This window comes from Caloenas nicobarica, chromosome 16 (assembly GCF_036013445.1).
Source record: "Caloenas nicobarica isolate bCalNic1 chromosome 16, bCalNic1.hap1, whole genome shotgun sequence".
Classification (NCBI taxonomy): Eukaryota; Metazoa; Chordata; class Aves; order Columbiformes; family Columbidae; genus Caloenas; species Caloenas nicobarica.
Genome location: NC_088260.1, coordinates 1,510,797 through 1,581,060, shown reverse-complemented (window position 1 = coordinate 1,581,060; position 70,264 = coordinate 1,510,797). Strand labels below are relative to the sequence as shown.

Sequence of the window (70,264 nt, the reverse complement as noted above, 5' to 3'; positions counted from 1 at the left end):
GCAAGGCGGCGATTGCCGGAGCTCTGGGGTGTTGCAGCAGCTGGTAAAGGACAAGACAAAGCCTCTGAGCTCAGTGTCTGGTTTGCTTGTCACGACCCGGGCTGACGGGGCCGTCCTGCAACGCGGGGCCGCTTTGTGCGTCCCAGGGTGATGTCCTCGCTGTCCACGGGAGCGGGGCTGCCTTGCGGGAGATACTGAGACGCTTCTCGGACAGCCACAAAACAGAGCTCTTAAAACACGTGCGCTCACCAAATCCCGAGCGGGGCTCCCTTGCAGGAGATACTGAGACGCTTCTCGGACAGCCACAAAACAGAGCTCTTAAAACACGTGCGCTCACCAAATCCCTGCAAAGCTCTGTGCAAGGGATTAGAACTTCCAGCACAACTGACCTGCACAATTAAACTCCACTTTGGTCTCACTGCTGGCACTCAGATTTATCACACTTGTTACTCCCAGCTCCACGCCCATTGCTCACACTGGGAGATGCTGCAGTACCCAGAGGATGCTCCGGATAACTGAGGATCCAGGAAGACACCTCAGTCTGTGGCCAGCAGAGAGTCCTCGAGTGGTCACAAAATTAAACAAGATTTGTACCTTAAGTACCTGAAAGTCTCATCAAACAGAACCCTTTCACACAGGATTTGCGATTTATGTTGAAGACTCTGAATTTAGCCCTTAAAACTTTTGGGTATCAGACTGATGTGCCCATTCTGAGGAAGGCTCAACAACATATTACATACCAGCTTGTCTCTTGCTGTTTACAATAGCATTCAACAGGATTTAAATTAGCTTCAGCACTCTAATCGTGTTGCTTTTATAACAGCAGCGAGATAACTCCCAGGCGTTGGTTATGTAGCCTCTGAGGGAAAGAGATTTCAGATGTGTTCAGCAGAAATGCACTGTGTGCGCCGTGGTTATAATTTCATTAACAGGATGCTACTCAGCTCCTACTGGGAGTCTGAGCGACACCACGTCACTCTATAGGAGATTAGCATTATAACGGGGATTAAGCGCCTTTCCTTGTGTTCGCACCAGCTCTCCAGGCTGTAGGAGGCTGAGCTGCGGGAAGATGTGATTTTTCAGACCTGTAGCCCAGGAGCGGAGCCGTGCGGGAGGTTTCTCGGGAAAGGCCGAGTCCTGCGCAGCCCCAGCCCGGCGCCTGTCCCAGCCCTGCGCCCAGCAGCTCACCCGGTGCAGAGCTGGGGCTGAATTTCTCCATCACAAAACACAGCGACCACCCCTGATCCTCCCATCCGCTGCACAGTCCTGATCTTTGTGCAGGGAGGACATGTCCCAGAAAGAACCGGGTTTTAGCCCTATGTGAGCAAGGTTAGCTATTAAACACAAGGCCAGCAGGAGCCTTGCTCATATTTTTAAACAATAAAGCCATGCATTTTTGGTAGAAAGCTCCAAGTAGTTGGTTTTTTGGTTTTTTTTTAATGAAGAGCTCAAAGCATTTTAAAAAGCAGGAAATAAATTGGTGCCCTTTAACACCTATATAGAGCCTTCAGCAGTGTTAAGTACAGCAGCAGTCTCCTAACGCTCTGCAGGTGGGGGCCTGTGCCCCACAGTCAGATTTTTCCTAAGCCACACCTGCTGGTTTGCAGACCTGGCGATGAGGATTGGGAGGGTCTGGCACGTGTGATTGCTCCATATGGAAGAGCTGGGGGCAGCTCAGGGCGGTGATGGGGTCCAGAGGGAAAAGCCTCTGAGATGTTGCAGCAAAAGGCTCCCGGCAGGCTGGGGGCTGCTGCTCTGCCCCATCATCTCCGCCCCATCATCTCCGCCCCATCATCTCCGCCCCATCATCTCTGCCCCATCATCTCTGCCCCATCATCTCCGCCCCATCATCTCTGCCCCGGCTGGATCCTGCCCAGCAGAAGAGGGGGGCACAGAGCAAGTGGGGCTGGGAGATGGGGACAGCGTGTCTGAGGGGAAACGGCACAGGTAAAGCTACATGTGTGTGTTGTGTAATTTCTCTGGGTGTATTAAGTGTAGAGGCGAGAGTGAGACAGGAAAGGGGAAAGTGAGCTGGAGTGCAGTTTGTAATGAATCAGAAAGTGAAGTGGTTCTGGTTTTTCAGGGTGGATTTTTTTTTTTTTCCTAGAAGTGTGGAGTCTTCCTCTAAAGAAAATGATGATTGTTTTAAAATGATTTTTTTTCTTTCCAAAAGAAGTTCCTCAAGCATCTAACTCTTTCAGATAAGAAAAAACCTCTAGCAAGTGGTTTCCTAGCACTTCAAGTGTGTGTGTGTATATATATATATCTATCTATCTCTCTTTTTTTTTTTTCCCCTGTAAGATCCACACTGGGTTTCTGGATGGATTTTGATTGTGACCAGGGGATAAATGTGTCCTGTGGCTCTGCCCAGGCAAAGGGCTGCCTGTGAGCTGGGTGCAAACAAGCCGTAGAAAGTCACAGGTTTCACCATCGCCTCTGTTCCATTCCAATAAACCAGAAAAAACCCTCTGGGGGCAGATTTTCTTCTGCCACTGAATGCCCCCAGTCCTGCTGCCATGGGGCCAACCTGGGCTGTGTAACTCCCCTGAACTGCCTCCTGCTTGTTATTTTGATACACAACGGAAATATTCTTGCTTTTTGGCTGGCTGCAGTCAGTCCTTGGCGTTTATGGCCCATTGGGAATGTGAATGCCTTCTCCAGCTCTCCTCTTTAACCTCTCCTCAGTCTCTCTGCTGATGGCACATTCAGCAGCTCTCTTTCCACTTGCCCACAGGCAATTGCTGCTGAAATTATATATCTTTTACAACAACCTTTTGAAATAAATGGTCCGTTTTAACTGCTGAATCTTTGTGGCTGTCCTTTAAGCGTCAGAATGAAGGAAAAGTGTTTTGGTTTGGCAAGATTACTTGAAGGGGAGGACAACAAGAAATTATCTTAATTTCTCTGGTTATTGTGGATGGTGGGTTGCTTTGGGGGTTTCTGCTAGTTTCTAAAAATAAAACTCTTTACCCGCCAAATTCCTGTTGATACGATACTGTGCATTTCTCCTTTAAGGGACTGCTGCCTCTCTTGGGGTCTTCCTACCTTTAAAGGCTCTGCAGCAGCCCCTGTGATGCTCTTGTCTTGAAGCAAATATCAGAGTAAAGCAGACAGGCAGGACATGGCTAAGTTTGAGAATAGTTTTATATGTTCTGAAGTATCTGTCCTTAGGCATGTCTCTGGAGCAGGAGGTGTGACGGCGTGATGAATTTCAAATCAGACCTCCACAGATCTCTGATTTTTCCAAATAGGGTTGTACTTTTTCTGAAGGCTAAGGAAATCCTATTTTTTTTTTTTAAGTAGGAAAAGCTTATCAGAGGGATGCAATAGCTTCTCCACATCTACTATCTGTGCGGAGCGAAGTATGTGAAAGACAAATGTCAGGAGATCTGCTTTATTTCTACCTGTCCCTTAACTCCAGCTGCCCTTGGTGCACAGGAGACGAGGGCTCCTGGCTGGGACCTCAGCTGCCGCGCGGGGTCGTGGCGGGGTGGGCTCATCCCACACGTCCTGCCCCACCGCCCTGAGCGCGTCCCCGTCCCACCAGCCCCGTGCCTGCTGCCCTCTGAGCATCTTCCCAGGAGGGATGAGACAAAGCCCCATCGTGGCCATTGTTGGAGGGACTACAAAGTGCCGCTAATTGAAGGAGCCACGAACGTATGCAAACACCTGTGCTGAACCAGCATTCTCGCACAAATTAAATTACAAATAGGAATAAGCCTAATTGTACCAGACAGCAATTAGTATGTCTTTGCTGTCTGGAGGCAGACGGCTCATGCTGGGCAGGGGATGGTCCCTCTGTCCCCTGGGAGGGGACTCGCGTGCACTGGGAGCTCCTGGGGGGCGGCTCTGGTGGCTGGGGGTGCCTTTGGGACAGCGTGCGGCGCGCTGAGGTGGGAGGTGAGTATTTGAGGTGCTCTGGTACCCCGCACCCATCACAGAGCCCCACAGCCGTGTCCATGCACGCTCTGACTGCTCCCACATCTGGGATGCAGCTGGGCGGAGCAGGACCAGGGTATTTCTTGGAAGCCAGTGAATCTGGGATCCCAGACCTTCATTCAGCCTGATTTCTTTCCACAGGCACATTACCCCATTAACTGAGCATCTCGTGCTCTGTCCTGTATCTCCCTCAGGAAGCCTCTGAGAAACGCGATGCTGCTGTCAGGTCTGGGTGGCCGGGGCTCCTGGTTGTGCCCAGTCCCACGTGGCATCTCCAGACCGAAGCATCACCTGCTCACCCACCCTCATCCTGCACTCAAGCGATGTAGTTGCCTGTTCTCATGACAAAACAAGGACAATAATGAGGGAAGCTGGACCGTATTGAGCCTCCTGCCGCTGACAGCTGTCTTCTGACGGTTCAGATGCAACGAGTTCAGGTCTGAATCACTCGGCACTGAGGCTTTAGAAACCCCAAACTCAATTGACTGAGGATTTGCAAGAGCTAGACCCCAGTGTCATCGTTCAAGCTTTAATAACGTAAGGAATTAGTGGTAAAGTATTGGATGATTTAAAAATAATAAAACATTTCTCTAGTGAAGCTTAAAAAAAAAAAAGGCATTTGATTGTACTTTGATTAAGCACAGGAAGAGGCTGTACATAAAACATCCCTTTGGACATCTTGCTGCTGTAGCCACTGTAATAAAAGTTTGGTTTATGTAACAGCTTGCAATCTGTGTAATGCACTTTAGTCTGCAGTGTGGACATAGAGCTGAGCTGTGCTGTGATTGCCAGGAGCTGTGGTAATCTGTTATTCTGAGGACACAAGGGGTAAATACGAGCTTTTCTGTAAAGCAGGGAGACTTTTCAGTAAGACCTTTAATAGAGCAGTGAGATTTTTTTTGCCATATATACCTGGGCATCATTGCAAACAGGAAGATTTACTGGTAGCTTCAAGCCAGAAGATTCATGAGCAATTTATTTCCAAAGCTCTGTGCTACTGCATGTGTTTGTTCTTGGTAAAGGAAAAACATTCAGGTTTGTTTTTCTTTCTTTCCTCTTTTTTTTTTTTTCCTTAGGTCTGATACTGTTCTGGCTGCTGCAGCTTCAGCTTCTAATGCCACAAGACGTAAGGAGCAGCTTAGGATCCCAGGAGTAGAAAGGAGACATTAAAGTTGAATCGTGAGAAATAATTAAGTTCCCAAAGTTGCTCCACAAATTACACGACTGTTTATCTGACGTGCCTCTGACATGGAGGCATCAGCCTTCCAGTCTGAATGGGGCTTTTGTTCTTCACCCTCTGCCAGTCCAGGGCAGAGTAAGAGGAGGACGTTGCTCCTCCTGGGTCGGTTCCTTCCTCTTCCAGCAACCACTTAGTTTTGACCTTGATTGTAACTACCACGGACGAGAAGAGCCACAAAGGCAAAATGTGAGTTTTGCCACCAAGAACAGGTTTCATAGCATTTCATTTGCCTTAGTTAACTGATGCTTTCCCTGCCGACTTCAAGCCAAGAGGACTGATCAAGGGAGTTAAACTTTCCTTTGGCTGTAGTTTTGCTGAGAAGATCTAGAGGAAGCTGTGGAGAAAGAAGCCTTGCAAGTGTTGGTTTGTCTGGATTTGATGCACTGGGATTGCTTTGCCCGAGGGATGCAGGGTTTTCCTGTTAGGGCATCAGCAGGGAAGCAGAACAGCGCTGGCGCTGCCCTTAGGCTGTGGTTAGCACTGCCAAGGGCCACCTCAGCTCTGTGGGCAGCGTATTGCCAAGAGATGAATTCTTTATAGCAAGAAAAAGCCCTGAATTTGCAACGCTGCCTCCAAAATATCCTTGGGTTTTGCTGACATTTCAAAACAGGTTCCACAGTTGCCAGCTGGGCTTCGTAACCAACTGGGTCAGGGAAAACTCCCCGGACATGCAGTTTGTGAACTGTTCAGCTCTGAGTCTAAACAAGTGGCCTAAACACACCCTCAAGGTTCTTTGCTTACAGAAGAAAAAGTTGCATTTGAATATTCAGGCTCCTAAATCCTCTTCCATAGGGAAAGCAGCTGGGACTGCATCTGTGTGAACGCAACAAGGGCCTTAGGCCAGTGGCTGATTTTCCTCAGCTCTCGAACCTCGTGAAGACCTTAAGGGCAAAGAAGACCCAGGTCAGGTGAGTAGCAGGAGAAATTAATTATACAACAAAATTAGGAAGACCATCAGGAAACTGTTCTCCATCCTTCTGCACCAAGGTGGCCGGTTGAGCCTCTTGGTCTGATGGTGGGGGTCCCACAGCCTTGCCAGGCAATGGGGTTACCTTCTTCACTGTTCTTACAGCTTTCCCTAATGTCTATCTTTCCTCTTCTGTTTTAATCTCCTTTCTGCTTCTTCCATCCTCATGAATGTGTTTTTTCCCTGCATCTTCTTTTTCTGGTAACAATTCCCCTTGAAAATATGGGTGTGTCAGACTTAAGTATTTTCCCATAAAACATCTGAATGCTTTTTGTTGCTCTCTGTTGAACACCAAGTAATCCCCATTTCTCTAGAAGTGAGGTTCCCAGCTCTAGAAGGACACCAGCATTTATCTGGAGCTCAAACCCAGGACTCTCAGCACCTTAAATAACTGTTGCCCTCCAAGAGCAGCAGCAGGGCAGAGAGAAGAGCAAGTTCAATGGTGAGCAAGGAATAGCGCACAGTCAAGCCCCATTTGTTGGGAAGGGGAAGGAACTGGCAGGATGTATAAAAAGGGAAGAGGAAGAATTTGGGGGTAAACCAGGAGGAGGAACAGTGTAGAGAGCAGAGCAAGGACCTGAGGTCAGGACGAGCACCCCTGACCCAGCACGTGCAGTTTGCAGCTCTGGTCCCTCCTCACCAACGACTCCGTGATGGAAAGTGTCGCTTCAGAAGCTTTACTGACCTTGCCAGCGAAATCCCCCAGATCTATGAGCCAGGTCTCTAGAAAGGTTGCCAGTCAACGTGTCATATGTTAGAAGAAGATGTATGGCTGGATGTAACTGATGAGATGTTCTGCCATTACTGAAGTGCCTGCCTGCCGCTATAGGATACAGTGTCCGTGTGCATCTAATGGATTGCTGGCTTTTGATCTATGCCACATAATTTGCTGTCATCCTGACTGACAGAAAGTGTGAACACTTACTAAAGCATTATAAAAGCAGGTCAAAAGTTTCATGATTTTCTTAAGCCAAAGAACAGTCTGTTTAAATAGTGTTAAAATCAGTACTTTTTTCCACTGGAAATTCCATCAAACGCTAGTTTGTAGCTTTTAATATTGTTTTGCTTTTTGGTTTTTTGTTGTTGTTTTGTTGGCTTTTTTTGGCTAAAATGACTATGTTCTGGTTAATTAACCTCTAGGCTTCTCTTCAGTGTTTAAACAAGAGAGTGCATGAAAGGATGTTGATGTTACTGAATGGCAATGGGAACAAGGATGGGAACGCTACTAGTGAAGAGACAATTACACTTTAGTTTGCTTTAACACAGCAATCTGGCCCATCCTTCTGCCTGGCTCGTTATTACAAGATCTTGACTGAGGCTTTGCTGTGTGGGGGGAGCTTGCAGCAAAGCTAAGCCTGGAAAACATGAGCTTCTTCTGTACTGTTTTATAATTCATGGGTGTTAATGCCTCAAACGCTGTTCTGCGGGAAGCGTACAAGGCAGCGGGGAGGCAGACGTGGCCGGTGTTGCGTTACGTGGTGTGTTCCTGCATCTGCTCGGTGGCACCGCGGCCGCGAGCTGAGCAATGGGCTGTTGTAGCCGTCGCTGGTGTTGCCGCGGTGCCGAGGGACTCCAGCAGCACATCCAGATGATCTCGTGGTATGTGCCTCACAAACTTGGAAAGAAGAGCTCCCTTTCCCAGGAGAAGACACAAAACAAGACATGAATCCATGCAAGAGAGATGAAGGAAACTACAAAATAATATTGCTCAGCTTCTTGGAGTATAGATGTATTGGAAAGAATACACCGGGGGGGAGGGTCCTGATCTTACCGAGTATGTTCATAAGCAAAGGGAGAGTAGCGCGGCTGATTTGGGTTTGTTTAGAAGGAAAAAAACCAAAATCAACCACGCAGAAAGGGCAGCATGGAAGAAAGTGCGAGTGTGACTGCCTGAGAGCCCACGAAGGCAGGGAGAGGCTGGCTTCGAGGCCAGCGGGAGGAGGGAACCCATTTCTTAGTGCTTAGTGAGTAATAAAAGACAAAGCAGGGGTGTCTGTGAAAGCCTTTGAAATAAAGACAAACAGTTTATGTTTGATCCGATATACAGAATTCAGCAGAGAGCTGTGCAGCCAGGAACACGGAGAGATGGTCAAAGCGATAGACTTGGAAGAAGACCTCTGAAACAGCGTTTGATGCCATACCTGTAGGATGGCGACTGGCAGGGGGAGATAAAAGGGCTTTACAGCAGAGGAGAAGCAAACCGGGGAGAGCGGCGGCTGCCTGGGAAGGCCGCAGTTCTCAGGTGGGGTGGGGGGGAAATCTGCAAGATTTGGACCAGGGTGTCGGACTCGTTTTCACCAGGGGCCACATCAGCCTTGTGGTTGCCTTCAAAGGGCCAAATATAATTTTAGGCCATTATAAATGTAGGACTCATTACAGGCTGTTGTGACCCCCAGTGAAAATGAGTTCGACACCCCTGATTTAGGCTTTGGAGTTAGAGAGGTCTAAGCAGCGTTGCTGGTGGACTGGAGGGGGATGAGCCCCCACGGGAGATGGTCAGTGCTGGTTTGGCTGGAGCTCAGTTTCTGTGAGATGCTGGAGATCCTTTGTGTTGGTGTGTGATCATGCAGAGAACCAGGCTCCCCTGGCCCAGGGCACTGCAAGCATCTCTGCAGCATCCCTGGCCTGAAGGAAACACTGTTTTTTCCCACTCCTCCTAACTTTGGCTTCCTTCCTTTCACATAAGCTGTTGAAGAAATGTCAGTAGGTTGGTCTTTCAATCAGAGAACAAGGAAGAAAAAAAGCCATACGCTCTCAAGCTGTGTGTAAATGCCCTGTTTTGCTTCATTTTTATTTATGGAAAAGAATTTCCAAATTTCCTATGAGAAGTACTTAACATATGTGACTATATGTCTATCACTGGTCTTGGAAAAAGAATTGAATTTTATTTTGTTATCACTGGTCACCCATCAGTCCTAAAAGTAGGCAAGCAACTAAGTAGCTTCTGGGTGATATTAATTACAAGCAAGCAAATGAGACTGCAGTAATGGATTTTCCCATGGCTACCAAAGCTTCCAGGAGAACCAGAGGAGAATATCACAAATGTCCTCATTCTCACACTTGGCAGCATACATTGACTCAGCACTTGGGCTCAGCAAGAAGCCCGTGGTACGTGGCTGCCCCGGGGAACATCGTGTGTCCCCACTCCCCTGTGGTGCCGCAATTTCTGTCTCCCTGGTTGATAGGGCAGAAAATTATCATTTTTCAACTTGCCAAAACATGAGCATCTGCAGTGATATAACAGGGCAGAAGAAGTTGTAGAGTATCTACCGATGAGAATTGCTGCATATTTAATGCAAAGGATATTTTCAGTGTAGCTGTGTAATTGGGAAATTAAATCGTCTGAATGTTGTCACACATGCTAATTATACTAAAGACACCAAGAGGGAAAAAATCTTCATCTTGCGCGTAGCATGTATAGTTAGGAGATAATGACATTTTAAATTCATACCATCTTGGAGCACAAAGGTGAAAATATTTTAAGCGCGTGCATTTTGGTTGGAATGCACGTGGAAAGAAAACAAATACAGTGTACTTGTTTACAGGTTTTTTTCCAAACACTGATGATACCAGGCAGATCGGGGAAATGCAAACTTGCAAATCAGCTTTGCTAGTATGTCTTGTTTTGCATAAAAGTTTTGCGTTAAAAAAAGACTATAGGCATCACAATAAACAGCTATCTGCTGTGTCTGTCAATTTGCTTGTTCTTACTTACAGATGATTGCAGTTATCTGTATTTTGTTGTTGTGCAAAGCAAATATTTTGGCTAAAATGTTGAAATGCTGTTTTAACTGAGTCATTCATTTGCAACAAATGAAGCATAAAGAATGCATTTTAGAAGCTACACTTAGCAGAACTAAAATTATCACACTATTTCTTCCTTAAATAAATTCTATTCAGCAGCTCACCTGTGTAATTAATGTCATGAAAACTCTGTCTGCCCCTGCACTGTTCATATGACATGAGCGTGGAGTTAAAGCTGTGCCATTGAGGTGGGGTTTTATTGACTGAAGTGTAAAGAGAGAAGAAATATTCCCAGTTCCATCAAAAGCCGATGTACCCCAATGAGGTGAAACTCGTCCCTGGTGCGCTGGCTGTGCAAAGCGGAGCGGGTGAGCAGTGATGCGGGGTTCTGCACGGTGCTGCTCGCTGGGAGGATGGAGCTGGCAGCTCGGGCTACATCTGCTGCAGCAAAATGTTCTGCAAACACCCAAAACTCTGCGATTACCACCCGTGCCTGTATATAATACAGATATGTGAGAAACGGCTGTGGGAAAAGTAGTCTCTTGCAATAGACAAGTTTTAGTATATTTTACGTTTAGTAAATATGGGTACACTGTTATATTTAATGCCACAGGAAAGAATCTAAAAGGATTAAAGTACATTTGACACAGAGCAGCACCTTCCATTTGCCCTGCTGTCAATCTGCTTAAAACACCCGGTCCGATGGAAACCGTGAAGGTTTTGTCCCTGATGTGCTGCTGTGAGAAAGGATGACCTGGAAGGTGAAGATAAAATGGCAGCATGTGCCCTAAAATCTTGACCCCTTGAAGTTAAGAGCAAACCTCTTCCAGCTGAAGTGGGCTCAGCCTTTATCTTTGGTCCAACAGCTCAGAGGCTGCCCACGATGAACCTTTATCCTTCATTGCCCTCATCTGCAAGATGGGATTAAAGGTTGAGGTGGAGTGCGAAGCATCTTCCAGAAACAGGAGGAAGGTGGCTGAGGTCCCCTGGCTGCTATGGGATGATGCCACCTGGGCAGGAGAGGTGGCACATGGATAGGACATAGGATTGAGCCATGGAGCTGCAGGCTGTAAGGCTCCCGTGCAAACTGTGCCACAGAGAGGGACAGTGTTTGTGCTGAGCAGCCGTTACAGAGCCCAAAGCCTCTAGAAAGTCCTCTCAAGTGCTGGAGTATTTGTCAGTCATAAGCCCAAACCTGGTTGATGTCTATTACTGGGGTCAGTGAACTTGTTCTGGCAGTTTTCACCCCGTCACAGCTGTCACTGCAGCAGCTGCTCGCCCCGAGGGCTGGAGGCTTTTCCGAAACTCCAGAATTTTCAGCTATGGCTGCACGGTCCCCTCAGTCCCGCATGGACATGCTGCCTCTGGTCCCTCCCGAGGATCGCTGTGACCTGCCCACAGTCATGTCAACTGCCAAGAGAAATGACCCCTAATAAGAAGAGATTCTGGAGCTGCTTAGCAGGAAATTACTACGTGTGATGTTGCTAAGCAATGTCAGGCTGGCCTGGCTGCCCGGGATAACGCTTCTCTGCTGGAAAACCCGGGGAAGGTCGAGGGGTGTTCGGCGGCTGCTGTTTTCTCCTCAGAGCTGTGGATTCTGGGCTTGAGCAAATAATAATCCTTGTCTCATCGGTGCTGGTGTGACAGATATCGGAGGTGGGAAGGAGATCTCCCCTGAGAGCAGCAGCAGCTGTGGGATGGACAGGACGAGGCGGGGGCAGCAGCAGATGCACAGATGAGTGAATCCTGCGAAGGGGAGAGGGACGGACAGAGAGGGGAAACCACCCCCCGGGAGATGGGGGCTCTGTGGCAAGGTGGCCGTGGGCTTCTTTCCAAAGTGACGTTAAATGGTGAGTGGGAGCTCCTGCCCTCTGCAAACCCCCTCCCTGCACCAGTGGAACCAGGGGATGGCGTTTGCTGGTATTTTGAAGAAGTTGAACTTTCCTTTATTGAAGAACAAAGCTCTTGAGCTACAGCAGTAGCTCTAGTTGGTGAGGCTCTGGGCTCTCCTCTCCAGTTTCTCTGGTGTTGGAGCGGTAATCTCAGCCTGGCTCAGGGGGACACGGGGTGGTGCGAACTTGCCTGCGGGAAGCAAGGTCTCCCTGTCGATTCTCTTTAGTCTGTTTCTTCTGGACAAAGATTTCTTCGCTGTTTTCCTCTAGTCCTGTCTGATGTTAAATATCTCCTGAAGCAGCTACAGTTCATTACTGAATTAATCTATTCGTGCAGAAGGTTGTCATATCAGTGTCCATTATAACTTTGTCCCAGCAGCATCTAGAAGCAATTTTTCATCTCTGCCAATTCTTCATTATTTCCATTTCTTATTTATTTTAAAAAATAAACAAAAACATTTACCGTCTCTTTTTATAAACAATTTACAGATCATTTCCAAAACTGTTGAGTGTATTAATGTGCTAGTAGGAAGTGGGGAGCGCAGGTGCTAAGTCTGAAGTACATTTTCACCCCGAACTGGCAGGAGCTGGAGATGTCAGGGTGTCCCCTGCCATCTGGCATGTCAGAGCATGTGGCAGATCCACAGCCCCCAGGGGAGCACACACGGCAGAGGCTACAGGATCCCATTATGCTGTTCACGGGGACAATCCAGACATTTGTCTTGCCGAGACTGGATATCAGTTGGAGATACACCAACGACACAGTGCTTTCCACAGCACCCTAAAAACCTCGGAGGAGGAGGCTGGTACTTACAGAAACGTTGGTGCTTAGGAAGAAGCGTGTCGGAAAGCTTCCAGCCAGACGGAGACACAAAGCTGAGAGGGGGCAAACCCGCGCCCCGGGGCTGAGCGCTCCCGCAGCCGCAGCGCGGGGAGCGCTCCCGGTGCTCGGCGCGGAGCCGCCCCCTCCCCGCCGGAGCGCGGACACCGCCCCCCTCATTAGCATCCCTTCCTCCTCCTCCTCCTCCTCCTCCCGCCGCCGCCGGCCGGGCGCACAGGGGTGCATGGCAGGAGCGGCGGAGCCGCGGCGGCCCCGGGCAGCGGCAGCAGCAGCAGCCGCCGCCGAGCCGCGCTCCGCTCCGCGGCAGCGCCCGAAGCAACTTTCTCGCTCCGCGGGGTGCGGGAGCGGGGCGATGTGACCGCGCAACCGCCGCCCCGCAGCCGTCCCGGCGGCGGAGCCTCTCCGGCGGAGCAGCGCGGAGCGGAGCAACGCGGAGCGGATCGGATCGGAGTCTCCCCGGCGGCGGGGAGCGGCGCGGAACCTCCGCGGCGGAGCAGCGCGGAACCGAGCGGAACCTCCCCGGCGGAGCGGAGCCCCCGCCTCCGCCTCCGTCCCCGGCGGCGCCCGCAGCCCGGGGCGGGAGCGCGGATGCGGCGCGGAGCCCGGCGGCCCGGCGGAGCCCAGCGCGGGGCCGGGGCCGGGCCCTGCCGGGGCGGGGGGCGCGGGGCGCGGGGGGATGCTGAGCCCCGCCGCCCGGCACCGCGCCCGCCGCCGGGAGATGCTCCTCGTGGTCGCCCTGTGGCTGGCGTGGCAAGAAGCGCCCGCGGCGCCGACCCCCGCGGCGGACGACATCACCCGGGGAGTTGTGAGTTATGCGCGACCCCCCGCTCCTCTCCGCTCCCACCCCGACCGGCCCCCGCCTCTCCGCACCCCCAGCCCCCGGGCATCGCCGGCCCCCGCGGCGCTGGCCGAGCTCCGGCGGCTGGAGATGCCCCTCGGAGCGCCCGGCTGCCCGGTGCCCCTTTACACCCGGTGCCCCTTTACACCCGGTGCCCCTTTACACCCGGTGCCCCTCTCCCTCTCTACGTGGTGCTTCTCATTACACCTGCTGCTCCCCCGCGCTAAGTGGAGGGTCCATCTCACGCCACGTACCCACTGCACAAAGCCCTTTTGAAGCCAGTGCCTCCCCCTCCCTTGCACCCGCTGTGCGGTGCATCCCCTTGCAACCGTTGCACACAACCCTTGCACCCACTGCATGGTGTCTCCCCTGCACCCACTACGCCGTGTCCCCCTGCACCCCACTGTGGTAGCCCAACTTTCCCCCAGCCTGGCACCCGTGGGGTGATGGCCCCACCAGCGTTCCCACATGGATGGTGATTTCTCAGGCACTGAGAAAGGGCTGGCCTCTCTCAAGGGCTCTCCGCCTGCGGTGGAGCCACCCGAACTCCTGCCAGCAAGCAGGATAAAATGACATGTTTGGTGTCAGAGCCATCCCCGGGGAGTGGGACGCGCTCGGGGATGCGTTAGGGACTGGTGTTAGGCGTAGGGTTGACCCCACTGCAGTCTGCACAGCGTGGGCATCCTTGTGGTCCTGCTTCTCTGCTCACAGGTATCTGCACGGTTTGCAGGGAGGTGACAGGCTTTAGCAGGCAGGGAGGGTCATGTTCCTGCCAGGTCACAGTGCCAGCAGGTCCATACAGCTCTACTCCATCCTCTCCGAGAGGGGAGACGTGGGGGCTTTTCTCCCGGAGGAGGAAAAGTTTCTTATCGCTGATACCAACCGTAGCTCAGAGAGAAGAAATGCCATGACTGCCTCAAACCTGGGTGTCGGGAAGCTGGCTGTGGCTGTGCACGGCAAAGCAGTCCTGGGGCTGGACTGGCTGATTTAGAGAAATTCCCTGAAATTCAACGAATTTTAAAACGCTGCCTGTGCGCCGCTGTGAAGGCGCGACGGAGGGTTTGCAGCACGACAGGTTATCTAACGAGCAGGGCTCACGCGGAGCAGTGCGCCAGGACGCTGCCGCCCAGGCTCCACCGCCCAGCGCGGGCTCCGGCTCTAACACCTGCTCGGAAGGACAAAGCATATCGTTCCACATCGGTTCCTAGCAGAATAGAAAATGTGGGGGGAATGAGGCACATCTGCATTATTACGGTGCATTTGCTTCCCTGTATAACCAAATGTTAAAGCTGGAATTAATATTTCATGCAAACAGCATACAAATTGGTGTATTCTGCCCCAATCAATTTGACTCAAACTTTGACCTGCTTTTACCCTTGCTGCCATACATGCTGCATTCAGCTTTTACAGGTTAAATGTTACTACTCGAGTGAGCTTATTAGTTTTCGCTGACGGCTTCCAGGCATTAAGGGACCTTTTTTTTGTCCTGGACTGGATGTGAGTGGTAGCTTAAAACCACGCTGAAGAGCTGTGGCAGCCTCGTGAAGCAAAGGGTGCCGGGGACGGTAATAACTGTGCAGAACTGGACTGCAGGAGAAGGGGATTACGGAGTCCTGTGTTAAAACCAAACCCTATTTAGCCTGGGGGGCGTAGAGCAGATGATGTCGGATGGTGTCTGGGTGATTTCTCCCCTCCGGTGGGTGGGTTTGCTGGGGTAAATACACCTCTGGCTGGAGACGGAGCTGGTGGGACTAGGAAGGGGGTTGATTGTAAAGCAGGTTTGTGTTGATGGCCTCTAATGAGCAGCAGGGAGCAGAAAATGCCAGGTATTTTCAGAGGTGTTTGTCAGGAAAATACCACTGTGTGGGAAGTGAGAGCTTTAAGAAGAATTATTTGACATCCACTTTATGAAGCAACTAAGAAATTAAAGGTCTGTGATGCATTTCAATCAAATATTTGAAAACTAGGAAGCGTGAAACCATGGCAATAGAGAGCTCCGCTAACCTTTGAAAATTATATCCAGCAATTCTCTGCAGTAAATAGAGCACAATGTCAACAGAGCTTTTACATCCCAAACAGCCCCCCCTTGCAGCTGAGAGGCTTTCGGTGCCACAGGACTGCGCCTCCGAGCTGCGTCCTCTGCTCCAGTCCTGCCATCGGTTTGTTTTAAGTGAAACAGTGATGCTGGGCCAAATTAAAGTTCAGCAAAAGGAAAGAGGGCTATAATTCAAAGGCAGTTCTTGTTAGAGTGCTGCCCAAAGCAATATAATATTGAATGATTCTCCAGATTTCATTAGTAGTGGAATATCCTGCCCAGTTTATAAATCTAGCTTGATTATTAATGTTTTTATTGTTCTCCATTAGCTGCTCCAACAAAGAGAGCATAAAATAGCAGATGGAACCGAGCTTGACTTGAGTGTTTCCCTTGAATTTTAGTACGTTGCTTTTGAGATTTACTACTTTGCATTTGCACTGCTGCCTTTACAGTAAACCCGCCAACCCCTCCTCACCGCAGTGCCCAATGTTCACAAATTGCATCTTTTTATGGCTGTTGGACTTGAGTGTCTCAGGGGTGCGAGCAGCAAAAACTTTATACGTGTTAGTAGTAACCGAGTAATAAGAGCTCTCACTTGACTGGGCTTCGAAGCAGGTCTGAAGACAGGTCTACCTTCAGGTTTTATTTTTCAGAAGAGCTGGCTCGGTGGAGTTCGTACACTGGAGGTGTTGATCTGGAGACCCGCTGGGTCGTAGAGGAGCTGGATGTTAAACAGGCTGGGCTGCGTTACTGCCGCTGCGGGCACGGCAGCCGTGCCACGGGACACCGGGCAGTGGGCAAAAGCCGCGGCTTGGGGATGGACCCAGGTCCAACACTGAGCAAGCTTGGCCCCGAGCAAGACGCTTTGCCCCAGGGAGAGACACTGCCCCAGCGCTGGAGTTGCAGGATGGGAGGTGGTGGTGGCATCACCGACATCGTCCCTCATGGACATGGGCTCTGGCATCAGTGGCCAAGGGATTCAGGAGCGCCGGGAACGTTTCAGTTTGGTTGCAAGAGCGTGGGTGCAAAAAGGACTAGTGTGAGCTGCTTTTTCCTGTCTGCGTGGTCAGGGGTGATGGGGAAGGTCTGCGTGTGCCCCCCAGGCGTTTCTCCAGCTGGGGATTGCTGGGCATTCCTGGGGGCTTGCGTATGAGCGGTGCCTCCCTCAGCCTCCCGCTCACAAAGCCCCTCTGTGTGCTTCCCAGAGAAGTTGCTCCGGGGGGATGGAGGCATTTGCATTCATCAGTGGAGACCACAGACCCGCGTCCCCCTCCGCCATCCCAAGCGGCTCTTTGTTCAGGGCAGGGCCCTCGCTTTTGTGGCAGCTCCTCATTTGAATGACAAGGGTGTGCTTGTGGGGAGAGCTGAGGGGCACAGAGCCCTGCGAGCCGTGGGGTGGGCTGGGGGGACAGACAGAGGTTCCTCTGTGTCCCCACCTCGGGGAGCGGAGGGGCAGGAGGAGCAGCAGTTCCTACGCGTCTGTGCCCCGCGTCTCCCAGGTGCTGAATTTCAAAGCGGAATCCAGCCCACGCCTGGGGAACGGCCCCTTCCTGCTGGTTCTGGGGTGATTTCCCTGTCCGTGGGAGGGCAGGAGCATCCCGCTGCTGCCAGATGTGCAGCCACATGTGTCAGTCCAGTCGTGCTCCTGCCTGTCCTGGGATCAGCCAGGAACTCTCCTAAATTGCTGCATTTCAGCACCTGGGGCCAGGCACGGTGTCCCTGAGACATGGCTTCCCTCCTGGTTCAAAGCTGGGGATAATTAGCCCTCTTAAAGTGAAATTCTTGTATGGAAATAGGCTGTTCCCTCACAGTGGAAACTACCAAACTCGTAACCTTCTGTTTCTGCTAATGGGGAAATTAAAAATTGATAATCCCAGTTGGAGCTTCATTCAGCCTTCTAAAACGGCAAGTCTTTCAGGACAAAATGCTCAGTAGATTCCCTGAACAATAATGCATTCAGGCCAATGGTGTTGGAGAGAGGAGCTTTGCTTGGCCCCGCTGCCATTAACGCACTTCACTCCCTTCCATGTGGAGTAGTGGCCATCCCGGGTCCATGAATTCCCTCCAAGAAAGTTCAGCTACCATGTTAAAAAAGAAAAAAAAAAAAAGTGCCGCTGGTTACATTTTTAAGGTACTTCTTAAAGCCAAAGTACAATGCAAACTAAATTACTTGACAAAAGGCTGGCTGGAAGCTTTCAAATAGACAGGCTCCTGTGGAAGCATTTAATCTGGTATTAAAGCCCTGGCTGGTTTGAACCGCCGCTTCCTTTTCAGATTTGAGCACCCCAGATGCAGCAATGCAATTTCCTCCTGAGCTTGGCTGCTCTTGTGTGCCCGGCTGGGTGAATTACCCAGCATAGTTAAGGTAAATTACCCGCTTTAATGAGACTCAGCCTTCAGGAGGGGCGCCGGGCAGGTGGGTGAAGTCCTGCCGGCGTTGGGGACGTCCCCATGGTTGGTGCTGGGGATGGAGCGGGTGGGATCCCACCTTGGCCTCGTTCTTCATCCCTGGGTGCTGTTGGGGGGTAGAAGCAGCAGGTGGCTGGCAGGACCCCCGGCTGGACCCCGCCGTCCCAGGGCAGCGTGCGGTGGGGCTGCCCCTCTGCACCCTCCTGTCGTCCCTAAAAACTCGGGGGGCTCTCGCAAGGGAGGTCGCTGCCTGCGTGTGCCTACCCGACAACCTACGATATTTCATTATTCTCCCTCATTAAATTAAACTTGCAAAGAGGTGATGTGAAACACGGTGCGTTCCCACCCCCTGGCATCAGACAGCGCTCTCCCGGTTTGGGGTCTGGGTGTGACTCACTGGTGGGACCACGCGTGTTGGTCCCGCCGAGGACACGGGGGTGACATGGGGGTGACGTGGGTGACGTCGTCACAAAACCAGGGCCTTGGATGTCTCTGACACGCCGCTTTGTCCCTGCCGGTTCATTAGTGCCAGCGGCCGCTCGCTCTGACTCATCGCCGGGGCCGCGCACTAATTTCTCATTATTTACTCGTTGGCAAAAGCGCTGCCGGAATGGGTTGTGCGGCTCCAGGAAAGGTCAGGCTGCAGCTGAGGGAACCTTTATTTCTGGATGCGGTGGAGCAGACGTGTACCCTGTGTGGGTCCCGGGTCCTCGCTGGCCTCGCAGAGGTGGCACCGGGGGGGGGAAAGCCCTCGCGTCTCGGATGCCAATCACCGGCCGACGGTAAACCTGGGCCACCACGTCGTCGCTCTTTAAAGTGTCGCGTTCAGAGGAAAGCTGCACTTGAAAGCCAAGGATTTGCTTTCAAAATAACCCAAGATCTGACAGCAACAGTTCTCAAAATGGTTTCTTTAATCAAAACCACTTTAAATGGGTAGATTTGGGAGTTTTGGGAGCTCTTGCTGCTGCACGCGTGCAGCTGCATGTGTCTTCTTTGTCCCAGATTTTTATGAGGATTGTCTCTGATTTCTGGGTCAGAGAATTAAGAGATTTGATGTTATATTGGAAAAAAAACAAAACAAAACAAACAAACAACAAAAACAAACCCACACCAAACCACATATGCAAAGTTAAATCCGGTGCAAAACAAAGCAGACGTGCGGGGGCGAGCAGAAGAAGCTGCTGAAGGACCAGGGAGTTTTAGATGAGCATAATGAGAAACTGCCTTTGACAGCAGGTTTGTTCAGAGGAAAGTCCTGCCGTGACTGACGTGGACTAAATGCCGATGTTCAGCGAGGAGTGTGGTCTTCAGATGGGACTCTGGCAGTTTGAGCAGCCATGATGATTTAATAGAAAAGAACCCGATTAAATCTGAGGAATTTCCTGCATCAGAATAAACCATGTGCACAGAAAATCGTTCTTCCAAGAAATCTGGAGATGATCTACAGCTCCTGGCGAGAACGATCCGAATACAGTGATTTGGAAAGTGTATTCAGGATTTTTTTCCTGATTTTCTCCAGAGGGAGTCTCTGCCTGTTGACTGGCAGTGGTCAGGTGCAGTTCTTCACACTGGCTGACATATTATTTCATCCTGACAATATTGATCTTTTGGGTGAACAAAAGCAATTTTACCCGTGTCACAGGGTCCTTGCTTGAAGGTGATGGACATGTTTGGATTATATTGTCTTGTCGTTTAACAAACCCCAACTGGCATCTCCTGTGGTTGCGCTCCCGGCTGCTGAAGATCACCCGACAGCGCAGGTGCTGCCGTTTCGTCTGGATTTGCTCTGCCATCTGAGTGTGTCCTACACGGCCCACTACACACATCTTTAAGGATGCAGGACAGAAGGTTCCCTCATCCAAAATCCAAGTGGGAGATGAGAGATCTGGACTGCTTCACCCACACGTCTTCATTTGCGGAGGCAGCCTGTCCCACACCATGGTGGAGACATTTAATCCCATCCCGGTTCCCCAGGGCCTCCATCCCAAACCACCCAACTCGGGATTTTTCCACATCCCATCAAATGCCCCTCGCTGGAGATGGCAGACTACCAGGACATCAAAAGGAAAGTTCATGGGCTGTTGCCAGACTTTGGGGATCTCGCTGTCTTTTTTGAGGCTGGGGAGGCAGATCCGAGAGTGGTGTTGGGACCAAGGGAGCAGCCGAACCCTGGAGAGGACCTGGATGGGATAAAAGGATAGAAAAGACCCGTGTGCGAGGAAGGGGTTCCCATGGGATCGCTTTTGAGAGGAAAGCCTGGAAACATTCATCTGATGAAGCATGCAGCTGATTGGCAGCTCTAGACGTTCCAAAACACCGCGAGCTATAGGCTTTACTGCTTGTTCTCCGGCTTTGGCTGTCTACGCATCAGTCAACCCTTCACGAAGATTGGTTTTTCTTGGTGAGATGTCTCATGCAGAAATACCACTGCTGACATCGTGGCTGAAATACATCTCAGGAGATGGGTTTTTGTGTTTCCCTCGGAGTCAAAGCTGTGAGTCCCGGAGCTGCGGGGCAGCTCTGCTGGGCCTTCTCAAAGGCCCGTCATTACCAAAAACTTGGCGGTCTGCTTGGCTGAAGAGTGTCACACAAGAAAATGTTCCTTTCGTCCTATTGTAGCTCCTGGGAAGTCTGGTTATAGACCCCAAGGAGAGCACAAGGAGCAAAAAGATACCATGACTGCTAGAGACAATGCCACCAAGACTCCAGATCTAATTACCTGTAAGCTCTGGAGGTGATGAATTCAGCCTTTGGGAAAGGGTGTCAGGTCTCATTTATCACTGAGCAAGAGAGAAACAAAGCAGTCTCTCTTGTTTTTCTTGAGCTGACCATGTGGGATCTCCTCCGGAGATACTGCAGCCACTATTAGTTCTGTCCTGGCTGGTGCTTGGCCGGGGCTGCGCCTTTGCCAGGGCACGTGGTGGGAGCACGGGGAGCTGCCACCAGCCCACGGGCTTGTTCCCACCTTGTTACTTGTGGTTATTTTGTCATTGCTGTTCCTTCTTCGTGCTCCCTGCCCCTCCGGCACATCCTCCAACAGAAGGGCAGTCAGCGATGCTGCTCCAGAAGCATCTTCGCTCCTTTGATAAATTCTCTGCATGAAATTGACTTTTATTTTCTTGTTTGTCCCCCATTTTGTTGCTACTTGGCAAATTCCCCGTTGCTCTTTACCAAGCCATGCTGTCTCTACCTTTGCATCCTTCATGTCAGAGATGCGTTTTTGTTCAAAAGCGAGAGAAAATTGGGTTCACAAAAGGGAAATCCCTCATAGACAAGCCTGTGAAATGGCAACGTGTTTATATAAAGGCGTAGTTAAAGAGAGGTAGGTGATCTGGGACTTTTGCCACATTCTGTTTATGCTGCAGAAATGGATCCTTCAGCTCTGATCAATGAGACTCTGAAATGAGGAATAATCTTGCACGGCCTCAGCCGGCACTGAAGTGTACAGCAATCCAGTTCTTCCTCCCGGGCTGGATGCATGTCATATTTCATGACAGATTGACAGCCCTGTCAGACAATCTGTTGCTGTTTTAGCATTTCTAATACACCTCGTGCTTTGGTACGCACTCAGTGTCCAGCAAGATCAAGATAATCTGGAGGAAATCAGCTGTGATGCTGCAGGGTCTGCTGGAGCCAGGGGCCGGGCATCCGTGGGAGCTGGGCCTGCCCTGCCTGCAGCTGTGGGATGCAGCTCTCCCAGGTGATGCTCTGCGGTGACTTCTGCCTTCTGGACACCAGGCTGGGGTAGGTGTGTGCCCCCTGGGTCTGCTCTGCAAAGCCCACCGCTGCGCTGGGCCAGCTCTTTTCATCCGTGCGTCTGTTCCTGGGGGCTTTTGGGCCTTTCCCTGCATCTGGGTTTGCTGGGAGCCCAACAGGACCCTGCGAGCGAAGCTGTTTCCCCAGAGGAGCAGCTCCTGAGGGTTTGTGCTCCCTGCCTGGGATGCGGAGGGTGGAGGAGATGGGTGATGGTGGGTGCCCCTCCACACCCACCAGAAAAGGGCCATTCCCCTCCCTGCAGCCCCTTGGTGTTAACAGAGCTATTCCTGAAAATCACCTTTTTGAGCAAAAAGGTTTCCTTTCTGCAATAGCAAATGTCTCAGAGAGGCAGCACTCCAGAGCCGAGATCCCGCAGCCTTTGCAGGGAGCTCTCCTGGGAGATGAACATCAACCACTTTTCTTCTGCAGCCAAGATCCCTGAGCCCCTGTGGTGCCCCAGCTCCTGCTGCCGCGGGGCGGTGGGAGGGGCCCGGGCTGCCTGGGGACAGCGCTGCGGCACCGTCGGTGTCGTGCCGGTGCCCTCTTGTGGAAACTGGGAAAATATCCGAGAAAATCGGTTGGTGCTGGGCTGGGTGCGGAGGTTGGACACCCACCCGTGGGCGCAGGGCCCGGCTGCCGTTTTATTGCCGTTATTAATAGAGGGTGAGGGAAATGGTATTTGCTTACTTAGCCTGGGAGGCAGGGGCTCCCAGCATTGGTCACTAAATCACTGCATGGCCACAGTGGCCCGTGCTTTACGTGGATACAGTTTGCAAAACGCCTTCTGTGCCTCCTTGCTCTTATTTTGCTGTAATTGCCTTTTACCTTGCAGCAAATACTATTATCAACAGCTGCACAAACTGTGACTTTCTTAATGAAATGGCACACAGTGGTACTGAGCACACCCCGAGTATTTCCCATGGACACAGCACAGGCACAGACCCGCTGCTGCCCGTCTGCGGCGGCTCTGCCGCTCTCCTTGGGAAGGTTTCGTCCCGCTGTGGCTGCCTCTTGAAGAGTTAGAGTGTGAACGTGCCCGTGGGACCGCGGTGCCCACACGCTGGCTCTCGGCAGCACAGCACCGTCCCTCTGTTGCACTCAGGCTGCTCTGGCCACAGAAGGTGATGATTAATAAATAGCTGCCCTGGAGCAAACCTGTGGGTGCCAGGCATCTTCTGATCCCGCTGACGCCTTCCGTCCAGGTCCGTTTGTAACAGCTGGCAGAAATCGCGCTGTGCTGTGGAGGAAACGCCAGCCTTGCACCGTCGGTCTGTTTTCTGTTCTCTGTTCTGGTTTCCCAGCCATACGGGATCCCCGTGAGCCATGTGCCCGTCTCCCACCTCGGCCACAGGAACAGCTCGGGCTGTGAATCTAGCCCTGCTACAGCTTCCCAGAGTTAAAGTTCTCCTTGGTTTCTCCATGTCTCCCTCCTTTCTCATTTATTAATAGCCTCTTCCTGAAACAAACAGCTCCTCTTTTAAATTTCTAAAGTGTAGCTGTTAAACCCAATCTGTCTCCTCCTGTGTTTCCCTGGTTTGTGGTGGCTCCTCTTCCTTCCTTGCTTTCCTGGAAAGCAGTGGCTACAAAAGCCCAGCCGTGGTGGCAGGGGCCATTGGTGCCAGCCCGAGGCCATTGGTGCCAGTCCAGGGCCATTGGTGCCAGTCCAGGGCCATTGGTGCCAGTCCAGGGCCAGCGGTGCCAGCCCGAGGCCATCGGTGCCAGCCCCAGGCAGGGGCTGTGCATCATCAGAGGCGAAAGGAAGCAGGATTGCAGGAGCTTGTGTCGAATTCATCCGGAGTCCTCGGGGTGACTCGCTGTCCGTCCTGCATCGTGCCTGGCTGGGCAGTCACAGATACTCATTCTTGTTTTTCTCTTCAGAGGAATCGGTTCTCCAGGCAAGGACATCTGGTTTTCGTGTGGCTCTGGGATCATCTCTCAGCTCGCAGGTTATCTAGACCCAGACTGTATCTGAAACCTGACAGTCCTGAATTCATTTCCTTTTGGTGAGGGACAATATTGTATTACTGATGGTGCGTCCGTGGAATTTGGTATTGGCAGTCAGACTCGTTCAGAGCCGGGTTTGAACGGGGATGAGGAGCTGAGCCGTTCCTCACGTGCTCAGAGAGGCTCGGATCTCCTTCAGAGCCAAGAGATACAACTGCAGAAATTTAATTAACGTTGCAAAACCCTTTAAAGCAGAGTTCTGGCAAAATTGCCAGCTCTGCTGTGCAGGCGGGTAGGATGCCTGAGCGGCATCCACAGGGATCTGTCAAAAAATAACAAATGCTGCTTTGCCCAGAGGGTTGCAAGGACAACGGAGGAAATTGATATGGCGTGTTCTCTTCTGCCGGGGTAGCCTTGAACCCTAAAGAGAAGACTAATTGCCAGGCAGCTCCCCAGGACACGGCCTCGGGATGCTCCAAAGAGCTGGGAGTTGCTGGGGAGCAGCTGGGAGTGGGGCGATGTGCCAGCTCAGACCAGCGCGGGGAGGCTGGGGCTGCTGCAGACGTCACCTTCAGTTGCAAATTAGACTTTTATTGTTTATAGCAAAAAAAGTCACCACCTGCAGCCATGACTGAGCCTGGAGAAATAGTAAAGGCAGTGGCGGGTGGAGTAAAGTATACACCCAGCTGGTTCCTCCACAAGGGTGAGAGGGGCAGAGGGAACTGCTCAGTTGAGATAATCCCAAAACCCCAGTTTTTCAAGGGCTCACAGGTCTCCATCCACATCATCCTGGAGGAGGAGGAGCTCATTCCTGGCGGGTCCCACATGCCGTGGGAACAACATCGCTTTCTGCTGTGGTCGTGTCATCGAAGTCCAGACGGGATGTGCTCAAGACATTTGAAAAGTTGGTAACCAGAACTGGCCTTTTTTGGGGACTGTTTGACTGAAGGATTGCTGCCAGTTCCCATCCTGCCTTACCTTCAAGAGGCGTAAGGGCCTATTAGCCAGAAAAAAAAAGGGAGATTCTGCTCCTTGTTAAGAAACACAAAGGAAATTATTTGTTTCCATGGCATCAAAACAGCTGAAGGAAGCTGGTGGGCTCTGGTCTCCTCGGGCCTGACTTGCTGGCGCGCGGTGGGCTGGGAGGAAACCTCGGCAAGAGCAGCGACCGCAGCAGCTGCAAACAAGCCTTTAAGGACTCTCCTGACATAAATAAACATGGAAAATAAATGATGTCCCCGGCACTCTGCCCTCAGCTGATGGGAAACAAGCTGCATTAACACAGGAGTTCAAGAACCTGGAAGAGCTTCAAAAGAGAGGTGTCCACCAGCCCCAGGAGAAGGGGAGCGCTGCCGGCGAGCGTGCAAAACAAGGCTGTGAAATGTGGCAGAGCGCAAAACGACAGGGTGAGAAAGTACTCAAAAAATTGAATTATGAGTCACAATGGTTTTCCTGCGAGGAAGAGCAGAAAGGAGAGGAGGTGTCTGTATCCAGCAGAGGATGTGCAAGGGAAGGGCATGGGTGTCAGGTTTGTACCCCGAACTTTGGAGCTGTGACCTGGGAAAGTCGCCTGGGCTTTCTGTCTGTCACACAAGCAGTAATCGTACTTTCTCCAGGGGAATACACAGAGTTAAGATGAGGGCATATAAAGTCTTCTAGGGCACATAGCTGTGCAAGTCCCATCCTCAAAGGTGCAGAATTAGGTGACTAGGCAGAGGGGGCTGCTGGGGTGGCTCTGTTCCCACCATCATGGGTGGTTGCTCCGGCTCTTCATGCCACAAAAAACCTTGAACTTCACCCCCAGCCCACCCTGCTCTTGATCCAGGCTCCTTCCTGCTTCCCACCACTTCAGCCCATCTCCTGCTTCATCCTTTAATTAGACAGGACAGTGCGTTACCCCAGTATTCAACACGCCCTGAAAGCTTCTCTCTTACAGCAGCCTCTGGATGGACCAGAGGGGTTACCGCTTCTTTTATTCAGACTGTTGCATTTCTCCGGCTTCTCTAGAAAATTCCCTTTGTTCATTAAACGACCTGTCTGTTAGGGCCCAGATGGCTGCTTTTCTCTTGGTTTTGGAAATCGCCTGCTTGATTTCCCTGGTGCCCTGCCAGCCCTGCGCCGGGGCGGCCGCCGGGAGGGAGGCAGAACGTGCGGCGGCCGCTGGGCGCTCGCCGCCGTGCCGCGGCTGAGATGTTCTTGCAGGGCTTCCCCGGCATCGTCCCTGCCCGCAGGGACGGCTCTGGGCAGGATGGGGAGGACCAAACACTGCCACGATGCGGTGGCATGACGGCTGGGACACCCTTCCCGCTTGCTCAGGGTCTCCTGGTGACCCCGTTTCTCCCCCCTGACCTACGGAAACAGGACCCAGGGGGGCTCAGTCAGGGTGCTCCCATCCCTGACAGCCTTTTCCTATTTCCAGCACTGCGCTAGTGCCATTTCCTTGCGTTTCGAGCTCTGGATTTAACCCTTGATTTCGGTGCTCTGTGCCCGCCGTGCTGTGGCAGACACCACCGCCCGTGTGTGCCAGCGCGGGGCTGGGCACCCAAACAGCCCCCACCCGCCGGGGCCGGGATGAGGAAACCAGACAGGGCTGAAAGCCATGCCAGTGCTTTAGGCAGGTGGGGGAGTTCTGCGACCTTGGCTGGGTTTGGGGGGACGGGGAGGCTTTGCAGGAACCTGCCCTGCTCTGCTGCAGATTCAGAGCAAGAAAACCAGGCTGAGACTTCCGCAGTGCTCGAGGGAAGGCATGTTAGGATAAGGCAAGGTCTAAATATTTTTTATAGAGAGACTTCTAACATGCAGCACCATTCCAGAGAAAGTATTGTTCGGAAGGAGGGCTGGCGTGCGAAAGCAACGCGCTCTCAAGGCAGCTGACAGCAGTGCCATGCCGCGGAGGCAACGCCGTGTGGCTTTGCTCACTCGTGCATTTCACATCCCTTTCTACTCTCCTCCTAAAGCTGTTTTTACAGGAAAGGTGCCTCCAGGAAGGCAAACCTGCGAAAGTCGGTTCGGTGACTCAGCCGACGGGCGCCTGTGTTGATGTCTTAACTGCAGAAGGAGGCTCAGAACACACTAAAAGAAATCACATCTTCGCTTCATCGCAATTCCTTATTCCTTTACTGCAGGTAGCATCGCAGATCAGTAGCCTCTTTGCTGAGGAGGTGGTGGAGGCTTTTACGGAATCGTTCTCTTGCTCATTTTCACTGCCTCATCCGCTTCACGGGGCTGAGACTCCCAGTGCTGTGTTTTCAGGTGCATGTTGCTGTTTTATGTAGGAGGATGAGTTTGGAGCTGAGATGAGAGAGGGATGTGTGCACTGCAAATGCCCAGCAAGGCAGCCGGCAGCTCTGAGGGTTTGCTGGTGGGCAGAATTCACCCCTGCACAAGCTAAATCTGCTTTTCTTCCTTCAGACATAAGGCTGGTGACTGGTGGCTTGTTCGTGCTCTGCTGCATGCAGGAGGCAAGCAGCTTTCCCAGGACTATGCTTGTGCTGGATACAGTTCAGCGCAACACTCCCTAAAGCCGTCCAAAAGAATGGGTCCTAGGGTTTGATGGGCTTTGCATCGACCTTTCGTGGATTTTCAGGAAGTCATTTACGTGTTCAAGTTTTTGGCTTCCCAACCACTGAGACATGCTTGCAGTAAGTCTTCCACATTTAGTAAAAGGCTTAGAAGTCCTCTGGTTTTGTAGAAAAATGAGCACTGGGAGTTACTTCAAAAGGGATGCCAGAAGCCAGGCAGGTTTTCCTGGCATGGCTCGGTGTGCCGTGCCCATCAGCAAGGCAGGGGCAGAGCTGGGGGCACCCGAACAAGTGGCCAAGCCTGTGCTGGGCAAACGCGGCTGTTGCCGCCCGAAGTGGGGATCCGACCGCAGCTCCTGCAGCAAAAGCCCCGTCAGGTCTGCATGAAGCAGCCATCACCAGCAATGTGACGCTCCCGATAGGTGAGCGGCGAGACAGCTAATGACTTCTGCCATTTGATAAATGTTTCCTGACACTGCCAGGAGGTCATTGTATTTTCCCCAGAGCTATTTGTCTTCTCATCCCAAGTATGTTTGTGTTCCGACTGCATCCTGCCTTCCCTGCTTTGCGCGGCAGCCGCTGCCTGGGAGATGCTGCCCGTCTGGGGTGCTGGGGATGGAGGAGATGCTGCCTGTGCCGGGGGTGAGGATGGACGGAATTCAGTTCTGTGCACGCTGTGTTTGGCACTGTTGAAATTCCCCTCTGAGACGAGGCGTCCGTGGGAGTGGTGCTGCTGCCTGCACCCTCAAAAACAATGTGTTGTGTTGGAGAAGAGCCCAGGGGATGGTAGAGCATGAGAGGAAACCTCCCCAGGTGCATGACTGTCTCCCCTTGCTGCCCTCCTGCCACTGCTGGAAACCTCCACCCTGTTTTCCGAGTTGCTCCATGGGTCCAGCCTCCCAGGTGAGGTGTCTGGCAGCTCCCATAGGTGACGCAGCCGTTGTTCAGGTCCTCCTGGTGCTTTTTGGGTGTCGTGCTCCTACCTGTGCTTCCTCCGCTCACGGGCAGTGGCCCAGCAGCCTGGGGAGGTCGGCACAGGGGAAACCAAAGTCACTGTGTGCCTGGGGGACGAGCCAGCGCTGGGACCTGCTGCTGCTCCCGGGAGCAGCTGAACTGCCCAGCTGGGAGTCGGCACCGCTGGGGTTTTGCCAGCGCAATCCTGAGGCTCGGCTGCCAGCTGCGGGTTCCTTGTCCTGAGCCAAAGCTCCGCTTCGAGTAAAGCATCCCATGCTGCTGCGTGGTGGCACAGGGAAAAATTAGCTTTCCAAGCACTCCTGGACTGGTGTGCCGCTGCCCACCTGCCCGTACACGGAGCCTGATGGAGGGTGGCAGCTGAAGAATTTTGCACAGATGCAAAAATCCAAATCCAGTGAGCACCTCCCTCCCTAACACCAGCACGACACGGCTTTGCTCTGCTGGTGTCCCCCAGCCTGAGCCAGGGACCTGCACTGGAAGGAGCATTTGGTGTGTGATGCTGTGTCCGCTGGTCCCTGCGCCGCACTTTGCATCGGACATATCTTTAGCAAAACATGGAAACAGCGGACAGCTCCAGGCGGTTTTGCCTGAGAATCGATATTTTTGGCCTTATTCTCAACTAAAAGACTAACTTCAACCATTTAAAACAAAAGAAAAATAAAGCAATAAACAAAAGTCTCCAAGCGACTGAATAGCAAGACCTCGCAAATGAGATCAAGAAAGACAGAGGAGTCTGGAATTTTAATGTTGGAGGAAATGTCTTTTCCTGGATTTATTTCCCCTTGAAAGGGTGAAGCTGCTTCCAGCCAGCATGGGGGCTCCTCTCCCGGGGCGGGGGTGCCTGTGCAGAGGGCAGCAGGGAAAGGCAGGAGGCAGCCGAAGCATCCGGAGGGCTGGACCTGGCCCTGCTGCAGAAGAGGCAGCACCGGGTGGGTGCAGAGCCCGATGGCATCGCTCCCAAAGGCATCGCTCCTGAATGCATCATTCCCAAAGGCATCGCTCCCGAGTTCCCTGGGCTTGGCCACCCGAGGAGCGGCGCGTGGCGATGCCGAAGAGGCGAGTCGAGGTGCAAGTCGTGCGAGACAGAGATGCTCTGCTGGGGAGAGCATCACCGCTCGGGAAATCGGTGTCTGTTGGAAACCATTCCCTTTATTATTATTTTCTTCTAGCTGTGCCGTGAGATGGTTGGTTGGGCTTTTTCCAAATCGCTGCCGTGCGGGTGGAGGGCTGGGGGAGCTGCGTTTCACATTTCATAATCTGTGTGACTTGATTAATTCAGCCGTACGTTAAAACCTCATGAAATTGGCCAATTTTACCGAGGTTTAAAATAGATTATATCCACCTCCTAACATCAGTTTTGCAAATAACCACTTGGCGGCTTCTTAAAATGTTAAAGATAGCGGATAGGCTGCACACTGCCAAGGAGAAAGCATATTTAAGAGAGATAATATGTCTTCTGTGTGAGCTCAAATGAGGAAATAGATGTTTGTGAAGCTCTTTAAAGCATGGTTATGTCAAGAGCAAGAAGATCACATTTGTTTTTTCATTTCATATGCAAGGTGAAGGAAGGACAAGCAATTTTTTTTTCTTCTCCTCTGAACTCTTACAATCTTCCACCATGGAAATTGGTGATAATTGCTGCAAAATGATCCAGCTGGGTCAAGGTGTAATTTTGAATCTGGAATGTCTTTCACTCAGTGAGAAATTCAGTGATTTGACTTTGACACCTTGGCAACCCATCACTGGAACAAATAGAGGTACAGAGAGCGGATGGCAGCCGCCGAGCAGCATCGACCTGGGTGTGCGCGGCCCTGGGAAAGGCCAGCGCTGCCTTCCCGGCACCCAAGAGCCTTTTCTGTCTATTCGCCTCTGCTTTGGGTAATTGGCTTTTGCACATCAGACTGGAAGTGCTTTAGAAGCTGCCTGGGTTTTTTTTTTCTTTCCTTCTTTCTGGAAGATGTTGTTAGTTTTGAACAAAGAAAGGATAATTTTTGAGTTGCAGGGCGAGGATGAACTTGGAGCAGCAGGACGAGGGTGCTCGGGATGCACTTGTACGTGGGAGCGGTGATGACCCTGCTGCTGGATCCGGCCGCAGCCGTGGCCTTGGTGCAACGTGCCGTGGAATGGGACGGGTTTTCCTTTTCCACATATGCATTCCCTCCCGCGGGAGCACGGACACCCCCTTGTAGGACACGACCTCGTGTCCCCGCTCAGGGATGCTCTGCCGACCGCCTCCACTCGCCCACCCCCGTGGGACAGAGAAAACTCCTGTTTAACTACCGCAGCTTTGATTTGGACAGCACAAATTTCCCCTGCTGTCTTCTGACCCTTTAGGGTTTCCTAACAGCAAAGATAAAGCCCCTTTGCAAAGGCTGTTTGGTCTCGGGAGGGTCACGGTGTTCTCGCGCGGGGAGGAGCAGAGGGTGACGCGTGCCACGGCCACGGCACCTTCACCTGATGGTCTCAGCTTCAAAAATGGGAGTTCACCCAGCCTGCGGCAAAGCCGTGTAGTCATGTATTCTTACATCTCCCACTTACTGGAGTTGAAGGTGTGAGACTGGTACCCCGTGGGGGCTCGGCGAGGCTCCCTGCATCCCTCCCCTTCCACCCAGTAATGCGAAAATAATCAGGTTAAGGAGGTTTTGCCTCAGTCATGGGGAAGCAAAAGGGGACTCTGTGATGACAATCAGGCTGATCCAATTTGGTAGCTTAAAAGCACTGACTCAGCAATCAGTAAAGGATGCACATGTGAATTCTCTTCAATAACGATTAATTTATTCACATGCCTAAAACTTAAGCACCTGCTTATTTCCTATTCACCTCTTGGGATCTTAACCACAAATGCTCACTGTAGCAGAACCGAGAGAGAGAGAAAGAAAGAACAAATGAACGTGCTTCCGTCTCCAGGTATCTATTGTTTTAATCTATGTATTTTTAATACAGCTTCACTGGGGGAATAAATGCGTTGAAGAAATGTAAGGTAGAAGTTTGGTTGTGTGGATGCCTTTGCTGAAATTATTCTTGGTTTCATTGGGGTAGAGTTTACCTGGGTGGATTTGTCTTTAATTTCACTTTATTGGAAGGAAAAAGGCACGAAAAATGAAGGTGTTGTGCTGTGTATCTTGTGTAATTAGAAAAGCTGACGAACATCATTAGAAAAATCCATTTATTAAGCAAATGCTGATTGTGGACTAGGAGAACTAGCAGCATTTTCTCCTGGTACAGCTGGGAGATGAGGGTCTTGCTTTGGCTCTCCCGGGTTATTTTGCAGGGATGCTGGTGCTTAGCGGCTGCAGTCGGTGCTCAAGAACTTCTTCTTCGCTCTGTGTAGCTTGATGTGCAGTGATGACTCTTCTCCGTCCCAGATGTGGTGTTGTGGTGCCAAAGGACATTGGTGTGGGAATGTTCTTGCCCAGCCCGATCTGTGTGGCTGGCCATGGGTCTCCAGGGCAGAGAGGACCATGCAGCGCAATGTTTCCTTCTCTCTGTGCAGCTCTTAAGCTGGTGGTGCAAATGCACTGGCAGGCTCTTCTGCCTTGGTGCGTGCCCAAGACCTCTCTTGTATATTGACAATCACCAGGAGATCCTCTTCTCGCACAAGCTCCTAAGCTGCGATTTCTAAATGAGCTTGTGTCACTTGGAGGAGCTGCACGTTGCTGCCTTCTGGGTGCTCTGGTACCACGTGGAAGCGCCAGGTGCTGGGAGAGCTTCCACTACCCTTGTTCCAGCATTGCTGCTTTTGGAGGAGTTGGTGCTTCGTTGTGTATTAAATTATTTATAAGTAGTTTTGTTGGTGGCTGGACTTCAGAATTAAAATGCATACATGAAATAAAGACTTTTCAATAATGAAATAAGGTAACAAAAAGATAAAGCTATTATATGCATAATTAAAATGATGGATAACTATATGTTCTTTATGTGGCTGCTTCAGCATCTCAATTAGCTGTATAGGCTGAGCATCAGCCCCTGAAGCCTCTCCCAGGCCGGGTTTGCCTCCTGCTCTTGCTAAATATGCCCCAGAGCCACCTGGCTGGTCCCTTGGGGACAGTGGTCCCACCTCCCCGCTACCCCCTAATTTCTGGGCTTGGAGAGTACGGCATTGTATGACAAGACAGAAAAGCAAAATCTTAAATCTGATTAATGATCTCGCTTGGGTAGAGAGCCCCAGGGAGTGGCTGGTCATGTTGGGCCTTCTCAGTCCCTCTAACTGTGGGGATGGGGAACGGCGGCGTCTGAGGATGCTGCTTTGGTTTTCCCAGAGGTGTCCTAAAGACTCCTCATCAAAAAAGCCACAAAATGAGCTTGAATAATGGCTTACTCAGCCAGGTCTTTAATTAAAAAAAAAAAAAAAGTGGTTTTCACCACTTCTCTAGCTAGTCCCAGCTGGAGTCCGCGCTGTGGTAAGTGTCCTAATGAAATACAATCTCCTGCAAACTTTGTGTTTTGCCTTGAAGCCCCCGCAGCAGCCAGACCCTGTGTGGGACTGCGCTTCCAGTACCTTGAACAACATGAAAGACATCACCTTTGAGCCTCTGTGTTCAGAGAGAATAATTTGAGCTTCTTTAACCTCTCCTTACAAGATCTGTTTCAAAACGAGCCTTGCTGTGAAGTCCACCCTCATGTAACCTTAAAACACACACACACTTGAGCTCCAGGGAAACTCCTGTCCCCGGGCTCCTCATTTACCCTGTGCCTCTTATTCCGCCCTGTTTCGTCTGCCCAAGTGTCAGGGGATTCTTGGCTTTTTGTCTGTGGTCCGGGTGTTCCTGGTGTTGGGACAGACAGCAGAGCCCCAGCAGCCAAGTGGGGCAGGAGCAACGCGCTGAGGTGGTTTTGCTTCCTGTCCGGGTCAAGTATATCTTGAATTTACTCTGCTTATAGCTGTTCGGCTAAAGCGTTCTTGCCCAAAGAGCTTGCTTGCTTGCTTTCCCCTAGCAGTTTTGGCTGACCGTGTGTTGGTGGGTTTGCTGTTGGAAATGCTTTCTGCCGGGTTGCGCGTGATGGCGGGTTCACCTCGGCGCTTTGGGTGCGGGCGGCGGGACGGGTGCAAGGGCGGCAGAGCTCCCCGCTTTTACCGAGCGGTCTGTTATGTTCTTTATCGGGGTGTGCAATGCGTTCTTCTTGCCCTCGCCTCGCATTTCCTGACCCGCCTCGCACACCTTTTTCATACACCGGGGTTTGGGGGGTGACCCGGTGGAGCCCGCCCACCCCAGCGCCCCACGGAGCGGGTCCCCAAGTTGTCTTATCTGTTCCTCGTGCCCCAAGAGCCGCTTTAATGCTCTTTGTAGTACAACACAAAGGAATACAATATGCTCAAACACAGAGCGAACAAAACGTCCATTAAAACGAGCCCTGGTGGGCTGGGGTTGCTGTGGGCACCTGCCTGCTGCTGCCTTGGCGGTTGCAGCTTTTAGTCAGATTAAATGGCGTCAGAGCAATCTGAATGTATTTCCTTCTGCTCCTCCATCTCCATCCATCCATCAGATGCCTTTTCTGACATGTTTGTACTCCCACCCGGTACAAACTGTGGCTGTGCTTGACGCCGGGTCTCACCGGGTGATGGGGAAGGGAGGATGAAAGCGCCTTCTCGGAACTCCTCACCTGAGTGATCTGGTGTCGGGGAGAAATCCTGGCTCCTTTGGGCCCTGAGGGTCTTGCCCCAGCCTCAGAGGAGCTGAGATTTCACCCTTCCTCCCCAAACCCGCCAGCCCAGGAACTGGCAAACTGGGAGCAAAACGAGACAAGGTTTTGCAGCAGTGGAAGTGCCAGACTGCGCTCTGTGTTGGCCCTCCAGAGAAAGGTGGTTTATAGCCATGGAACTGAGAGAAAAACACAATCTTTAACTCTTGCCGTCCTCGCCACAGCGAGGACTTGGCGTTTTGCTGCCCCTCTGCAGGGCTGTGTGGGGATGAGCACCCAGCTCCTGCCCCCCGGCTGCGCTGCTCCTTCCCGCCCATCCAGCAAGCTCAATTAATCTCATATAATTTTGGCTACTGTTTGATTCTTTAGCCTCTCCACTCTATTAACTTGCCTTTTTTTTTTTTATTTTCTCCTTCCATGTTGGCCGCAGAGAAACTGTCTCCTGTGTGTTTTGACACTGTGTTTTCTCCCCTCTTTCCTCTGGAGCACCGGCATATGCTCCGTGCCCGTGGCTTTTGCTCTGTATTTGGATGGTTTGGGGAGGTAAATGTGTATCCGCCCAGCGGTCGAGAGAAGGGTTGTCCTGACGGCGGAGGACGCTGGGTCAGGCCGGGCAGGGTCCCGATGCGCTGGTGGGAGCCCAGGTCTTGGTTCTCCTTCTCCGAGCCCGTCCCATGAAGGGCGAATGTGCTCTTGGCTCCCGCCAGCCCCGTCTCTAACAGTGTATGAAATGCAGCTTCTGAAAGGAAAAATTCATTCCTGGCTGTTGTCAGTCAGTAATTAAGGCCTGATATATGTGAACTGGTTTGATTTCTTCCCCCGTCATGCCATTATCTAACTTTGTATAGCTTGAAATATTCTTCATGGTCATAAAATTATCTTGGCCTTTTTAAAAGTCAATACTTGCTACTTAGTAAAACCATGAGCCTATGGGCTGGAAGAGATTCAAGTCTTGGTAGCTTAGCTAAAAGGCATTAATTCACAGAATATATACATAATAATGCTGTCCTTACTTGTGGCAACTCCTGTCTGCGAGATTTCTTCCCCTGTCTACAAGATGGACTTGGGACATCTTCTTTTATTGCTTTGAAAGCTCAGCCTGATGGATAAGTTGTCCAAAGCCAAGTGAGGTCTTTGTATTAAGGCAAGAAAAGAAACAGATCAAAATCAAGCATCAGGATGACTGAGGTCAGTACAGCTGGGTGAAACCAGCCCTCCGTGGGTTGTCCAAGAGCAGCGGCAGAGGAAGGGGCTCTGATGTCTGGTGTTGGCTGCTGTGGAGTAACTTTACTCTTGGAGCAGGTCAGTTCTTCTCCTTGTTGGACCAGGCTGGTGTTTGTCCAGCTGTGATGTCCCCATGTCCGTGGGGAATCAGGCAACACAGCCCTCAATGGCAAAATCTAATTGGCTTTCCCACCTCAGAGTTTCATTTTGTCGGGAGCAGAAACGCTTTTATTTGGGGATCCTCAGGGAGCTCCGCGTGCCTCAGTTTGTCTGCTTGCTTCGCCACCCACCGAGCCACGCTACCAGCTCGTTGCCAAAGCAGAAAGCAGAGGGGAAAGATGGCAAAAAACATTCATTTATGGAAAGTTTAAAAAAAAAAAAGGAGAGGGGAGAAAAAGGAAAGGTTCTTGCCACCCCCCTGCTATTCCCACACAGCCAGCTCTGACATAACCTCATTGAACGCAGGCTCTCGGCTGCATCCCTGCTCACAGAAACCGGATTTCTTGCTGAAAACTCGCAGGACACTCGCATGCAAACCCATCACTTTTCCCAAGGGCCTTCTAAACGGTGAAATTAAATACAGAAAAGGGAGCAAAACAAAGGCTACAAGGGGTTCATTAACCATTATGGCCTGATGCGTGCTGGCAGGGAGCCAGCTGACAGCATCACTGCCGCGCTGCCTCCCCAGCAGCGCTCCAGCAGTTGCAAGTACTTCCCAAAAGATCAAAAATCATAATAATAATAATAATAATAATTTTTTTAAAAGTTTTTAACCTGAGGCCTTAACCAGGAAAAAAAGGCGAGACAATAATGCATAATGTAAAGCACTGCTGTGAATAATTGCTGAGAGGCACCGAGGTTCGGTGGCCAAGCATCTGCCCGGGATGCGGGAACATGCTGTGCTCCCTGCCGTGTGACCTCCAGCCCACGCCGCCTCCTCCCCATTTCCCTTTTGCCATTTCTCCTGCTGACATGGAGAGATAGATCTCTTTGGGGGAAGGACGGGCTCTGCCTGTCTGCGCGTAGCCTCTGCACAGCCCTGCAGGACAGCAGCCTTGGAGCCAGAGATGCTATCGCTTGCTGAAAGGCACTGAGGATTATTATTTGTACCGTTGCTAGAAGAATGTTAATTTTGGTGCTGCTAGATTAAACAATGAAATAAATGTGTGATGGGCAATCAACGCGAAAGCTTAAATTTGCATTAACTTAGGGGTTTATGTTTTGATTTCTTTGGTTATTTTACCAAGAACAAGATTAACTCAGTTTAATAGCTTGATCACTGAAATTGGCCTAATTATGCTTTGAAAGTCACATCTCTTTGAGGAAGGGGCTGTGTCCTACCTCTGCTCTGCTGCTGGGGTTTTCCCGCGGGACAGCTGTCTGCTAAAGTGGGTTAATTGCACAGCAGCAGAACTGCAGCCTTGCTATGGAAGAAAATACAGGATAATGTCTAAGCTGGTGGCTGTGGCATATAGAAAAAAAGAAGGGAAAAAACCCCAACTGAACAGAACAAATGTAGTTTGTGTTTGCAGATAGACAGGTCTCAGCATCTAAGCTGCTTAGAGCTGTTTGAAAGCTCCCTGTGCTACCTTTGTGTTCTGTGGGGCAGGTGTACCCCAGGACATCTCCTGAACAGCAGGGGTGGAGCTGGAGACAGCCACAGGTGTCTGGAAAGGTCAAATTGCCTTGTTCCCTGTGTTAAAGAGGGCATAACACTTACTTACTGATATTTTTATAGCTCTCCTGTGCTCGCTGCCATTTGGGCACAGCAGCATCCTTCCTTTCCCAAGCAATGCAGGAAGAGTTGGCGCGTTAAGGAGGAATAAGGATTCACCTTTATGAAAAATAAAACTTGTGGGCAGTTTTAGTCCAACTGGCAGTACCTATATATACTCTGCATTGCAGGATGATGTGGATTACCTTCCTGCACAAGGGTCAGCAGGAGATGAGGTCATTTGTGTGGTATTTAGGGCAGGAGACAGCAGGCCTGGCTGGTTGGCTCCCATGGAGGTGACAAATGGTCCTTGCAGCCGCTCAGCGTGCCGGGCCATGTCTCTGCTCCGGATGAAGAGCTGTCCTGGTGCTGCAAGGAGAGAGACTCTGCTTGTGACGTGATGCAGACAGTCACTTTGACATTTTCAATCAAAGACGTTGACAGAGCTTGTGTCATGAAGCCGAAGGAGTCAAAATATATGGGCCTTTAAGAAAAAAAAAAAAAGGGCAAAACAAACCTGGTGTGATTAAATATATCCAATTTACCAGGTGGATTTTTCCGTTCTGTGCAGGATGGTCTGTTCCAGGAGTTCCTCTGCATTTCATATTCTGCTTATGTAGGAATGTGAGACCTCTCCATTTAATGACTCTGATTGGTATCAAGAGTTAGTCTGCGTTGTTCCTGCTGGAACAGTCTGAGGAAGGCGCCAGGGGATGAATTTCTGCGTAAACCTTGTGAGCGCAGAGCAGGGGCTTCCCATAACAGGATCCATCTGCCTCGTCTTGCCACTGCCCACAGCCCTCACAGAGGGGAAACGTACCTTTAGCGATGCTTCAACAAGATAAAAACATCCATCTTCCTTTATTGCTTATGCTCTAGGGATTATGACGTGAGGGGCCAACCCAGCCTGGAGGGCAGGGAAACGTGGCTGAGGGTCCAGGAGAGCAGCTATTAGATGGGATCCTCTTACCTGGGTCTCAGCGTGGGGTCCATGGCTGGGAAGCTGAAATCTCTTAATCTCAATATCTGCTTGCCACTGCAAATAGATCTAATAGGTGCATAAAGTCTGGCTGCTGACGTGTAGAAAGGTGAAGGATGCCTCCAGCTGTGTCAGGCTGTATCAGCACTGTAGAGAGGACACAGAAGATTGGGGATATTTTCACATTAGAGCTTTTTCAAATATGTAAGTTTTATAATCTTTTCATTTCATCATTTGCTACCCAGTGGGAGAGAGATGATCTTTGTGCATAAATGTGCCTGTTGCCAGCTGTGCTGGGCAGGGGATGTGCAGAGATGCAGGCTCAAGGGTGGTAGGGAGAGTAGGCTCCTTTATCACGAGCTCGGAGTGGCTTTTGATGTAGAAAATCGCAGGCGCTGGCTTTAATTTGCACATGCCATGTTGGTTCGATCAGGGCCGCAGCAAGTAAAGAGGTGCCGTTGTAATTAAGATCAGGCTTGGATACGAGGTGCTGTGCATGGCTGCAGCCACAGCGATGGCCATCGCGCTGGGAAAAGATTCGTCCCTGCTGCTGTCCCCCACCTGTCTGAGCCCACCTGGAAAACAGTGCGGGGCTTTAGGTCTGCAGCCTGGTGAGAAGGCAGCAGGGTGACCCTGTGGCTGTGGGTATGTGGCACTGAGCCACTAGGCAGGAACCCAGCGTTGGGGTGCCTGGAGGTGCTGGTGTCCCCGGGACCAGCCTCCTGAAGGGGCTATTGGAAGCTGTGTGTGGGTACGTAGGGACAGCATGTCCTTCAGTGCGTGGCTACCCAGTCCCTGTCCCTACAGAGAGTTGTGAGTCACAACAGCAATGCTCTGTACCCACGTTCTTCAAGGGGACGTTAAAAGCCACCCAAATATTATTTATTATCTGCAGCCTGCGCATAAAACATCACCTCTGACCGAGGGGGTGCTGCGCTGCCGGTGCCATCAGTCACAGCAGGCACTTCCAAGGCTTCTTGCTGCTGCCGGTCAGAGCTGGGAATGAGGGCTCCTAATTAGGGACGCGGTTGTGCCCGGGCAACGCTCAGCCAAGCCTGGCCCCTGCTCGCCAAGCCTCAGGTTTGGGGGGCCCCATGCAGAATGAGGAGCCCTTTTCCCTGGCACCTCCTTGGCTTCAACCCCACCCATGGGAGCCTGGAGATGATCCCGAGCACCCGCAATGTCTGTGCTTAGCAAAGCACCCTCGCTGCAGCCTGCGGGCTGGTTTGCAGAGGGGCATGTCTGCTGTGCGTGGCTGGAGGGACGCCGTCCTCAATGAGACAAGGGGTCGGCACCCGGCTCCTTGGCACTTGCTCTGGGGCAGGAGCTGGTTATTGCTGTTTGTCCATCCGCGGTGCTCTGGTGCACACACAAGTGGTGCTGCACGGTTTGGTCTGGCTTGTAGTGCCTCAAGAGATAGCAGTGTGTATAGCTGTGTAGATTTATTATTATTTAAATTGGCATTTTGGAGGGGGGAAGTGCTGGTAAAAGCAAGTTCTGCATTGCATGGTTCAGCTCGTTTGCCAAATTCAGGTACTGTATAATTTGAATTCCTCTAGGGATACAATCTGTGTTTTTGTTTGGTTTCGGCTTTGTTCCATTTTTCTGCCAAACTGCTTGGGTCCCAGGTCATGATTAACACCAGTTCTCACTGAAAGCAGAGTCACCCTGGTAGCCACAGGAAAATGCCCTGGACTAGTCAGAGCTGGTTAAATTATTCATTTCAGTTAGTTTGTTTTAATAATGAAAGAACTCTTGGCATGTTTTGCAAGTTGTCCAATGCTTTGTGGTGATGTAGGGATTTCTTTTTTTCATCTGCAACCATTCGGTGGGTAACCGGGTGACCTCTTCCAGCTCGCACAGCCTGTGGGTGCTTCTGAAGTTTTGCAGAGCTCTGGGTGTTTGTGCCTGTGGGCCGGTCACCTGTGAGCTGCAGTATTATTGCTTCCTTTGATTTAACAGCCTTGCTCACGAAGAGAAGGTTCCTTCTCTTTTTTTTCCTGTTTGCACTTGCCCACAGCATCAATAATTGTTCAAGACACTTGTACAGCTAATAGAAAGAGCCTGTCAACAAGAAAAACTCTTTGTAATCCCGCTGGTTTGAAGAGGCTGGGGGAAGCAGCAAAGCCAACCGCGTAGCAAATGTGTTATTCCTGTAGTCACATAGATCCAGGGACAGGAGACATGAGTGGGATTAATTCTCTCCCAAATAGATGCTCTATTTCACATGCCAGCGCAGCTTCTGATTTATGGATTTATTAACATCATAATATTTTCATTGCTAAAAACTAAATGGACTAAATGGGAAGATGCAGCTAAGACCCCATCTAAAAGCTGCTGAAGGAAACCCAGGGACTGCGGCTGTTGTGAGCAGCCTCGCACAGAGCACGGCGATAACAGCTTTTGAATTCCCAGTTTGCGGAGGACTAGAGAATTTCTGCAGTCTCTGGAAAGGGACATTGAGCCATGCTGTGAGCATATTTGAACAGGCAGTCTGTGTCCTAAGGTTATCTTGAAAACCAAGGCTACCTAGCTGGAGGGAAGAGTGATGCTCCAAGGGGGAGGAACAAGCCACTGATCTCCAAACTAATTGAGTGGAGGAGAGATGTGCAGCTGAGTCAATCCATCCAGGTAAAATGTTGTTGGCTGCTGTAAATGGGGAAATTGTTAAGCTGGGATGGAGGCTGAGAGCTGTGAGTGAGGACATGCACAGGGCAGGGCAAGCTCTGGTGTTACCAGTCATGCTGCAGAGAGAAAGTCGGGTCTGAAGCGTGTCCTGGAGGAGACACTGTCCTGAGAAAAGATCCAATAAATAGAGTTAGTGAGAGGTCTGTTTCAATGTACAGCGGTCTATTCAGTAAGGTACTAGACGTGGTTTGTTCAATCACTGAAACCAGAAGAGCAGGAGTTCATCTCGGTGAGACCAGTAGAGAATATAGATTAGTGCCATTGTGTTCTCAGTGTATCATTGACTTTCCCTATGTACCATGAGCAAACACACAGTTTGGGTCCAATGAGATGGACAAGCTCATTAAGGGAAATGAGGACCTCTAAAGTCATCCCCTAGGAGAGACTTGCTGTGTGTTTGCACTTTGGTAAGGAGCAATTTGTTCTTCTTTTAGAAGAATTCATCATTTTCTTGCTCATCTTGGTCCTGGTCCAGCTGGAGGACAGGAGTGTTTGAAAGTTCTCTGCACAGTCTGCTTGGGTGACGTCAACAGTCCCATATCGGATACATGGGAGGCTTGGAGATTTTAATTAAACATCTGTGTGCTGAGATGAACCAAACCCCTGGAGAGCCCATCTTGCAGAGCCCTGAGCGTCCCAGCTCCCACAGTGGATAGCGCTGGGGAGCCTCCTGATCCAGGATTCCCCTTGGGCAAGGGACAGCAGCTGTCCTCTCTGCCACCCCCCTGCTCTATGGGTGAGATGAGGTGGAGTGCAGGGAGGGGAGGGTCGAGGTCCTTTTGTGCACTCTGTCCATCTCCAGATGTTTCCTGAGGAGCACTGTCCAGCTGGCTCCGCTCTCAGCAGCCCCCCGGCTGCTTCAGATGCTGCTGAGTCTTGTGCAAAATCATCCAGGAAACCACGGACGTTCCCATGTCCTGTGCCCAGAAAACCCTGAATTGACAAAGTCTTGGCTTTGATCCTCCTCATACAGAGAGGATGTGATTTCAGGGATGAGGCAACCTCTTGCCATGATTTATTGCTCTGTGTTGAGCAGGGAAACCTCCTCCCTGGCTACGTGTGGACGGTGGCTGGGTACATGGGGAGGAGAGTTCTCCTGGGCTTACAAATGCTGTAAGAACTATATCTGGGGACATTTAATTTAACTCTGTCACACCAGATCTGAGGTTAGATATGGTCCAGTTGCACCTGTGGGTGTGCTCGGAGCATATAAGCAGTGATGCTGGTAGGAGGAGGTGTGCTGGGGACATGGTCCCTGGCCCTGGTGCACATCAGCAGTGATGCTGGTGGGAGGAGGTGTGCTGGGGACATGGTCCCTGGCCCTGGTGCACATCAGCAGTGATGCTGGTAGGAGGAGGTGTGCTGGGGACGTGGTCTCTGGCCCTGGTGCATATCAGCAGTGATGCTGGTGGGAGGAGGTGTGCTGGGGACGTGGTCCCTGGCTCTGGGTGGCCTCTGGCTGCCGAGCTCCAGCACACAGGGGAGCTGGCATCAGGATAAGCATCTGCCTGGGGTTTTGTGAGAGCTTTGAATGCTGCTTTAAGAGTGGCAGGTCTCATAGTTTCCAGTTGCGCCATCTCTCACACTGAGTTGGGCTTTTTCCTCCACCCTTCCTGGCCACTGTCCATCCTACCTGGACTCACCAGTCGAGGCCGTACCCTGGTTCATCCTGTGTAAACGGAGCCCGAGCGGGCCCGTGAATTAACCCAACAGCCCCCGTGCTCCGTCACACAGACACAGCCGGGCACAGCCCAGGTACCAGCAGCACAGATGCTCTCAAGTAGATTTTTAAAGCACAACCAAACTCTGCAGTGGGTGTTTATGTGCCATATGTTGCAATGGTAATTACTTACTGTGCTTCTCAATGAAATAGAGTATTGGGGTTGTTTAGATCCTCCCGGTAATGTTATTTGCCTCTGTGCCCACCAGAGGACTAGAACTCATTACATTTTTATTTTTAATGCAAATGTTGGCACTTTCCTTTGCAGTGAGCAGGGCTGGGAATATTCTGGGAAAGTCCAAGTCCCAAGTTTGCTGTTCAGCACAAGAATTCGGCCAGTGGCATCTGTCACCGTGACACAGTTCTGCCAGGGAGAGCCTCCTGCGCCCCCCGCAACAGCCTCCACTGCACCCCCACAAAAGGAGCAGGGCTATTTTCATAAACCACATTAAGCAATGAGTTTTGCGGTTCATAGCTATTTTTGCAGCAAGATTAAAAAAAAATTGTCATTTACTTAGCTTCCCATCACAATTCAACAGATGATTACATGTCAGGACTTTCTTCTTTTCCTTCCTTAATAACTCATTGATGAAAAAGGATGCTTCAGCGGGACAGGCAGCATTATGCAAAACTAGGGCTGATTTAAAACCAAGAAACTACTCCCATTGAAACTCCTTTTTTGATGGTCATGTGAGGTTTCAATTACACACAAATTTATTGCATCATTCATTGCCTTTGAGTGGAAATTTTCAGGATGTGCTGAAAAACCTCCAGTGATTGTAGGCCTCCCTGATGTATTAAATCTCCACCAAGAAAAATACACATTTACGTTGAAAATACAGAATAATCTGTACCTTGTTTATATGTTTTCTCATTTTTTCTTACTCTGAAAATAAATCTAAAGCAGCTGTAGGAAACACTGTCCTGCGCTGCACTGTTCTGCCTGCCTTCTATGGGTGGGAATTGTTTCTTTGATCTTCAGTTCAAAGAGGTTGAGAAGGCTGTTTCTGCCGTCTGCAGAGAATTTCCTTCTGCTTCTACAACATCTCTTGATTAACTCTGTGTTTCTGGAGTGCTCTTGGTACCCATCCAACCAAAGAAATGCTTACACTTTGTGTAACATCTACCGCAGAGTGGCTGAAGTTTGCTCTCAAATCACGCCAGCCGTCTTCTGTGTCCAGCTCACCCGGTGGAGAACATCACCCCGCAGCGCCCGGGAGAGCCGTACCGTGATCAGAGCCCTGCAAACGAGCGTTTGGGGCTACGGCCAAGACCTGATCACGTCCAACGAGTCCTGCAGGCAGCCAAGTTGGCATCCAGTCGCTGGCCGGGGCACGAGGTGCTCTCTCTGCTGGATCCTTCATGACCTGGATGTCCCAGGTCCAATGCCACCAACTGGCGAGATGTGTCCCGTGCCAAGGGACCCGTGGTCTTCAGGACTTGTAGGTTGTGGCCTTTCGCAACACCGCTGTTGTTAACCTAATTGAACGCTGAAAGTAATAGGGAGAGGAGATATTAGCAGCTGCGTTAACTTCTACCCTGGATTCTGTGCACAGCGTTTGCTGGAATTAAATTGCTGTTTGGATTCCAGCGACTCCTCCGGCGTGGTCTAATGAAACCAGTCCCGCCATTCAGCAGTGGCAGCAACTAAACCTGGTTCTAATCCAAACTGCAGTTTTTTCTCCTAATGAATTAATCAGCTGACTATGTGCGTGCGATAGCTCATCAGAGAGGTGTGGAGCAACCTTTGGAAGATTATGGGGTTTGCGTGGCCCAAAGGCTGTTACATCGCAGGAGCGCGCTCCTTGGAGGATTGCGGCACCATATGTGTTGCTCTAATTAATGGGCGTTGTTCCTGGGGCTGTTTGATCTCAGGAAATGACTGTAAAAAATTTGAATACTATAAACCTTTGAAAACTTGGAAGAAAAACTCAAACAGCCAAAAGCAATTTCCCTTTAATCTAGCTTGTGGTGATGGTGATTTTTTTTTTTTTTTTTTTTTAAACGCTTCCACCCTGTTTAATGGTAGCTGCAGAGATAAAGTGAAGTGTCATTTGGAAATTAGTTCTGGATGTTTGCGTTGTAGCTTTATTTTAGTAATCTGGGTCATTAAATTTGTTGAATAGTGTATTTGGATTTTCTTCCCTGGCGTGTGCAAAGCACGGCTGCACCTACAGTATAAAGGGACTTCCAGCAGGAAAGAGAGCTTTCTAAGTTTAGAAATTGGGATATAGCAGCATCCTCTCCATCTGCAGAGGAGCCAGTGGCTGGGGCTAAATCTCTGCTCTTCTCTCCACTTGGTGATGTGTCAGGTAAAACAAGATTCCTGAGCAAAGGGAGTATCAGAAATTCCACAGGATTCAGGCTGTTTTGTTTGGTTTTCCTGTATGTTTATGCAGCACCAAGGAAAAAAAAAAAGTACCCTAATTTTTGGGGGCTAAGCTTTAGAAACATGGTCATTATAATAATACAAGAGCAGGCAGAAGCATGGAACTGGCCTGGGTAGAGTGTTTTTCTGCTTATCCTGATTTCTGTTTTGCTGTTTATCCTGTTTATCCTCTCCTTGTTATCCTGAATGAGTTTGTCGTCTTGTAAATGCCAACCTACAACCCTTAAAAAGAAATCATCAGGAAGAAAACTTGCTGACTGAGACTTTTTTTGCCTGTGGCAGTTGAATAAGCCCATAAGCTTATATAATATTAATATTTGTAAAAGCAAACCTACAGAGCTCATAAATCTTCCATAAAAGAGGGACGCTATCTACATCTATTTTAAAATGAAGCAGGTAAGTAGGTTCTAGGACAAAAGGGTATTGATACAAAGGAGGCGGATAGATGAAAGAAATGAAATTGCCATTTTCATCTGAAAATTAGCTCTGCATAAGTGATAGCAGAGGCTTCCCCACCGCTGGAGCCGGTGTTGTCCTCTGGGTCATCGCTTGTCCCTGGAACCCCCAGTCCCTTGCTGCTGCACAGCAGCATCGCGCCCTGGTGTTCCATTCAAGGGGCTTAAGGAGTAAATAAAACAGTCCAAAACTGAAGCAGGGTTTGTTTGTGGGGAAGGAGAGGACTTCATTAGCATTTTTCCTAACTTTGTGCCTTCTCTAAAAGAAAAAATATTACGTGTGAAACCAGTCTGCAGTATTAGATTCTGCTTATCTATTTTTCAAGGCAAGAAGCAGGCTTTTTCCCCATTGCGCTATGCCACGGCAGTACAAGAAGCCAGACAAGAAAAAATAATACAGCTTATTTTTAGCCAACGATGAGAGCGATCTGTCTCCAAAGACACACATGGAGCAGCTCCGTGGAGGAGCAACATTGCTGAATCACCATGAACATGGTCCCTTTTCAAAGGAAAATTGTGCTTTGAGGCCATTCCTGTTGGACAGGAGCCTTCGCGGGTGGGGATGGAGCCCCCAGTGCGAGCAGACTGGGCCAGTAGATGGGAGAGCAGGGAAGCCCATTGCAAGGATTTGATAGATGAGGAACTGGGGGCCAGAGACACAATGAGGTGATTCCCACAAAAATTGAGCTGGGAGCCCATGCGTCCCAGCCTGAGGCACGTACCCCGGGCCACGACGTGAGTTATGTAGCGTGGCCACACTGGTTCCCAGCTCGTCTTGGAGCTGACACCTGGTCAGATATCGGCTTGGTCTGAATTTTTTGATGAAGCAATTTTTTTTCCTTTTGAAACAGGGCATTACTGAAGCCGAATCTTCTCATGGGATTAGGTCAATTCATTTAGTGCAGCACATTTTTAAGGAAAAGTTTTTATCGTGCCAACTCGGGCAAGAAATATGTTCAGAGAATTTTAGCATCCAGCTTAAAACGCCATTTAAACATTTTAAGCTAATGAGAGTTGGGGAAAAAAGCTTTTTTATTAAAAAGTGGAAATAAGAAGGGAATATGTTGAAGTCATCTCAGTGGAAAATATTTTTGTATTTTTCATTTATGGAAGTTTATAGGTTTAGCTTTTGTCTGAATTAAGTACAAGAAAATATCTGAAAAGCTTTCACAGGGCATGCAGATAATGAGCCAGACAATTCCTGCTGGTCTTTCTCATCTTCAAATCCAGCTGCGTTTTCCCTAATGAAATTTTCTGCCACAGTAAAGGTGGAATGTGAAAGTTCAATATTATGGATCAGCTTTGCTTACAAGGAGAGAGGAAACAAGGCAGAACCCGTACACTGGAAAAGAGATGAATGAGAGTGATATCACAGAGGTCTATAAAATGATGGAGAAGCTGAGCGAGAGATGACGAACACGATGGTCTCGATGAGAAATCCCATTCAGGACAATCAGTGCGTGCAAGGTAGATCAGGTGAAGGACTTTATGTGCCTGTTCCTTCCATCTTCTCTTTAGGGAGCCCCTCACTTGCTCTGGGGTGTCCACTTGTGTTTGTGCCTTTTCTGTCCCTTTGGGTTAAGAAAGAGAAGGTCAGCAGGACCTTTGCTGGGCCTCACGGTGACTTTGCTTTCCTCAGCCTTTTGCTGCCCTCTCCCTCTCCAGAAGGACCTGAGCAAAGCTGAGTTATGTACATCTCCGGTGTAGCATCGGCTCCGCTGTCGTTAGAGGATAAATGACACTGTCTCCGTGGCTGGGGAACAAACCAAATTAAACCCCACCACCCTCAGCAATTGATGGGCTGGCTGCCGAGCTCCGTGTCACAGCTGATTTCTCAGGAACAATCAGGGGCAAATCGTATCTCTAATTTCTGTCACAAATGTTTTTGCTATGCAAAGGGACAAACAGGAGCAGGGAGAAAAGGAGAGCGCGCTCGGCCTGGCCTTCAGCCTGATGGCGAGGGAAGGCTGCGACAGCGCTAACGTGCTCCCAGCGAGGCGGTGGCTGATGGAGCTGCGTTAAGCAACGAGAAGTGGCCAGATAAGCTGCTTTCTCTGGCTATAACAGCACACCGTCTTGCTAAAGTGAGGCAACGGTGAAGGAGAGTGGGAGTGGAAGTGAGTTGCGAGTGATAAACCTGGCAGAGGAGACCGTGCTCGCCGATGGGGAGCAACGCCACGCGTGGGGAGAGCCGCCACAAAGCTCTGTAGGTGTGGAATTGTTTAATTGGGTTTGCCAGAGAGGGGCTGGGGATGCTGTGGTGGCCGAGGTGGCTGCTGCAGGTGGCACCGAGCTGGGAGACGTTCAGACTGTAGCAATAAGCAGGTACCGACTTTTGGCGCTAATCTGACTACAATAAATTCATGGCGTATTGATCGTGGTAGAAGTGTAGATCAATATCCGTCTTCAAGAGGCTCAGTAGATCAATGTTTCCTTGATACAGATAAAGAAAATAGAATTTAGGTGTTTATGGCATTCCCTGCATGTGGTATTATTATTCTTTGCTGATCCTGCTGCCAAGGTAAGGGAGGGGAGCGAGAAAGAAGGTGAAAAAGGATTTAGAAAGATAATTCACCAGACATTTAAAAAGCAGTTGTAAGAAGGAGATTTATGGCATTTTTTTTTCCATCAGTTTCAGGCTGAAAAGAGGAAGAGAAAGATCTTCAAAATGTACTGTCCTTCAAGAGGCAAATTCCCATCAAATATTGGTGTTGGGTTTATCGAGGTGCCCGTGGCAGGGGGATCGCTGGCATGCGGCCGTGCTTGCTCAGCCTTTGGCAGAGGGACGCGTGGCTGTTCCACAGGTTCCCGCTGAGAGTGGAGATACCCACACCTGGCTTGAGATGCTTTGAGGCCAGTGGTGGGGAAATGGTGGGGACAAAGGCATGGAGAGAAAAGCCATTTATTTCTCTTCTTAAATAAATCAGTTGTCCCAGTCAGGGGCTGCAGGTGACCAAGGTTTCAGCTTCACCAGTAAGCCAGTTCTGGCAGTTCTGGTGCTGCTGGGGTGACTGTGACTGCCCAGCATGTGAGGTTAGAGAGGTCCAACTGAGACGAAGTTGGGCAAAACCCAGTGGCTCTGCAGCCTTGGCCGGAGGTCAGATCTCCTCATGGACTCTTTTCCTCCCCTTGCTGGGCTCAGCGCTGGAACAAGTTCCCAGGAAGAGCTGCCAGTGTCCCAGGGGAGAACCAAAGGCGTCTGTGTGACCCTCGGGCTGGGGCTTTGCCGCCACCACTAAAGATGCTCTGCAGTCAGGTGGCAAAATTAGATGTCACCCTTGGAGCGCACAAAGGGTGCCAGATCCCATTACTGAAGTGATGTGTACAGATCCACCCTGACGCGTCTGTTTGTTAGCAGAGACCACGCGGTTTGGTGGGGAAGCCAGGTATAAACATGTAAATGGGAAAAGTATTTCAAAGCGGAGCAGACGGGACCTTCAGAGCATCTTTCCACGCTTTCCTTTCCTTTTCTCATCCCTCTTCTTCCTTGCTTCACAGGACTGGCTGACGAAGTTCGGGTACCTGCCTCCTCCGGATCCCGTCACAGGACAACTGCAGACGCAGGAGGAGCTCACCAAGGCCATCACCGCCATGCAGCGCTTCGGGGGGCTTGAGGCCACGGGGGTCCTAGGTCAGTGGTCCATGAGCCTTCCTCTCCGGTGCAGAGGGATGCAGGGATGGCTCACAGAATCACACAGAATCACAGAATGTTAGGGATTGGAAGGGACCTCAAAAGATCATCTAGTCCAATCCCCCTGCCAGAGCAGGAAAACTTAGGTGAGGTTACACAGGAAGGCGTCCAGGCGGGTTTTGAATGTCTCCAGAGAAGGAGAATCCACAACCCCCCTGGGCAGCCTGTTCCAGTGTTCCATCACCCTCACTGAGAAGAAGTTTCTTCTCACATTTAAGTGGAACCTCTTGTGTTCCAGCTTGAACCCATTACCCCTTGTCTTACTGTTGGTTGTCACCGAGAAGAGCCTAGCTCCATCCTCGTGACACCCACCCTTTATATATTTATAAACATTGATGAGGTCACCCCTCAGTCTCCTCTTCTCCAAGCTAAAGAGCCCCAGCTCCCTCAGCCTTTCCTCATAAGGGAGATGCTCCACTCCCTTCAGCATCTTCGTGGCCCTGCGCTGGACTCTCTCCAGCAGTTCCCTGTCCTTCTTGAACTGAGGGGCCCAGAACTGGACACAATATTCCAGATGAGGTCTCACCAGGGCAGAGTAGAGGGGAAGGAGAACCTCTCTGGACCTACTAACCACCCCCCTTCTAATACACCCCAGGATGCCATTGGCCTTCTTGGCCACAAGGGCACAGTGCTGGCTCATGGTCATCCTGCTGTCCACCAGGACCCCCAGGTCCCTTTCCCCTACACTGCTCTTTGCAGGTCTGGGGAGGAGAGGAGACTTGGTGCCAAGTTGTGGAGTAGCATCATCTCCAGGAAAAGCAAAAGCTCACCCAGGTGTAACATACAGCCCAGTTTGCAGCTGTAAGAGTAATTACATGGCTCAGGTGCTTTGTTGCGTTGTGCTTTCAAGAACCTGAGGCAAGCAATTATTTCACCAGACCCACACACCCTTGGGGTTCCCACTGTGCTTAAAATAGCTCTTGGTGTGCTCAAAAAAAGAAAAAAAAAAAAAAAAAAAAAAAAAAGCAAGGAAAAAAAGACAGAAACTAAGGCTGATAGGTTGTCCTGTTCAAAGCCTAATTGCAGCATCACATCGAGTTGAAGAAAAATCCTGATTAAGCTTCCCAATTTGTATATGTAGATATTCTGGCTTCTTTACCACTGGGGCAGGGGAAGGAAGAAGATGGTGTCATGTCCCCCCAGCGCTGCTGGGTCCTGCTGTGACACACAGAGCCAGGAGGTGCCTGCGGAGCTGGCCAGGGTCTCCTCGGCCTCCAGGGTCTCCTCGGCCTCCAGGGTCTCCTCGGCCTCGCTGAGCCCAGCAGCTCCGGGCCGCCCCTGCCGGCTGACGGCCCGTCACCCGTGGGACAGGGCGCTGGGTGGCTTCTGCCTGGCGTGGCGGCCACATCTGGCTGCGAGGGAACAGTCCAAGGCCAGGCTGAAGTGACACAAATTCCTCGGTGTGGCCGAGGTCACTCCTCTCAATGTCCTCGTTGAGGGCAGGAGAAAGCCAGCATTATGTGCTCCCCTCCCTCCCTGACGGGTGGCCGTGACCTCTTGCCACGTGGCCATCTTGCTTCCGCTGCTCTGGACAGAATTAGCGAGAAGCTGCTAATTACCCAGCTGGTGCGTGTCCATGCCGGGCCCTGGCTGCCCTCCACCGGCCCCAGAGCTGCCGCGGCCTGCGTCCCGTCGCTGGGACTTCCCGCTCTTAATCGAGCATGTGCAATTATTTCTCTTCCGCCTTATCACGAGCTGCAGGAGGCCCAGGAGCAAGGATGGCATTTTAAATGCATTTGCATTTTTAGAGGGAATGTTTGAAACAAGCGTGGGGGGCTGCCCAGGGCAGGTCACAGATACAGGTTTGTGCCTGAAAATAAAGTGTTTAAGTGAAGAGGTAAAGCCAGCATGGAAAATGGGTGAACAAACAACTTGTCTGCCTTTCAGCAGGTGAGAATAGGGGCTTTAAGCTTTCTGTCAGTTTTAAAAATAAAGAAATAATATGAACATTCTCCAAATGAGCTCCTAGCTGAACAGAGACGCAGTTTATTTACATGTGAGTCTCTCTGCTTTGCCAGGGGAATAATGGGAAAATTGATAAGAAAGAGTAAAACAGAATAATTAAAAATTTGTTTTAAAATATAATCAAAGCTGGCCACAGGTGTTTTCCACGCAAGTTTTTGGGATCCATAGTGTCACACAAGAGGTAACCTCCTACATTTTCTCCTGAAGCTGATAAAACTGCCCATTGACACTGAGAGCAGAGCTGGCACCTTCCCCCCGGCCGCGGGATGTCGTCTCCCGTTGCGTCCCGGCAGCCCCCGCGTTGGACGAAGGGCGCTCAGCAGGACCTGCTGCTGCTGGTGGTGCCACGGTGGCATGGGGGACTCAGTGTCCCCTGGGCGTCACCACACGAGATGCTCCAACGTGCTCCCAGGCGCTGCCGTTCGCTCCGCTGCCGCATCCTCAGCGCTCCCCTTCTCCCTGTCCCCCCTGGGATTTCTTGACCTGCTGTTCCCCTGATTTCTATTATTTTTTTCTAACCCCAGACGAAGCCACGCTGGAGCTGATGAAGACCCCTCGCTGCTCTCTGCCCGACCTCGGCGCCGCGGAGACCAGGAGGAAGCGATTCGCTCAGGCTGTCACCAAGTGGAGCAAAAGGAACTTATCTTGGAGGTAGGAATTGCTCCTCCGCTGTTCAAATGGGCTTCATTTTCTCCCTTGAAAAGCATGTGCTACAGCAATTGTTCCTCCAACAACTGCTGAAGAAAGGTGAGGACCACGAGATGTTCATACTACCCTGAAAACACATGTAGATGCTATAATAAGCTTTTCTTTGATTTTTTGACATAGTCCCTAAAATGAGTCCACCTCCCACTGCAGTAACAAATCTCAGCTTGGCTGTTGCTGTTAACATGTGTTGAAACTGTAGCCTTAGCAGGGATTTGGTCCATGTTCCAGCACATCCCCTGAGACCTTATTTTCAGAAAAGATAAACATAATTCAGCTTCAGTAAGAAACAATTTTAGCTAACGGATGGCTTCTTGTAGTGAAGTGACCCATGTTATAAAAGCTCAGCCTGTCCCCCTGTCCACCAGCCCCATCTTCATGGGTAAGAGGAATAAACCGCGATACTGCAGCAAAGGTTGCCATAAAAAGTGGTTTAGGTCTGAGACATTTTTATATGTATGATATAAAAATTCCATCTCCTGACAAACTCATTTCTGCTTTTTATTCTTTGTTCCTTTCCAAAATCTTGGCTTTTGTTCAAGAAAGGGCTGTATTTTATAACTGGTGGTTGTATAAGCCAACAGAAGGCTATAGCATTATAGAAACTCCAATGTAGTATTTACATCTAACACTTGAGATTAAAACAGCTTTTTTGAAACTGCCATGAAAATCTGCCAATAGAAACATAAAGTTTTACACGCTTACCTTTTACGCATTGATTGAAGATTTAAAAAAAACCACAACAAAACACAACAACAAAAAAACCCCAAATACTAGTATGCCATGCATTTAAAAATCAAAGAAAAACCTGAATAATTGCAGGGCTGGAATAAACAGGTAAGCAAAGCTGTATGAAGGGATGGTCTTGGGATAGACATCTGCTCTAACGGGGAAGGGAGCATTTGGCAAACAGAATTTTAAAGGCATGCAGGTTGTTCAGGTTTCTACTTTTTACTCTTAAGTACAGTAAGCCAGTGGGACTGGAGGGGTCAGGGAACAAAAGAGTACAGGCTGCACCCTGCACAGCCCGTGGTGCAGCCTCGGAGCCTCCCAGTGCAGCATCAGACACACTGTGCCTCATCTCCGTGGGAAGTTTCCAGGATATTGTAGCATATAAATCTTCTTTTCATGGGATTTTTTTAAAATTATTGTATTTTTTCTGCACTGTACGCAGGTAGGAGGCTGCTCAGTGAGCCGATGGGGAGGCAGAGGGACAGATTTGGGATGCCCTCTGCTGGCCTCGGTGCGGGGAGCTGCCCGCAGTGAGTTCCTCCTCATGTCTGGAGCCTGGTTTTTCTTCTGCTAATTTTGCTTTATTGCTTCTGGTTATGCTCTACAGAAGGAGAGTTCGCAGCTGGCATATGTGCCTCTTCCTGGGCACCCGCTGGTTCCTTGCAGTCCTGGGAAACGCAGCATTGGGGCCGTGGCTCCTCTGCCGGCTTTCAGCTCCCCAGGGCATGGTGAAGCCGCCAAAGCCCAGCTTTCTAAATTTCCCAGGTCTTTTTCTTGCTCAAATCTCAGCCTGCTGCAGAACTGAGCTGACTTTCATCCATCTTTCGTTAAGGATGAGTCCCTGGTGCCGCTCCATCAAAGCTGCAGTCATTGAGCGGCGATGCTGGGGCCGTGGGGTGCCGGAGCTGGAGCAGACGCAGGCGGCAGGGGAGCGGAGATTCTGCCTGTCACTGCCTGCAATCACTGCGAGCGTCCTGAGCCCCCCGCAGCGGAGCTCTGACACCCCCGGAGCATCTCCATGTGGATGTACAGAGGCCTATAGGGGCTGCACCCGGGGTAACCCCCATGCCACACTCTCTTCCCCGCGACAGACCTGATTTTCGTGCTTTCCTCCTCTGACCGGTGGCGTCCCACCGTGGGGGCTGCCCAGGGTGACGGATGGTGCAAACACTCTCCCGCTTTCCTCTTGTTGCATTGGGGTTTGGCAGCAGTGCCGGGGTAGCCCGGACTGGGGCCATCGGGCCACGGGTGGCCCTGGCCAGTGGGGTAACCCCTGTGCCACGGCAGTGAGCATCCACCTTTTCCACTGTCTCCTCCCTCTCCCGGAAAAATCAATTTGGGTTTATCAGGCAATCCTTAGCCTGCTGTGTTTAGTAGTTATCAGCATTTATTTTATTTCTCTGTGGTTTCAGGGCTGCAGAAGGTAAAGGAGCGCTTTCATTAACCAGCGATTGATTTCTCATACGTCACTTTTGTCTTTCGGAGGACAAAACCCAAAAAGGAACCCAGAAATCAAAATAACCATTGGTGTGGGTGCCCCTCGATAGCAAACGGGCAGATCAGCCCTCTCTGACCTGTACTTATTAACCACCTTGGACCCCAAATCTCTTTGGGCTGGGACAAGCAGAGGGGGCTCAGGGCAGCCCTGTCCCCATCACCATCTCTGTCTGGAGCAGAAAGGTTTTTCTCCAATTACCTACATCGGGCTTATGTCTGAGATTGGAGTTCTGTAAGGAGAGTCTTGGGAGGGACTGACATCCAAGAAGGAGCTCTGCTTTCCGCTGGGTACCTAAGCACCGTTTACTACAAATAATAATAATAAAGGTGGGAGGAAGCTTATTTAGTCCTGTGTGCATGTGTATGTTGTTAGAAATGTGTCTCCTTTTCAGTGGAACTGGGTAACACAGCACTGATGAACATCCTATCGGCATTATAGTCTTCTCCTAATCTCATTGAAAACAATTAGCAGAGCTCTGGCAATCAAATTGAATGCTGAATTGGAAAACCCTGATGGGATTCTCTTGAAAAACAATGGTGGTAATGAATAAAGGATGGGGGATTTTTCACTTACACCTGCAGCATGTTAATAAAATGTGGGTCAGCTCAGAGGTGCAGGACTCTTTATAAGAAGCAAAACAAGTATTGATACTGTTTCTGCCTTAATCTAATGTTTCTGGAATCAGGGGTTGGGATGAATGTTAATAATGTTTATCTCTTTAGACAGGACTTTTTATCCACCCGCCTTTTACAAGGGAGATCAGATTTATTATCCTCATTCTACAGCTAGAAAGGGAGAGGAGAGGAGCTCACGTGGCTGAGTGGGACCTGAGGAGGGAAGAGCTGATAATGTCCCCAGATCTGAGACCGCGGACTAGGCACCAAGATCCTGGAGACAGGTCATAATTCCTGGACTAAACATGGTGTGGTTTACACATATAATGATTTGTTCAGTAGAGATTAAAGCAGCAAAGGGTTTACCGAAGTCCAGAGAAGTGTTGTGGAAGATGAAGCCTTTATTTTATTTTATTTTTTTAACTGTAGAGGTTTACATCCAGCCACAGTCTTTTCTATAAATTAAAAATTGCCTGAAAATTGTCTTTTCTAAACCCATACTCGTACTGTTTGCACCTCTATGCTGTCTTCTTTACAGGTGTGCTTTGTTTGAAGTCCTTTACATATTTGATGCTATGTGTACGCTATTTCATTTAGTTTAGTAGGTAAGGTCTTTCCTTGCCCAGAATAGTTTAGGGATAGTGAAGGCATAGATGTGAGTGACTTTTGCTCATCTGGCTGTGTTGTCTTTTGTCTGATGCACCCATCTCATTCCCACCATCTCTAGGATGGGGCTCCCAAGCTCTTCAGAGAAACTGTTAGTGAGATTTCTGCTTGTTCTTATGAGCCCCTTTTTCTTCTGTCCTGGATTTAATCCTCACTAGTTTTGCGCAGGTCAGGAGGTTGTACCCACCTTGAGCTCCATGTTTCTGAGGACATGGGACATATGTAAATACTTGGGAAGGCAAGAACATCCACCCTCAGTCAGCAAGTCGTTCCTGCTCCACTTTGCTGATCCGCGGTGTCTCCCAGTGCACAAATCACTATTTGTAGGAAGAGCTTGAGTGATGTGATGCGCCCTTCCACACCCGTAATTGCCTCCAGAGGTTTAATCGGGTCATCGCTTCACATCGGTGCTGGGGGCTGGTGTAATACTGCACGATGCTCTCCCAGCTGTATTATGCAGGAGGGCAAGTGAGGTGATCATAATTGTTGCTTCAGCCTTTAAAAATCTGTCAAGCCATGAATATTTCATGAACGTTTGGTTGGTGTGCTGGTACACAAGAAATAAACTATCCATTATTACTGGGGTAGAGCTGGCCAGAAATTTTCCAGCAGAATTGGTTTATGTCAATAATTACTCAGTTAACAACACATTTTCCTAGGACATGTTTATTTTTGTCAAAATTGTCAATGAAAGATTTTCTAAACATACACTTTTAGAAGCCAAGGTGCCTTGTTTCATCTTTATCTTTTTGCCTCCTCTGTTAAATCAACAACATTAGGAATTCTTTTTCAAAGTTGGGTTATACAGGAATCATTGACTCTTCTTCATTCCAGCTCAGACCGAAGGGAGGTTTGAATTGTGCAGCTGCAGGACAAACACCAGCACGCAGCTCGTCCCACCTGGCTTCTCATCCAGGGCAAGGCAGAGCTGGGGCCCAAGGCACGCTGAGAAACCAAAATCGCCCTGCGATGGGTGCGGTGGTGTTGGAAGCCCCTGCTCATCAATGCTTTTTCTACCGAGAAACAAAATAACAGCTTCTCAACTACAGTGCTCCATCAGATAGCCTGGATCCTGCAGGCAATAGGCTGGAGGCTTTTTGAATGTGATTTACATAAAATACATCTTTTCCTCTTCCTCCTTGTTACGGATTGCAGGCTCAGAGACTGCTGGCAGTGTGCTGGTTTCAGAGTATATTTTATACCTCCAGCAGACATGCTGGGAAATAAATGGAGGCAGCAAATCCACACTGGATTTCTCTGTGCGTGTAATAAGAATGAGCAATGACCTGATGTTTGCTGCAGGAAAACTGATGGGCCGGTGTGTGGTGCAAAGGCTTCAGAAGGCAATAATCTTTGCATATTTGGAATGAATAAGTGGTGAGAAAATAGTCATCAATAGCTCTGAAAGGGAGCTTGAAAAACAAATGTGCAGGCTCTGGAAAGGGACTCATGGCGTTGGCATTTCAAGGCTGGCCAAGGGCGGTAGTCCTGGGCATTAACAGCAGTTTGTGCATGAAATGTGGCTCTGAGGTTGAGTGACACCTGGTACAGCAGGATTGGGACGTGTCAAGATTCAAATCCTGGCTGTGTTTCACACACGTGGGATGTTTCATACTCTGGGCAAGACTGGGTCAGCATTTCCAAAGGACTCCAACTCAGTCTCTGAAATCCTCATAGCTCTGGAACTGGTGTGATTTGGAGGTTTAAAGACATCTGTAAAGGGTGTTAGGGCACTTTGGAGGGGCGCTAATTGCTCTGGAGGTGCCATCGAGGCTCTGCGACACGGCAGGCACCTGCAGAGCCTTCCTGCTGGTTCTGAGAAGATCTTTCATGCTACTGACCTATCTTTTTTTTTTTTTTGGCCTCTTTATTTCAGAGTTCGCACCTTCCCAAAAGAGTCCCACCTGGGCCACGACACGGTCCGAGCCCTGATGTACTACGCCCTGAAGGTCTGGAGCGACATCACCCCACTGAATTTCCACGAGGTGGCAGGTAACAACGCCGACATCCAGATAGACTTCTCCAAGGCAGATCACAACGACGGCTATCCCTTCGATGGGCCTGGTGGGACGGTGGCGCACGCTTTCTTCCCTGGAGACCACCACACGGCAGGAGACACCCATTTTGATGATGATGAATATTGGACCTTCCGATCATCGGGTAGGTCAGGGTGGGAGTGCTGCAGCCAAACACAAGGGCTTCCAGTTTCCAGCTTGTGCTCTGGTGCTTACAGTGGTTTAGCTTCTGCTGCACCTTCACCCTGGGCTTGGGGATCCCAACACCTTCTTCTAGTTTCCCCCTCAGCCTTGCTAGTGGAATGATAACAGCCAGTGTTGAGGACCTCCTGTGATCCTGGGACCCTCAATGGCATCTCCGTGTTTCTCCCCGTTGTATCGGCAGCTGCAGATCACCCACCTCAGTCCCGAGCTCTGCTGGGACCTGGCAGGTCGCAGGTTGGGAGTGCGGCTGTTGGAGCTCTTGGCTGGGGACTGCATTCTCTCACTTGGGCATCTTTTGGGTGGCTTCACTGCCATGTGTCCTGGTTTCCTGTTTTAAGCATATTTATAAGCTGCCCTGCCTGGAAAGGGCTCTGTGGTCTGCAGGGATAAAGCTTCCTGTGAACACTGGGTTTTTCCTGCCATCTTGCGTCCATTACCTGGCATCAGGATGGTTACAAGTTAGTTTTATCTTTTTTTTTTTTTCTTTTATTTCATCTCGTCTGGCTAAACCAAGTTTTAATAAGCAGAGGGACGCTCAGAAGCGACTGTTCCTCAGCTGCACGAGCCATCTGTGGGGATCAGGTCCCCAGCCTTCACGTCAGGCGCGTTTTGACAGAGCGTCTCCTCTGCAGGCACCAGCTGCTAATTTACTTGTCACGCCACCGCCTCCGCCAGCCTCCCAGAGGGCTCCTGCTGCCTCAGCTTAATGGTTTTGTTTAGACCTAGTTGTCTGCTCTGAAACCAGCTAATACCTTCTTTCTGCCCACCCCTGTCCTCCGTCCATCCCCGCTGAGTGGTGGTGAGCAGGAGCGTTCACCAGCCGTGCTGGAAGAGACCTGAGGTTAAGGCTAAAGGTCCGGACAGGCTGATTCTTCAAGATTCAACCTGTTCCTCGGTTTATGTCGCTGTGCAACCCCAATCAATGTCTCTTAGGGGAAAGAAGGAAAAGCAGCAGCTCTGCTGTGCAGACAGAGGCAGGCGCTGAGGTCTGGCAACTTGTGAGAGCAGATGTGGTGGGGTGAGGAGTGGGGCTCCTGGTGGAGCTGGTGGTTGGTAATGCTCATGAAACGGGCTCATGGGGGCAGCGGGCTCAGGGCTGGCGGCCCCGCAGGGAGGATCCCTCAAACATTGCCGAGGGACCAGGGGATGAGCCTGACAGTGAGAAAGCTGCCCTCTATCTTGAAGGTCTTGGAGCTATTCAAACTTCATCTTTTATTTATTTCGTTCTCCCTAGTGATTCAAAAATAGCAACTTGGTAGGTAATATAAAAATATCCCCAAGGTTGTCAGTTTGGCATTAAAATGTCAGAAAGCATATGTCTTGTTCTCTCCTAGTGCCGGTGAAAACCAGCACAGGTTATAAACATCTTGGCTGTTTACAGACACTGTAAATAATAGTCATCGAGGAAAAAACAGAATTCAGCAAAGATATTCCCTCCAACACCTCAAGCCCAGTGGAGAGCACAAAGCTCTGTGCAGGATAAGCCATGGCAGCTTCTGCACGACGTCTCCTTTGGCCCCACTGTGGCTCAGGGAACGTGGGGCTCCGAGCTCTGCGGTGACCTCGGCTTTCCAACCTCACCACTTTTTTATTACTATACTTTTATTTCAATTTTGTCTTTATTTCCAGATGCTCATGGGATGGACCTATTTGCTGTAGCCGTCCATGAATTTGGCCACGCCATTGGCTTGACCCACATCTCTGCCATAGAGTCTATCATGAGACCCTACTACCAAGGTCCGGTGGGGGATCCTCTCAAGTATGACCTACCTTATGAGGATAAAGTCCGAATCTGGCAGCTCTATGGTAAGTTTGTGTCCCTCACCCAGCTATAGCCCATTTCTGCCATGGGGCACGCTGGAATAGCTGTTTTCTGGGGTGAATGGAGCTGCTGGAGAGGATGGTGGACCCTCTACTGCTTCTTTGTCTTTACATGTAGGAGTCAGGGAATCTGTGTCCCCCACAGCCAAGCCTGAAGTAAGCAAAGCTGATGACCACCCTGTCCTGCCGGAGCTGCCAGAGAACCGCTCCACTGTCCCGTAAGTCAAGTTCATTTCTTTTCAGTTGTCACTGATGCTCTGGCAAAGGACCTGTAGTAGCGAAGCTCCACTTAAGCATCAATATCTTGTTGCCTGCTCGCTCTGGCTTCACTATTTCCCTCTGGACCGCTTGTCTTGTGGAAAACGCATACGTCTACACGGTGCCCTTTTCTCCTCACCTCTCCTGACCATCTCCTGCGTATGCCATTGCTTTTTTTCCAGCAGTATGTGTGGCCAGCCAGCCCACGCTGAAGTGGTTAAGAGCAGGAACAAGTGATAGCAGCTATTTATCCCTTGGCTTATTTTTAGTATTCAAGGCACATCCAGAAATTCTGTATCATCCTGGAATGTTTTGCATTTTCCCAAGACTCAAAATTTTACTTGTGTAAAGGGAAATTTGTCCCCATCACCCTTAGGTGAACTCATCCTTGCTGAAATTTTAATCAAACTTCCTCTGCAGTATCCTGAATTGTGCAAGCATAACTTAACTACATCTTTCCACGGTGAGCAACTCTCTAATGTACCTGTGGGGGTGAATATTGGAACAAGTGGACCGATAGCCTGACTCCAACGCAGGTCTGAGCTGGCAAGCGGCTGCTTACACTGAGTGTCATCAAGCAACCAGCACGCCCTCGTTAAGGGAAGTTCTGGATCTAGCTCATTAATAAATGTTGGAGTTACCAAATTGTTTTGCTGCCAGGGCAGCAGGACAGGTAAAAGAGGAAGGGACACTGAACAAAAAGGCAGGAGTTCATGGTCACACGTATTTTTGCCGGGTTCCAAGAGCACCCCCAGTGAGAGCAGCAGAGATGGAGCAGGTCACCTCCACCTCCTGGTCTGCCCCGTCTGGGCCATGACCTTGAGGGAGTCACTTCATTTCTCTGTGCCTCATCTGCAAAGAAGGGAAACAGCACTGAAGCGTGAATAACTGGATTAGTCCTACAGTAATGGGACCAAGAAGAATCTAATATTGAAAAAATATCCCTGTGCTGCAGTTGCTTTTCCCACTTCAGCACCTTCTTCACTCTGCTTTGCCCTGCTTGGTGTGATGCCCACAGTACAGAGATGCTGAGCACCTGCTCTTGGTGGAGGTGTCCCGGCTGCCAGGGCTCACAGAAAGGCTGTGAGGGCCCTAAGGGACCCTTTCCCTCAAACATGCTGAATGCCACCAGTTATCTTTCTACCCGTGTAGCTTCTAATGGAGTTTGTTCCCAAGGCTCGGTATGGCTGTGGATGGGGTTCACCTCCATATCTGTCACTTTGTGCCCGAAGAGGGCTCTGGAGCGGGTGCTGCCAGCCCAGTACAACTCTTCTATCAGAAAATTAGATTTATACTTCCCTGTCACCCACAGCAGCTTTTCTGTGCATGTTCCCTGCATCTTCTCCTTGTTCTCCATCAATCATTATTTCTCACGTGGGCTTCGTGATACTTTCGGTCCTTCACGCTCTGTGCCTTTCCCACCCACCTCATTAAAAGCAGCTCAGTATCTCCACTGTGACTTGCCAGGTGGCTCTCGCCACACACCGCATGGCATCACCTCCCTGTGTTTGGCCTCGTCTGCCTCCTGCTCTGCAGCTCCGTCACCTCTCACTGCCATTTCGGAGCTCAGCCTTGGAGCAGCAACATCTCCAGCCACTGGAGTGAGATGCTGCTTGGTTTTATCTCCCCGTGTCCTGGCGCCCGGGGGCAGCGGCTGAGCTGTGCTGTGCCACCAGGAGGGGAAGGCAGCTCTGCCCTCACGCGAGCCAGCAGATGTGGAGCGTGTCCTCGCGTGACCCCCAGCGATGCTCTGCAGTGGCCCAGGGACCACGTCTGACGCAAATCTGGCTCCAGGCTGAGGGCTGCCCAGGCTCGCCCTGGAAATCCCCGTGCACACGTGTCTGGGGTTGAACATGAGGAACAAGTGAATGCAGCCTGTGGTCTTCTGCTGGGGTTTCTGGGGGAGGACGTGATCCGTGGGATGGGGGACACCGGGGGGACACGGCCCCTCGCTGCTCACCTGGGCGTCTCTCCGCAGGCTCAGGCGGGACGTGCCCAACAGATGCAACACGCACTTCGATGCGGTGGCCCAGATCCGGGGAGAGGCTTTTTTTTTCAAGGGTAAGCGCCTGCCACCGGTGGTGTTTGCGTTGGGGTGACAGTGCAGCGCTGCAGCAGCAGGGTGGGGCAGGCTGGGGGGGCCAGGAGGACAAACTGGCTCGGGGTTTGCAGGCGGTGGGTCCCACAGTCCCAGGGGGGTCTCTCACATGGCACTGACTCCTTTTGGCTCAAATCGAAGGGCTCAGACCTTTAATCAACCCAGTAAGGCTGAGAATGGATGATAAAGAAATTTTAACATCAATGCAAATCCTGCCTCCAGTGCAGAAGGAAACCACCAGGCTTGCGCCTCGACTAAAATCTGATATTTGCGCTATCAAAGTCAAAATCTGGGTCAAACCAAGGGTGAGCAGAGCAATAACAGCTCTCCGCTGCTTTTTTCCTGGATGCCTCTGACTTCCCCCCCTTCACCCTCCCTCACACCGCTTGCTGCGTGTTGCTCAAAGATGAGGTGCGTGCGATTGCAGAGCCAGCTGGTTCCGTGCCAGCAAACACCTGCTGGCAGCGTGTCCCCGGGGGGCCCGGCTGTCCACCAGCATCCCACCGGTGCCTTCTCAGCTGTACAGAGCCCGTGGAAGCCGGACTCCATCGGCTTTCTTTCCCATCTTTCCAAGATGGAAAAATGCCGCTGGGCACTTGGCCACCCCAAAGCCACCCAGCAGGATCGGGAGCAGCGTCCGGGTGCGTATGACCCATCTGGGTGTCACAGTGTGTCTCGGGTCACAGCGAAAAATGGCAAAAGAGCTCCAGAGAATTCAATGTTGTGTGTGCCCTTGGGGGAGCACAATACAGAGGCTGTTCCCTTGTGATATCTGTTCAGATGGTGGCTCCATAAAAGCCACCATGAAGATGGAAAAATAAGAGACAAGAACTGGTGTTCAGGATAAATGACTGTCTTTCAGAGCGGGGAAAGAGAGAGGAAAAAAAAAAGAAAGAAAAAGATAAAAAGAAAAATCCATTTCAGTGTCTATTTTTGGATATATTTATTGTGGGCCAAAATGCAAATGTAAAGAGCCCCAGGTCACAGTGGGTGCCAGCTGCTTGGCGGCGTCCGGTGCCCGCATTGCTGCCACCAAACTGTCCTGGGCACCACGGAGCAGGGACGTCGCCTCTTGGGCAGGATTTTAACAACCTCCATCGTGCTGAGCGCCCTCCATCGATGGACATTTTATTCTGGGTGGCCTGGCCGGTTCCCCAGCCAAGAGCAGCCGCGGAGACACCAGGACTGGGACTCCCCAGGGTTCCCAGGCTTGTCGTACTGAACTCTGCACACTTCAAAACCACCGCTGGCTTTGATTTAGGCGCCTTGCTACAGACTCATGAAGTTTTAAAATGACTTTGGCCTGTGTGTGTGTCTGCACGGTGCGTGCGGGAGTCTCGCCAGCGGCAGCCGAAGTACGGAGAGCGTGGTACACAGCTGGGATCAAAACCACCTGGTATTAAAGAAAGTAATTGCCTCAACCCATCATCCAGATAAAACAAGACGCTCGGGACAGCAGGACTAGACACTTGGTTTTCGTCCCGCTCAGTCTGCCAGCTCTGCGGGTGGTTTTAAATCAAGCTTTTTAAACAAACATGGGGCTGAGATTTTTTTTTTTTTTTTTCAATTATATTTCTGCATGCTAATGGCAGCAATTTCCCCACGGATCTGGCTTCGGCTGATGATGGTCGCAGCGCTTTGGCGAGCAGGCTTGGCCGTGAGAGAACACGAGCATGGGCAGACTGGGGTCACTGCGTTAAGAATTTCTTGCTGCTTAATTGCTGCTTTTTTTTTTTTTTTGCTTTTTCCTAAAGCTTACAAAAAAAAAGAAAAACCACACCAACAGCTCAGGCTCTGCCTGACTTTGAGGGTAGATTTAAAGCTTGCTTGTGCACTTGCACACCCACTGAGCCCATCGCTGCCAAAGGGTTGAAATGGCAAAAGCGCAGGTGCTTCCCCCCAACTCAACTGAGCCCAGGGCACTCCAGAGTTCAGACACTTACCTACTGAAAAAGGAACCATGGTGAGCTGTATTTCTTGTTGAAAAAGTGAAAATCTGGCTTTGTCTAGCGCCTGGCTAATTAGAGATGCAGAGATCATCTTTATTTAATTACATGTGTTTCCATTGATGTACAATGGCCACCAAATCTGAATACTTTTTTTTTTTTAATGTTCTTAAAAAGAATCTGTAATTATGGCAATTCCTACCACATTTGAATGCATTATTCATTCATGGTTTTCAGTCACAGCAAATATGCAAACTGGAGCAGAAGAACAAGAATATGATATAAATCCTTATAATTAGAATAAAACCTCCTCTCTGCAGATGTTTAAGTGTTAGAGTTTTGCCTCCTGCATTATTAGGCTAAGATCCAATTTCCATAAAATTTTAAAAGGTGGTGTCACAATCTGCCGGCTCTGGAGAAAGGGCTGAGTGTCATGAATACAAATCTGAAGATGCATCTTTGGTTTCTGTTGCTTTTCCACCCTTGGGAATCCATGCAAGAGCAGATGTAAATAACACGCAATAATTTCTAGCAGGCAGTAACAAATATGAGACCAAGTGGAGAGCTGGCTCTTGGACATCTTGCTCCGGCTCAGATCTCACTGTGTGGAGCACTTTGGGGAAAACACGGCGTGAAATGTGCTGCAAAAACTCAGGCTGAGAATCCCTGAGACAGTGCAGAGAGTCGGGTTTTGAGTTGCCCCTAAAATCATTAAGACTTCTTGGGAAATCCCACATAAGGCTCCTTCGGCAGGAGAAAGTTTGGCATCCTCCCCACAGAGAACAAACCTGTTTCCTTTGCCATTACCTAAAATATTCCAGAAATACCCCGAGCCCCGCTCTGTCCTAGCTGGGCCGGTGTTGCTGCAGGTGCTGGCAGCGCGTTTGTCACAGCACCGCGACGGTCAGCACCGCGGGACCCAGGCTTCCCCTGCGCCTCTAGACACTACCAAACTCCTTAATTGTGCCTCTTCCCACCTCCATCCCTTCCATATTTATTACTATAGCTTCCTCCTCCTCTATTTTCTTAGTCTCTTTCTTCATTTTAAAAAAACCCTCTAATATTTCTGTGTTTTATCAGAACTTCACACCCATTTCTAAACACAAAAGCAGCCGGTGTGCAGGGAGCTGCGGGACAGGAGGAATAAGGACGTTTCCTGGGAGGCTCTCGCTAAAGGCTGCTGGTGCCTGCTGTACAGGGTGTTTCAAACACATGGACCCAATTTCAGCAAGACTGAACCGGTAATTGGGTCCGTGTTTTTGGAACACCCTGTGGCTTCAGCCACTCCTGGTCCCGCCGGCTCCAGGGGTCCCACGCAGCGCAGGGAGATGAAAGGCTCGCACCAGGAGTAAAACAGCTCCAGTGTGGTGTCCGGAGGGTTATTTTGATTCCCCAAAAAAAGGGGATTTTTTCTAACAACTGCCAGGAATAGAAAGCACTAGCAGCTGCTGCTGGGGAGCAGGACGCCGGTAACTCCCATCTCACGCTTTGCTCCCCGCTGCTGCCGTGCGCCCGGCGCTCGCTCCCCGGCGCCGGTTGCAGTGTGGTTCAGTAATGTCCAGTCTGTTCCTCCAGGCAAGTACTTCTGGAGACTGACTCGCAATAAGCACTTGGTCTCCCTCCAGCCGGCTCAGATCCACCGTTTCTGGCGGGGTTTGCCGCTCAACCTGGACAGCCTGGACGCGGTCTACGAGAGAACCAGCGACCACAAGATCGTCTTCTTCAAAGGTGAGAGCAAACCCGGTGCTGGAGGCAGCACGTGTGTGTCCCTGGTGTAGAGCCCAGTGCCAAGGGATTTTGGCAGCGGTTTGACCTCTTCTGCAGGTGGGAGATACCGGAGCAGCCGTTGGGCATCTCCCAGGGAGGGCAGGGAAAAGCAGCAGTGGTGTTCCCAGAAAATGAGGGAAATGTCATTGAGGAAAAACTTCAGCCATACAAAACTGAAACCTTCATTCTTCAAAAATGAAATAAAAGTAGGAACCACTCATGCACACACTTTGTGGGGTTTGTGTTCCTTCTTTGGCCTTCTCTCTTTTCAGTATTTGTTGCTGAGAAGTGAAAAAGCTGCAGATGGGACAAAAATGAAAACCTGTAGAGCCTGGCTTTGCTAATTATATTTGTTACTATTTTTTTTCTCAAAAATAAGTGTTATAATCCTCTATTTTTTTAAGAAACATCTCACAAGTTTCTTTCAAAAGAGCTGGAGGAAAAAGACTAGCTTGTGGTTCCTCCACAAATGTTCAAGTCCCCCACAAACCATCTGTCCATGCTGGTTAGGTGTTACCCATGTGCTAAAAGTCACCCAAGTCCCCAGCAGGCACTGGCTCTTGTTTTGGAAAGTTTGTGCACTTGAAGAACTAAATACATCTCAGCACTCTGTGCTCCCCAGCCGGAAATTGCTTTTTGTCTCCCAACCATTCTGCTCCGAGCATGGTGCAATTATTGGGTTTAGAAATGCTGAACCAAGCGCTTCTGAAAGCAGAAATTCGGGGTTGATTCTTCCAGCAAGGTTGCAGGAATGGGTTGTGTCCGTGCAAGCCTCTGCGCTTGCAGAAGCGTTTCCAATTGCAGCCAAAGCCCGTCCAGGCTGCCCGTGCGCTGAGCTCCGCCGAGCCCCAGAACTGCAGGCAAAAGGCTCTGCCGTGTGTTTCCAGCCCCCTCGAGCAGCCAGATGTGCTCTGCCTTTCCAGTCATCTGCAAGGAATGGGGCCACTGGCTAAATTTGGCTCGTGAGGCCAAAATTACAGCTGTGCCACATCTGGGGTCTTGCCCCTGCCAGGCACAGTGCTCCGTGGTCACGCATGATGTGTGTGTTAGGCCTGCCTAGCTCCTGAGATTAAACTTGAGATTTTCTTGCCAGCTATAAAATACTGTCTCGTTCTCTCCCTCCAGCGCTGTTTTATTGATCCCTGGACAGAAACCAAAGCACACAAATTACCCCGGCCTCTAAGGTCCTGCTGCTGATACATGGGCTGGTGCTTAAGTGCCTCTTCGGGTTTTCTAGAAAACCAAGGCAGAAAAAAGCCTCCTGTTTAAAACAGGTTGTGTGATACCCAGAAGGACACTGCAGGTTCCCAAAGAGACGTTGTACAAACAGGAGGACTGTGCCCCTGGTTAGAGGATTGCGTAGGAATTGAGAGATCTGGGTTCGTTTTCTTGTTCTGCCACAGAGCTGGGGCCAGTTGTGTTGTGCTCCGTTTTTGTCTGAAAAACAAAACAAAGCAAGCCCACCACATTGAGAGCGCTCTCCCGCCCGGGCAGGGCCGGAGCAGGGGCTGGGGGTGGCCGTGTAGGGCACTTGAAGAGCAGTGAGCAGCTGTTCGCAGACTGAGGTTCCCCGCGGGGCTGCTGCCTCCCGGGCCCCATCCGGAGCTCACTCCTGAGGATCATCACGGGAACAGATAATGAAACATCAGCTCGTCTGCAGGGAAATGCCAGTTTCAGCTGGGAAACAAATGTGGTTTCGTTCTGTGCTTCTTTCCTTTCCACAGGAGACAGATACTGGATCTTCAAGGACAATAACGTGGAGGAAGGGTACCCACGGCCCATCTCAGACTTCGGTCTGCCGCCGGGAGGAATCGACGCCGCTTTCTCCTGGGCCCACAATGACAAGACTTATTTCTTTAAGGACAATCTCTACTGGCGCTACGACGACCACGAGCGGAGGATGGATCCCGGGTACCCCTCAGAGACCATCCCATGGAAGGGAATACCAAGTCCTTTAGATGATGCCATGAGGTGGTCGGATGGTGAGTCCGTATGCCAGCTCAGAAAAAAAAAAATAAAAATAAATAAATCAGTGCTTCATTTTCACTGGAGTTGTAGCTCCTTCTGCCGTGTCTGCCGTCAGAAAGTGCTGAGCCCCAGAGGGGATGACAGTTCCTGGAGTCTGAAAGCCGATGAGGGAGGTGGCTCCAGCCAGAGCTCCCTGCGCTGCTCCATAAAAGACTTTGTAATTTCAAGCAGGCAACAAAAATATCCTGGGGGCCCATAAATTTGATATTATTAAAAGAACACAGTCAATGTTGCTTTGCAGTGATTTTTATCCTAATATGTGGTGGTTTGCTCCTCACTGACTTTGTTGTAATTGGATTTTTAGCCAGATATATAAGGCTGTGGAGAGAAAATATTTTTAAAGGAGATGCTTTTCCCAGTTTTCTGGTTGTAGCATGGAGGGTGTTGGTCTCTCCTCCCAAGTAACAAGTGATAGGATAGGAGGAAACGGCCTCAAGTTGCGCCAGGGGAGGTTGAGGTTGGAGCTGGGGAACAATTTCTTCCCCAAAGGGCTGTGGGGCATTGGAACAGGCTGCCCAGGGCAGTGCTGGAGTCACCATCCCTGGAGGGGTTGGACAGACGGACATGAGGTTCTCAGGGACATGGGGCAGTGCCAGGCGTGGGTTAACAGTTGGACTCGATCTTGACGGTTTCTTCCAACCAAAATGATTCTGTGATTCTATGATTTTAAGTGCTCCCGTGCCCTTTCCACTGGGAGGGCGCCCATCACCGCTCATCTTGCCTTTGGATTTTGGTCTCTTCGCAGGTGCAAGTTACTTCTTCAGGGGCAAGGAGTACTGGAAAGTGCTGGACAGTGAGCTGGAAGCGCAGCCTGGCTACCCACAGTCCATCGCCAGGGACTGGCTGGTGTGCAGCGACATGCAGTCCGACTCCCCCGCCGCGGCCGGGAGCAGCAGGACCGGGGCGCGCTCCAAACCGGGCCAGCACGACCAGAGCCGCTCCGAAAACGGCTACGAGGTGTGTTCCTGCACCTCGGGCTCCCCGGGGCTCGGACTGCCGGCCAGCCTGGTGCTGGCGAGCGCGTGGACAGCGCTGGCGAGCGCAGCCCGGTGACAGCCCACCCCGCACAGACAGCCCGCAGTGCTCCCGGCGGGGCAGGCGGATGCCATCCCGCCACGCTAACTGCTGCGAGCAGAAAAACATTCCTAGGAACACGCCGATGAAGGGTTTGAATTCTCCATGAGAAATGAACGGTGATTTGGGGTTTTTTGCTTTTTGGTTTTTTTCTTTTTAATTTTAGTTTAAAGGTCTAATAACAGATTTTGAGTTCTGCACCTTCTTATTCCCCTATCTGGTTAAAGATGAGAGCAGCCTAACATTGAATTTAGAAATATTCCACAGAGATGTGTTGCTTTGGGTGTGTAAACACAGGAGGGGAGAGGTACTGTGGTTGAATGGGAACAGAAGAGATGCTGCTGAGACAGACGGCAGCATCCCGAGGAAAGGCAGGCCGGCTATAGGCGGGAGGCGGTAGTTATATGCTGACACAATGTACACATCCTATTGGATGTACTAGGTAGAAAGAAGCTTTGACTCCACTAAGATTAACTGCAAGGTGGTCATTTTACTGTCAAACCTGCTGTGGTCACAGATGTCTCGGTAACCTGTATCAGTTTCTACGGGGCAGAAACACCTTTGCCTTGCAGAAGGCAGTGCAGCTTATCTTTGTATCCGAGTCATTTGAATTTAACAGTTTCTCTAATAAACCGTGGCTGCCTACACAGAGATGTCCCCGTCCTCTGCCAGCCCAAGGCTGCCACCTGCAGCCAGGCGCTGGGGAGCAGCCTCACGTCTGCGGAGGAGCAGCCACCCGTGCTGAGCTGCAGTTCCACCCGTGCCGAGCTGCAGTTCCACCCGTGCCGAGCTGCAGTTCCACCCGTGCCGAGCTGCAGTTCCACCCGTGCCGAGCTGCAGTTCCACCCGTGCCGAGCTGCAGTTCCACCCGTGCCGAGCTGCAGTTCCACCCGTGCCGAGCTGCAGTTCCACCCGTGCCGAGCTGCAGTTCCACCCGCAGCCCAGCCCGATCCCTGCACACGAACTCCTGCTCTCGTTTTACGTTTGGGGAGGGACGAAGACGTGTGGCGTTCATTTGTGGTCTGTCATACCTGGCTGCGTTGAGGGTGGGCTGGAGGGGGAGGGATGCTGCGGAGTCAGCCTCCAACTCTTGATACCTCTGCCAGGAGTTTGGAGCAACAGAAGCAAGGTCAAGCACCAGATTAGGATGTCCCTGTTTTGTGTTTTGTTTGGTTTTGGGGGGGGTTTTGGTGTTCGTTTGTTTGTTGTGGGTTTTTTTCTTTTTTTTTTTTTTTCCTCACTTCTAATCCATTTTCTGTGGTATAATTTGCACATCTGAGAGTTCTTGAAAGGGGTGAGCGAGAACCTGTGCTAGGAGCTGCGGTAGCGATGCGGGGAGGCCAGGCTGCTGTTGTCAGGAGGTGTGAGGGCAGGACAGGGCAGCCGCTGCCAGGACACGCTGTTCCTCTGCCCTGACTCTGTACAGCTCCTGCAAAACGCCTCTCGCTGCCTGTGCCAGGGCCGGCTCCGGGGGGGCGGCAGCGGGGCCGGAGCCGCGGGCAGTGTCACCGTGTCACCATGTCACCGTGTCACCCTGTCACCGTGGGACCTGTGGCTGCTCCTCCGGCCCCACTGGCAGCCAGGGCGCAAAGCCCTCCATGGCGAAGGAGGACAAGCAGGAGCAGCACACGGTTGTGTCCTGATAGAAAAAAAGGAGTCACCTTGGGTTTCCCTTTCTGCTGTTTGCATTTTTAAATAGTCCCAATCGTTCACAGGGTGCGGCTATTTTCAGGACAATGTGCTACAGTGTGATTTGATGGGGCATGATTCAATGGAAACCTCCCATTAAATCATTAAATATCCTTTAAAAACAACTACAAACCAAAAAATCTCACGTGTAGCAGCTCCCTCTGCTGAGTGGAGCTGCCTCTGGCGTTCTCACTGCACTGGTCTTGCTCTGCTCAAAGCATCTCCCCAGCCACGTTGCCATCATGGGAGATGGGATTTTCCTTCAGTTCACATCGCTTTTTTTCTTCTCTGCTCTCGAATCAAGAAGACGTGGCTTTTAGTCCTTGCTGGGGTGACACTGCATGAATGTCACCGTATTATAGATTGCTTTTTTTTTTTTTTTTAATGTCTTCCTTCTCAAAAGAACTATCCCGAAGCTGCCCCTGAAGGATCAGAGGCGGCAGGGTCATGGCTGGCACCGCTTCCACAGCTTCTCCAGCCCAGCCACGAGCCTGCTGTGGTGACAAGGACTGGTGGCCCCACAGCCATGCCGATGTGGTCACGGTGGTGCTGACACCCCCGCTAATGGGACATCAAGTTCAAT

The 70,264-nt window shown here is 50.7% G+C and overlaps 1 protein-coding gene across 1 annotated transcript; it reads left to right on the top strand.

Moving 5' to 3' along the window:
• The first annotated feature begins 13,341 nt into the window (after positions 1-13,341).
• On the top strand, positions 13,342-68,590 carry MMP17 (matrix metallopeptidase 17). Its single transcript, XM_065646516.1, has 10 exons — positions 13,342-13,428; positions 48,409-48,541; positions 51,091-51,217; positions 56,658-56,941; positions 58,630-58,806; positions 58,940-59,039; positions 61,058-61,140; positions 64,699-64,851; positions 66,615-66,872; positions 67,664-68,590. Exons 1-10 carry the CDS (start codon positions 13,342-13,344, stop codon positions 67,969-67,971), a joined length of 1,710 nt encoding a protein of 569 aa, XP_065502588.1. The 3' UTR covers positions 67,972-68,590.
• Positions 68,591-70,264: the final 1,674 nt, after the last annotated feature.

What these genes read in the sequence shown, in the direction of transcription:
- MMP17 (XM_065646516.1), top strand. Translation starts at nt 13,342, where the DNA reads ATGCTCCTCGTGGTCGCCCTGTGGCTGGCGTGGCAAGAAGCGCCCGCG. An exon ending in TGAGGCCACGGGGGTCCTAG is followed by an intron (nt 48,542 to 51,090) that starts GTCAGTGGTCCA and finishes TTCTAACCCCAG; the next exon opens with ACGAAGCCACGCTGGAGCTG. An exon ending in CAAGATCGTCTTCTTCAAAG is followed by an intron (nt 64,852 to 66,614) that starts GTGAGAGCAAAC and finishes TCCTTTCCACAG; the next exon opens with GAGACAGATACTGGATCTTC.